This window comes from Cervus elaphus, chromosome 12 (assembly GCF_910594005.1).
Source record: "Cervus elaphus chromosome 12, mCerEla1.1, whole genome shotgun sequence".
In the NCBI taxonomy this organism is placed as follows: Eukaryota; Metazoa; Chordata; class Mammalia; order Artiodactyla; family Cervidae; genus Cervus; species Cervus elaphus.
The window spans coordinates 4504518-4576606 of record NC_057826.1 but is presented as its reverse complement, the minus strand read 5'-3'; positions in this window follow the sequence as shown (position 1 = coordinate 4576606).

Sequence of the window (72089 nt, the reverse complement as noted above, 5' to 3'; positions counted from 1 at the left end):
ACTGCATGATCTGATCAAGTCATGGGCGGGGGTGGGGGGCACATAAGCAGAATAAATCCTTGTAGATTCATAGTGTCTAAGGAGAAAGACACTAAGATACTTCCCGGTATCTCCAGGAGCCGCTTTTCTCCACGAAAGTTTGTGGTGGCTCAGCTGGTAAAGAACTCACCCGCCAGTGCAGGGGATGCAAGAAACACAGGTTCAATCCCTGGGTCAGGAAGCTCCCCTGGAGAAGGAAATAGCAACCCACACCAGTATTCTTGCCTGGGACATTCCATGGACAGAGGAGCCTGGCAGGCTATAATACATGAAGTCACCAAGAGTCAGACAAGAATGAGTACGCGACTGACTGATTGAGTTTATGGGAATCCACATCTGTTTCGAGGGCTTCCCCGGTGGCTCAGATGGTAAAGAACCCACCTGCCAATGCAGGAGACATAAAAGATGTGGGTGCAATCCCTGGGTTGGGAAGATCCCCTGGAGGAGGGCATGGCAACCCACTCCAGTACTCTTGCCTGGAGAATCCCATGGACAGAGGAGCCTGGCGGGCTGCAGTCCATAGGGTCAGAGTCAAACACTGCTGAGGGACTAACACACACATCTGGCTCACTCTGTCACTGTGCCCTCCCCAGTCGGTGTGAGGAGTGCAATGTCTTTGAAGCCAGGCAGCCACTGCCTATGTTAAACATGGTACCACGGTCCAGTGGTTAAAACTGGGATGTGAGCTTCACTGTCCGAATTCAAATTCTGGCCCAGTCGCTACCAGTTTAGAAAGCCTGGGCATGTTACTGCTGTTACCGGTTATTCATCCCCTCACTGGATGATGAGAAGGATGTCAGTGACTTTCTCAGAGTTGCAGGGAAGATTAATGCATCTACATGTAAAAGATGCTTAAGACAGTGGTTGGCTCATAGTAAGCAATCAATTATGTAAATCATCATGACGATGAAGAAGGAGCTGATGAATATAGCTCCTTATAAGCTGAGTCATTAAGGCAAGTCCCTAAACTCTTTCAGACTCACCTCCTTTAGCTGTAAAGTTGGAGATAACAACGTTCATTCTTTAGGATATTCAGTCTTTAGGATACCATGAAACACAATATGTGAAAGTTTTATAAAATACAAATGACTATGCAAAAGAAAAATTGCTATTGCATCATGCTTTTCTTCCTCCTTGGGCTATGAACCCATTTGACAATTTGGAGCCAAGAACCCTCTTTGAAGGTGGGCAACTGCTATTCATTTACAGCTGAATGCTGCAAAGAGGCTCAAGATTGCCAGGTTTGCTGATTTTCAAGAGAAAATGGAAATATGTATTTTTGTACAACTCTCTTCCACTTCAATCCCCCAGTTTTAAATGTTGGTAACTAAGTCAAACCAGGGAATAAACAAAACAAATTTTGATACTGCCAACAACCGTTGGATTCTGGTATCCATTTCTGTTTAAAATAAGTTGGTCTTAGGTCCATAATTAGATACACAGCAGGTGCTTCTCTTGTGTATCATATGTGAACAGGGTACAAATAGAACACAGATAAGATTCTAGTTCCTAAGTCAAGTGAGCACATGGGTTGAAACTCTGTATACCTGCGGGCTAATACATATCATCCTTGTACACAGTAGTCACTAAATAAATATTGATTGAAACTATCACATAGCTCAATCTGTCCACTATGATATCAGAAATACCCAAATTAAAGAATAGCAACTGAAAAGATATTGAGGACTAAGAACAAATAAAACATTCTAAAAGCTTTACTGATTCCTCTTTGGTTTTTCCTCCATTCATTCACTCAAAATAATGCTTACTAGTTGTGTGCTAGTAAACCAGATGATGTCCTAAAACCTAGTTTGTTAAGTTTTATTCAGCATGTGCAAGAGATGGCAAAGTGGCTGGTGCAGTTGGAATGGAGGGAGGTGGAAGAAATTGGATGATGAAGGGCCTTGTAGAAATTAAAAGAACTTTCGTGTTTTCTCTAGACAATTGGGAAGCCATGGGAAAGTTTTGAGCAAAGCCATGACCTCATCAACCATGCTTTAGGAGAAGCATATTGGCTCTTTTGTTGAGAAAAGACCGAGGGTGAAAGCAGAGCACCCAGGTAGATGGTCTGTAGCAACGCATGCAAAAGATGATGCAGGTTTGGGCCAAGGTGGTCACAGTGGAGGTAATGAGATGTTGATGTATTTTTGATTTTACCCTTAAAGTGTAGCCCATAGCATTTGCTGCTAAATTAAAAGTGGAAAGTGAGGGAAGTGAAAGATGCAAGGAAGCCAAGATTTTTTAATCTGAGCTATTGAAGAGCTAGAGTTCCCATTTACTAAGATGGAAGAGACTGCAGAAAAAAACACGTTTAAGGGGTGAAATCAGTTTCAACATGCAAACTCGATATGCCTGTTTGTTATCCCAGTGGTGATGTCAAGGAGCAGTGGGATATATGAGTCTGAAGTTCAAGTGAAAGGTCTAGGCTGTAGATATTAATTTGAGGGCTGTCATCACATAGATGCCATTGAAAACAGTGAAACTGGATGACATTATCAGGCTGCAAGTAAAGATGCAAAGAGTAGAGTTTCAAGCCTGTGTTCCATCTCTCTTCCCTCATCATGCTGTTTCATATTAATTCTTATGCCACAGTGTAATAGCAATAAATAAGCATTTTATAGCTTGCAGTCTTCTGTGAGCCTGAAGATAATATTTTAAGATGTAAGCAATTTGGTGACAAAGTGTTCCTTAGTCTAAAGCAAATGTTACAAGACTAAGGCATAAGGAGAAAAGATGAAAGTAAGTTTGCTTATTTTAGAATAAATTTATTTTCCTGCCTTCCTTGACACACAAATGGAGCACTGGGAGTAATATTTTTCCTAACCATTCTTAATCTCTGAAGCTATAAGCCATTAGCATTGTACTTGAATAGAGAGTGAATGTCTTCTGAGTTATAGCGGTCCTTTAAGAACGAAGGAGAAAAGGATGGCAGTTTTCCATGTCTTTAATCTTCATGTCACAAAGGTATGTTGGACCTGGATCTTGAAAATGATAACTCTCAAACAGAAAAGTTAAATCTCACTATCAGTAAATTAAAAGCTAGGTCCTTGCTTGTGTTAATTTTAATCAAATTATTAGCACAATAGCAAAGTTGCCTGAATGAGGTTTATTCTGTCTAGTTTCATCTGTCCGGATGACTATAGAGAAAATAATTTCTTACAGAAAGCAGCAATTTTCCATAGCATACAAATGGATGGAGTATTGCCTTCTAGCCCCTAAGTCAGCACATTTGACATTTTGTTTGGCCTTTTTCAAATTTTTATTTTTAAGGAGAATGGATACTCACACAGCAGTAGAAATAGGAAATGTGAAATCAAAGCTACAAAGCCAGCCAAGCCACAGAACACTGTGCTTAACATGTTAAAAATGAAAAGCATTCCCAATTTTGAAATTTTAATGTGGAAGATTTTATGTGATCTGATCAAAACTGAGCCATATCTCATTACTATGTAATACCCAGAACATGGAGTCAGGAAGAGAAAAATCTATGGCTCTATCCACTCCCCTTCCATCACTTTCATGGAATAAATGTGATTCTCCATCCACTTGACAAAATCCGCTGGACCGAAAGTGGTGTTGATGAGAAATGTTCCCTAAATCATGGATGGAGCTAAAATATACTTCAGGAGGGTGACGAGAGAGGGGGAGAGCTAACGAGGTGAAGTTTTTATAGGCACTGCAATGGGGATCCTTTGAAATATGGTGACTAAGTCTATTTTGAAGTTAGAAATACATTAACTCCTAGCCCTAGGAGCTCACGTGAATGAGAGTGTTTACACTGGGTGTGCACACCATCCCTCATTTCCTTCTGGAACAAGCCACTGCCAAGGCGGGGGGGCGGACCTGTCAACAAAGCCATCTTTTCATTTCTTGAGCTTTCCGTAGGGAGGGAGCAGGATTGGGTTTGAGATTTGGGCTTGTCTGCCCCACCTCGCCTCCTCCCAAACAGAACAGAAATAGTTCCTTTGTTTACATTTCATTAGCATTGTACTCCCTTTTACTCACACTTAATCAGGGTCCTTTCTAGAAGCAGGGATGGAGAAGGACTGGAAAGCTGCCCTTCTGCTGTGTGCGCTGGGCTCTGAACCCTGAGTTCACAGGCCCTGTTGATTTACGTGAACTGTGTTAAGTCAACATTGGTGTGTCGGGGGCCTCCTGGCTCTCCCACCAACCGAGACTGTGCCTTGCAGGTTTATTGCCATTCCTGGGTGCATCAGGAGCTTATTTCTGTTAGCCCTTTCTTTTCAAAGACAAGCAGTTTTTAAAATCTATATTTTCACTAAGAATACAATCCATATCCTCTTCTGTGACTTTACCTGTCAGAGAGTGTTTTGTTATTTTTCAGCAAGGTGGTTCATAATAAAACATGATAATAGTCCTTTTCTTAGGGAGACTCTTCTGTGCATTGCCAGAAGTTCCCTGACAACGGTCAGGCTGAAATTGCTTCATTTTCTTACTATTGTAATAACAGCATACACCTTTAGATTGCATGAATCTGGGTTCAGATCCCATCTAGGCCACATTCTTACTTGATCAGTTATTTCAATTTCAGAAGGCTCAGCGTCTTCATAGTAAAACAAGAAAAAGTAAATCTATTGGGGAGAGTTATGATGAGGGTTAGGTCTGATGATGTGTAAAGCAAACTTGCACAAGTGTTGGCACGTAATAAGTGCTCCCTTCCAGAATTTCCATGTCATTTCTTCCAAGGGTGCCTCATTGATTATACCATAGACATCATGCCTATGAACAGATACTTAATGGAAAATGGGCTAGGCCAGAAATAGAGCTAGTTATGCTACAGACTATACGGAAGATTTTATCTAGATCATCTCTTTTATTACTAACATATCCCACCAAAAATAGGAGCAGCTCCACTTTAGGAAAAGAACACTGATGCTGAGAATGTTTAAATAACTTGCCAAATTCATAAAGCTGGCCAGTAGTATGTCTTTGAAGACCTTATAATCAAATACAGAGCAGCTCTACAGACCTTCCAGCTACATCCATGTATTGTCACTAGGGGCCGTGCATTTGGGAAAGATTTAATTCTACTCTTCATTGTTCTGAAACATGACCCTGATTCCATTGCGCTTAACTTCTACTCACTTTGGCAGTATCTATGATGAAGGTGCAATTGGATCATGAGTTTATAAAAATTGAAGCTATTCAGTGATTCCCAACTCCAGTTTCAAGGCATACTTGTTTTAGGTTAGGTCGCGAGGTGTGACTAAATTGATAATCCTTAACAGTATTAAGAATTCCGTTTGTTGACATCCACTTACTCTAAAACCATAATAATGAATTTTAACAGAATCTCATTCAAAGAATTCCCACATGCATTCTCGCGTGGGATAAGGGACCACGACAGCCTGTGTACTTCTTCTGGACCCTCGGTCTTCCTGGGTAAGGGTGATAACCCTGCCCACCCCTCCATGGACATCAGCCCTCATCTTGCTTCGGAAGAAAATAAAATTGAAAACTACCATCTCCAGTGTAAACTGAAAGAAGGGTCTTTCTCTGTTCTTACTGATCCCTCCTTCAGCTGTCTATTGGTCACTAACGTTTCTTAGAAGAAATCTAAGATTAACTTAAAAACAAGGAGTGATAGAATTCCTTCTAAAGCTTCTATGATAGTTAATTTTATGCATCAGCTTGACTGGAATTTATACCACTGGCTTTCTAGGGTCTCCAGCTTACAGAATGCAGGTTGTGGGAATTTTCTCTCTTCATAGCTGCTTGGGGCAATTTCTTATAATAAACCTCATTCTCTCTGTCTCTCACTGGGCTTCCCTTGTGGCTCAGGCAGTAAAGAATGTGCCTGCAGTGTAGGAGACTCAAGTTCGACCCGTGGGTGGGGAAGATCCCCTGGAGAAGGAAATGGCAACCCACTCCAGTATTCTTGCCTGGAGAATTCCATGGACAGAGGAGCCTGGTAGGCTATAGTCTATGGGGTTGCAAAGAGTTTGACATGACTGAGCAATTAACACACACATACATACCACACACACACACACACACACACACACACATCCTATTAGATCTTTTTCTCTGGAGAACCATTACTAATAATACCCTCAATACATTAAAATAAGACTGAGTCAGAATGACACTGAAAGAAAAAAAAAGCAAAATATATATGCTGATATTCTTCTATTTCAATTATTTTATCAATTTCCACCCCACCTCCCCACCCAACCAAATCTCTGGTTTTCTATACGAGAATAAATGAAACATCCAATGATGACCAACTGGGGTGAAATTTTCACTGTGAATGTCTTTGGAAAGCTTCAAGGAGTGGGTGAAGAGAAGTGAAAGTCACTCAGTCATTTCCAGCTCTTTGTAATCCCATGGACTGTAGCCCACCAGGCCCTTCTGTCCATGGGCTTCTCCAGGCAAGAGTACTGGAGTGGGTCGCCATGCCCTTCTCCGGCAAATCCTCCCAACCCAGGGATCGAACCCAGGTCTCCCTCATTGCGGGCAGATTCTTCACCATCTGAGCCACCAGGAAAGCCCTCAAGGAGTGGGTGGTATGCACTAAATTGTTTTTTTTTTTTCTTCTTCCTCTTCTCCTGACACATACTCAGAGCTGTTCCTAGAGAAAACCCTTCTGGGATATCACTAAATAAATTGTTTAGCTTCACGTGGCGCTGGCCAGCTCTTCGCCTGCCCCTGGCCAGGAGAGGTTGCCAGGCTTGCTGCAGAGAGACAAACACAGTGATAGGGCACAGGGGAGATCCCATAAATTTCTGGCTGGCTTTATGCTTTTTAATCACCACTTACATTTTCAGTAATAATATTTTTTAAATGAGTTTTAATGATGTTAGTAAACATATTCAGAAGCATTCAGAACTAAAATAAGGTGAAACTTGTAAGTCACAGACTAAATAAAAATTGTTTGCCTTTTTTTCTTCTTCTTTTTTTTTAACAGCTGCAGTTTCTAACTATCCTTCTTTACAGGGGTCAAGAGACCAAAATTTAGAATCTCAGAGAGGAACAGGCACATAATCACACTGATGACTTTAATGAGGAATATCATCCGCTGGAGAATGACAGAAGGAACACTTAACAAGATCAGACTTTCCTCGACATTCAGCAACCTTTCCTAAATAAAATCATTATGCCATGTCCAATTCATTTCTCAGTCCTCACACTTTAAAATGCTTGAGACAGAATCATGCTGTTTTCTGCTTGCCAAATCAGCTTTTGGATGGACCCGCTCTGAGCTGCGTCCAGAGTTATCTGATGGTAAGTGAAACAGTGGCCTCAGACCCGCGGGGCCACCCTGCTACCTGACCGCTCCCCCCTACATTTTAGCCATGCTTTTCAGTCTTTCTAGATATCTTGCTCTTCAAATGAAGAGCAGCAGCATCTTGAAATTCTTCCAGATAGCATCATGACAGTTGATCCTGGGCTAGCAAACAATCATTTTAAAATATACTGGGGACAGGAATTCCCTTGGGGTCCAATGGTTAAGAAACGATCTTGCAAAGCCATGGGCGTGGGCTCCATCCCTGGTCGGTGCACTGAGATCCCACGTGCTGCTGGGCGACTGAGCCCATGTACCACAACTAAGACCCGGCCCTGCCTAATAAATAAAGATTGAAAAAATAAATAAAGTGCACTCAGGATAGACCCAAGTTCTGGCCACAGGCTAAGAGTAGGAATTAAAACTTGAGTCTTGTGTTTGGAAAGTTGCATCTCTAGAGCAGCTTGCCTCTGGATATGCTAGCTGGCACATTTGCAAAAAGGAGGCCAGACCACTCTGCACCCACGCTGGTTCTGTGAACATACAAAGCCCTCTTTGATGCTGCTGGGTAATATTTTCTGTAGCTAGAAAACTTATCATATGCACACATTAAAAAAAAAAACAGCTATGCTCAGCGTACAATTGGAGGCAACTGCTGACTTCAAGTCAACTAAACATCCCATGTTTTTGTTTTTCTTTTTATTTTTTATTTCAGGAATTCCAGTTTTACTTGAACCAAAAAATTGTCTTTCTTTTTTTTTTTTTGTTTTCTGTGAAGGGTACATCCCTGGGAAATCTTCACTTTGTTCACACATATTACAGAATTTATTAAAGTTCTAAAAGACACCTCAAAAGATTAATCAGGAAGAAAATAGGCTGCAATTCTGAGTTCTTCACTGCTCCACATGGTACTTAATTCTGTCTTCATTCTTCCCCTTCTCCCCTGCCCTGCTTTCCCACCTTCCTTCCCCGCTTGCTCCATCCATTTCAGTCTCCCCTGTGTGGGAACACCACTGGGAGAGGGCCACCAGCGAAAAAAGAAACCGGTTACACTTCAGTCACATCTGCACAGACGGGGTCTTTCTTCTCCCCTTCCTCCATGTTCCTTCATTCCTCCTTTTCCTTCATTTTCTTTACAAGTGGAAGAGGAGACACTCAGAAGTGGGGGAGATACATAAAGTGGTGTATATGGATCTCAGTATCTTTATTATTTACCAATTATACTGTACATAAAAAGGAGCAAAGAAAGAAAGAAAAACAGGGTTTTATATTTAAAATGGATAGGTAGCAAGGACCTGCCATGGAGCATGGGGGCTCTGCTCGCTGGTAGGTGGCGGCCTGGACGGCAGAGGAGTCTGGGGCGAATGGACACCCGTGTGTGTGTGGCTGAGCCCCCTGCCGTGAGCCTGAACTGTCCTGGCGTTGTTCACAGGCTACACGCCAATATAACACAAAAAGCAATAGACCAAAAGCAGAGGTATGAAGCAGATATTTTAAGAATTCAAATCAACTGGCCTAAGAATTCAAAATGGCATTTGAATCCTATCTCTGTTTCTGGCTGAATTAAATCATGTAATCTCTCTGAACCTCAGTTACCTCATTTACAAAATTAACAAATGCATGCCTTCCTTGAGTGTTTTTATGGAGATTAAGAGTACGTATGCAAAACTTCTGACATCGTACAAAATAAAGTGTGCCCATTGCAATTATTTAAGATATTAATATTAATATATCTATTAATATAAGAACTCCTTGTCATGTATATATTTAATATATCTTGTTACATATACATATTTTAGTTTTTGCCATGGTATTAAAGAACCTAAGTGCAACTAACACCATATTTCTAATTTCTAACTTTTATATAAACTCTCTGAATTCAATCTATATCTCTGGCTAATGGGGGGGAAACTAGGCTATGGCACATTTAAATTCTAGCAGTGCTCTGTCTATAACTCTAAGTGAAAATTCAGATTGGCTTCTTGATAATAGAGACATGTGAAATTGAGTATATTTTGATCAGTAAAAAGACTAATTGTTTTCTATAGCATCTTCTTGGCTTTATTACATCACTCTGATGTGCAGCATAAATTGCACCTGCTTCTACAAAAAGTAAATCAATATTCAAGAATTAAAATGCAAGCATATGTTCCAATTACTCATTCATGAGCTATTCTAAAAATAAGCTGTATTCTGGACACAAATGCAATAAATGAATTAATCAATTTTCAATAAGAATAAATCACCAGAATCTTGCCTTCAGTAAGTGAAAATTTTGTCAGAAAAGTTGGACATTTGACCAACTCCAGGCTAAGTGGTAAAATGGAACGTCAAGTTATATTAGCTGCACATTTGAACTGGTGCCACGTGGAATGATGTGATTCTGCATCCTAGAAACAAAGAAGGAATGAAGATAATTGGTGTGAAGTGTTCCCTAGTCAGGTTACACTCATTGATAGGGCCACACTCCATCTCACTGCTACAGAATATTTAAAATAAGTGTTCTATTTCCCTGGTGTTCCATTAGCGGTCACTTACAAAACAGTTCTGTAAGAAGGGAAACGGCCCAGCGTGCTGAGTGTGTGCATGCTCAGTCGTGTCTGATTCTGAGACACTGTGGACTGTAGCCCGCCAGGCTCCTCTCTCCATGGCAATTTTCCAGGCAAGAACACTGAAGTGAGTTGCCATTTCCTCTGCCCGGGGATCTTCCCGACCCAGGGATCAAACCTGTGTCTGCTGCATCTCCTGCATTGGCAGGCAGATTCTTTAACCCTTACGGCACCCTGGAAGCCAGGAACTGGCTCACCTAACATCAATGCTAGATTCATTTTGCATTCAACAGAAGTTGAATACTGACTCCTTCTCTCAGAGTGTTGCCTAAATCTAATACAAATGAGAGACAGAGTATAAGAAAGCCTACCATATGCTGATTAAACCAGTTATTACTATTTTTTTAAACTTTTATTGTTATTTATTTGGCCACAGTGTTTCTTAGTCACAGCTTGTGAGACAGAATTCCCTGACCAGGTTTCAAACCTTAGCCCCCTGCATTGGGAGCTTGGAGTCTTAGCCACCAAACCACCAAGGAAGTCCCAATTTATTAAGAACTATTAGTAACTACTAGATATTAGAAATTTTTCAAATTTGGGGAATCCAAAAATGGACACAACCCAATCTCTGCCTTCCAGAGTTTCAAGGGACACATAATTATGATATGGTGTGGGTACTAGTCACTCAGTTGTGTCTGATTCTTTGTGACCCCATGGACTGTAGCCTGCTGGGCTCCTCTGTCCATGGAATTCTCCAGGCAAGAATACTGGAGTGGGCTGTCATCCCTTCTCCAGGGGACCTTCAGCCTGGGTCTCCTGCATTGCAGACAAATTCTCTGCCATTTGAGCCACCAGGGAAGCCCAATTATGGTATAAACATAATTATAGCACATGCATAATTACATGCACAAACATGTTCATGTTAATATGATAATCCTACAATGTCAGAATAAAGAACTATGAAAATGGTGCAGAAGAGTCATTATTTAACTGCTTGAGGAACTATGCAGTGCTTTTATGTGACATATGCCAGATGGGAAATGCATGATCACACTCTCTTTAAAGATTATTATTTATATACTGCCATTGCAGTGACTGCAATTTTATTAATGCTATTCCTCCTACCTTTCATTAGGCAATTATTATTTGTTCATAGTATTATTTTATGTATTTCAAGTCAATAATTAGCATTAATTGGTCATTTATACTGAACGAGACATCGCTAACATTTTTCCATACACCAACTTGTTTAAATCCTTAGCAACCAAAGAGAGGTGACCATGGTTCTATTTAGAGGTGAGGACATTCAGATTCAAGGTTAAGTGTTGTTCTCTGGAGAAGGAAATGGCAACACACTCCAGTATTCTTACTTGGAGAATCCCACGGACAGAAGAGCCTGGCAGGCTACAGTCCACGGGGCTGCAAGAGTCGGACACGACTTAGTGACACCACCACCACCAAGTATTGCTCTCAGGACTGGTTACATTCAGATGTCTAACCCCATCCCAGAGCTATTCAGGAGACTGAGTTACCTCATTAGAACAAAAGATTCTCTTATCACCTAGGAAAGTCCAAGGGATTTAGGAGCTCTGAGTCAGGAGCTGGGGACAAAGACCAAATATTTCTTTCTTACTATGTCTCAGTATCACAGTGTGAAAGCAAGAAGCTGCTTAAGAAGATACCCTTAGATTTCAAGTATATGGTGCAAACAGAGAATCTACAATAATGGGGTAATAACACCGATTCTCTGTGCTTTCTAACTCTTCTCAATGATAACTTTGACTCTAACACACTCTCTGCTTGCAGGTAAAATTGGTGCAGTGATCCGTGCCCTGCCAGCCTCACAGGGCTGCTGTAAGAATTAAATGAAAACCCTTATTGTGAAGAGCAAGAAAACTATGAAAAATGACATAAAATGTCAAGTTATCTGCAATTTCCTGTTGTTTCAGCAAGCCCCTGTTTGTTCACCTTTGAAAATAAACATTTATTTATATTTGAACCTTACTTGATGTTTCTTAAGTAATACTCAGTATCAGCTGGAGATTGGTTCCAGATTCTCCTCGGATGCTAAAATCTGAGGATACCCAAGTCCTTTATATAAAACAGTGTGGTGTTTGCATATAACCTATGCATATCCTCCAATACACATTAGATCATCTCTAGATACTTATAATACTTAATAATGCAAATGCCATGCAAATGTGTGTGTTTGTTCTCAGCTGTGTCAGACTCTTTGTGACCCTATCGACTGTAGCCCTCCAGGCTCCTCAATCCATGGGATTCTCCAGGCAAGCATACAAGAGTGGGCTGTCACGACCTTCGCCAGGGGATATTCCGAACCCACAGATCAAACGTGGGTCTCCTGCATTACAGGCAGATTCTTCATCCACTATGTAAATAGTAGCCTGCAAATGGTAAATTCAAGTTTTATGTTTTGAAACTTTCTGCAATTTTTTTTTTTTTTTGGTCAAAATTTTTGTTGAATCCACAAAGGCAGAATATGCAGACATGGAGAGCAGCTTGTGCTGTGATAAATACAAATCTTACCATGCCATGTCTTCATCTTTCTTCTCATCAATCATCCTCCTCAGCCCTCCCTGAATCTAAAAGTCCTCACCTATAAGATAGAACTGCAATCACATACTGAACGAGGCCTAAAAGCCCACTCTCACGAACACCTTTCCTACTTTCCCAAGAGTTCTGCAAGATTTTAATTTTTAATTACTTTATATTAAAAGTATTAAACATATATCCACACACACTTTTAAAAATATAAACAGCAATGACAATTAACAAACAGCTGATCCTCTATCTTATCTCCTCAAATCCATTTCTTGTTCCTAAGAATAATCCTTTTTTTATTCTTTCTGATTCTTTGGGATCTACCCCCTATTAAGTGTGTTAATAACATGCTTGATTTTTCATTATTTATTGATTTTTTAGTTTTGGTCAACATCTCTTGACTTTCACTATGTGCTCAATCATGTCTGACCCTTTGCAGCCCCATGGACTGTAGCCCACGAGGCATCTCTGTCCATGGAAATTTCCAGGCAAGAACACTGAAGCGGGTTGCCATTTCCCACCAGAGGGGATCTTTCCAACCCAAAGATTGAACCCATATCTCTTGTGTTTCCTCCACTGGCAGGCAGATTCTTTACCTCTAGCACCTGAGACTTTTATAAGGAACATAAAATTTGGTTATTTCCACTGTACCTCATGGCTCTTTCCACCCACACTACACATGTATTCTTATTCCACCAGATTTTCAAAAATCCCATCACATAACTTGCTTGAATTATTATTATTATTGTTGTTGCTATTTTTATATAAATGTTACCCTAAGTGAAGCAAGGCAGTTGCTAAGTTGTCTTTCCTTCTCTACACAGTCTTCTTGTTTCTCCTGGAGCTATGAAATGTTTTTAGTTCATAATATGCTTGATGCTTGATGCACTTACAATTAGGCTCTCCCCTATCCACAGGATACTTCTTTCAATACTATATTCAGCCACATCAAGGATTTCACTAGATCTTCCAGAAGCAGACTGAGAAGAAGTTTTCTGACTTCCTCCAATAAGAGCCAGCTAAATAGCTCTCTCGCACTGCAGTCCATGGGGTCGCAAAGTCGGACATGACTGAGAGATTGACCTGAACTGAAATAGCTCTCGTGCTGAATCTCCATTCTGCCCTCCGTAAGATTCCCTTTGCATTCATCTCTCTCTCGCATTAGGTCTCCTTTTTCCTGCGTTTCATGCCCTTCTCTTTCTAAAGTTATTTCATTGTTTTGGTGGACAAATTCTTCTTGTTGCTTCTTGAGAAAAGTCACATGGAAGGTGATTGTGTGACCATGAAAAATGACTGAATGCGTTCTTTATATTATTCAAAAATGGGCTAACTCTAACAGATTCTATGTTCATCCACCTCAGTAGAACTGACTCAAAGGTATTCCACTGTGAAGTCAGGAAGAGAAAGACAAACATCGTATTTTAATGCATGTCTATGGAATCTAGAAAGATGGTACTGAGGGACCTGTTTGCAGGACAGCTAAAGAGACGCAGACATAAAGGACAGGCTTCTGGACACAGTGTGGGTGGAGGGGGGAGTGGGATGATTTCAGAGAGTAGCTTTGAAGTATATTCACATGGTATGTAAAGTAGATAGCCAGCAGGAGTTTGCTGTGTGAAGCGGGGAACCCAAAACAGGTGCTCTCTGAGGACCTCAGGGGTGGGCCAGGGAGGGAGGCAGGGCCGACGTCCAGGGAGGAGCATCATCTGTGTACCTGTGGCTGGTTCGTATTGACGTATGGCAGAAATCATCACAATACTGTAAAGCAGTTATCTTCTAATTGAAAACAAAATAAAATTTTAATTATGTGCCAGCCTGGATGGGAGGAGCATTTGGGGGAGAACGGATACACGTGTATGTCTGGCTGAGTCCCTTCACTGCTCACCTGAAACTATCACAAAGTTACGAATAGACTAGATCCCAACACAAAATGCTTTTGGTGTTAAAAAAATAAATTATTATTATTCTTTTTTTTTTATATAAAATGGGTGAACTTTCAAAATCTTATACACACACACACAGCACAGACAAAATGAATTGCTTCTTTTACTTCAAGTGAGCATGGATTTCTGCAGCCATAGAATAACGCAACTTGAAACCCAATAAACTAGGTTTGGAATCTTGCTCAGTCACTGACTAGTGAAGTTTCCACCACTGTAAAACGGTAAAAATAATAATATCAATGTTATTATTAGGTGGCTGAAAGAATTCAATCAGTTAAGCTTTGGTGTGATATTTCTCTCTGCTGTACATTCCATGATGATAAGGGTTAAGTCCATCTTCTTCATTTCTGTGTTCCTAGGTTCTAGAGAATTCAATAAATAGCCACTGCGTGAATAAATGAGCAGATGAATGAATTGACACATTATATGTGTTATTTAACTCCAAGCATGGTAAAGAGGCAGAATAAATAATTATGCATATTTATTTATCATAACTTCCTTTCCTATCCAAACTTTTTCATTACTTTCTAGCAATTTTTTTCCTCCCTAGTTATTTTCCTGTCCCTTTTGTTTCTCCCCTCCTTCCTACCTCTTTTCTTTCCTTGTTGCCAACATTTTCCTTCCTTTCTCTTTCCTTTCTGCCCTCCTTGCCATTCTCCCTCACCTCCTTACATCCTGTACAAAAATTCCCCTCCTCCAATAATCCCAACATTCCACTGTAAATTAGTCTATAAAAAAAAGCAGTAAAATAATGAAATATCAGATACACTACCCCAGTATGGAAAACAGAAGAAACACTAGGTGTGAAAGTTATTTTTGCCAACTGTATATGAGCCCAACTTATTACTTCTAGATTCTGGAGATCATGCCTATCTGTCTTGCGGCCAGTTTTATTCCATTGCAAACACACTGTCTATTTCTGACCGATAAAAACCATTTTCATTTTTTAAGACAGAGAAGACATATACTTGAAAAATATGATCACCTGCTTAATTTCTACCTTTCTAGGGTCCTTTTTGTGTACATAGTGTATAGCATTTACTAAACCTTCACTGCACACCCACATATTACATTTATAAACTCCTTTCTACCATGCAGCAATCCTACAAGATAGATCGGATTGTACCTATGCTGAACAAATGCTAAAATGAGGCTCAGCAAGCTTAAAATTTCCTCGTACAATATCTCAGAACAAGTAAGTGGTGGAATCAGTATGCAAATTCAGCGTTTTCTGCAAAGCTTATGATCTTTCCACCATCCCCGGCTCTCTCTCTCAACAGACTGTCTTGACAAAAAGCAATCTGGTTTTCCTTGACTGAACTTCTCATCTGCTCTTGCTTTGGCATAGTTATGGTCTGAGTTTCTCAAACACCTGGACAGAAATGTGTTGCCAAGCCATGTAAAAAAATTATACCCCCCATAATTTTCATAAGACAGAAATGTTGATGCAGCCAGCAGCTGTGGCTTTATATGGAGCATGCAGAATAAAGCCAAGAGTGGGTAAGCTGGGCCAAGTGCGGGCGGCTGCCTGAGATCCCTTGAGTTGGATTGGGAGAGTCTCTAACTGCCAGCTCCTCACTCGACCTACTGTGCTAGATGAGGTTACCATGTAGATTTCTGAGACGGAGTAAGCCTTTGAGAAAGCCTTTGAGAAAAGCCCCTGCCTTGAGGACCTGTGGGCCACCTTCTTGTCTAAACCCAGCCTTTTCACATTGTTTCCACGGGCTCTGATTTTCTCATATCGAGTCTTTTCTCTCAGTATCCCTCGTGAATTCCGGCCACTTGCACCTCTTCTCTTCTTTCATTAAAACAACCTGTAACTCATTTTTCCACTTCTAGTCTAGTTACTTTCTATATTTTCTGCCTATTGGTGCTATACCAAATCACCTTAAATTAGTGGCCTAAAAATAACAAAAAAAGTATTACCTTATGGGTCTGGAGGTCAGAGGTCAGAAAAGAGACTCACTGGATGAAAATCAAGATGTTACTGGAACTACATTTCCTTTGAGGATCTGGGAGAGAATCCATTTCCTTTCCTTCTTTAGCTTCTGGACACCACCTGCATTCTTTGCCTTCAAAGCCAGAAACATAGAGATGAGCCTTTTTCATCTTCTACCTCTTTGATTCTCTTCCTTCCACCTTCTGCTGCTGCTTAGAAGCACTCTTGTGATCCTATTGGATTTACCTGGATAATCTCTTAATCTCAAAATCCTTAGTCATCCCTGCAGAATATCCTTTACCATGGAAGGTAACTTATTCACAGGTTTTGGACATCAGGGTGTGGATATCTTTGTGGGGTGGAGAGTCATTACTCTGCCTGTTAATTCTTCCAACTCATTTAACAAATCATCACGACAGTGATCTCTCAAAACTTCGGATAAAGACATGTCACTCCCTTCTGCCCATGATTGTTTCTTACTCTGTTTCCAAGGATCTGAACTTCACTGACCTAAAACTCCATGTCTCTCTACCAGTCATCAGATGCAGATGAGCCAGAGCAAATGACATATTCTCTGCCTCCAGGTTCCTCACCTATGAAATGGGAGTGATATCCAAAAAAGAGGAGATATATATATGTGCATAGCTGACCCGCTTTAATGTACAGTAGAAATTAACATAACACTGTAAAGCAATTATACTCCAATAAAAATTAATTTTAAAAAAGAAAAATAATAAAATAAAACAAGGATGCTAGTTTTTGATAAGATTGCAAAAAGGAATATATAAGTTCATTCATTGTGTCTACAAAACTCTCTAGTCCATACTGATATGGGTCCTCCTCTGAGTTCAATCTTTAAACTTTTCTGTATCCTGAGGCAGCCAAAGTTGTATGTTAACTAAATTTTAATTGGTTGAAATAAAATAGAATTTGGAAAATCAGCCCTTCTGCAACTTTAACCACATTTCACGGCTGACTAGTGGCTACCGCATTGAGCAGTGCAGATAGAGAATCTTTCCAACACTATGAAACTCTATTAGACTATCTTTTAAGACATTAACGTATACTATTAGGTTGAACTACAAAAAAATTGTTCTTTCTATAAATCAAAAAAACATCAGCAATACTGTATAGCTTAACCACACATTTTTAGATGCCAAAAGTTATTTCAAATTTAACTTTTTCAAGTATGCCTCTAAAATAAAGCCAGCTAAGAATTAAACTCTAATTAGCTTTCTGTTGTTATTAAGACCCTCAGTCATGTCAGATTCTTTGCGACTCCATGGACTGCAGCATACCAGATTTCCCTAACCTTCACTATCTCCCGGAGTTTGCTCAAACTCATATCCATTGAGTCAGTGATGCCATCCAACCATCACATCTTCTACTGACCCCTTCACCTCCTGTTCTCAATTTTTCCCAGGATCTGGGTCTTTCCAATAAGTCAGATTTTCCCATTTGGTGGCCAAAGTATTGGAGCTTCAGCATCATTCCTTCCAATGAATATTCAGAACTAACTTATTTTAGGATGGACTGGTTTGATCTCCTTGCAGTCCAAGGGACTCTCAAGAGTCTTCAGCACCACAACTTGAAGGAACCAGTTCTTTGATGCTCAGCTTTCTTTACCATCCAACTCTCACATCAATACATGACTACTGGAAAAATGATGGCTTTGGCTATATGGACCTTTGTAGGCAAAGGGATGTCTCTGCTTTTCAATATAGTGTCTAGGTTTGTCATAGCTTTTCTTCTAAGGAACAGGCATCTTTTAATTTCATAGCTGTAGTGACTGTCCACAGTGATTTTGGAGCCCAAGAAAAGAAATCTGTCACCATTTCTACTTTTTCCCCATTTACTTGCTATGAAGTGATGGGGCCGGCTGCCAGGATCTTAGTTTTATGAATGTTGAGTTTTAAGCCAGCTTTTTCACTCTCCTGTTTCACATTCATCAAGAGGTTCTTTAGTTCCTCTTCACTTTCTGCCATTAGAGTGGCGTCATATACATATCTGAGGCTATTGATGTTTCTCCCAGCAATCCTGATTTCAGCTTGTGATTCATCCAGTCCAGCATTTTGTGTGATGTAATCTGCATATAATTTAAATAAACAGGGTGACAATATATAACCTTCACATATTCCTTTACTGATCTGAACCATCCATTGTTCCCATGTCCAATTCTAACTGTTGCTTCTCGACCTGCATACAGGTTTCTCAGGAGGCAGGTAAGATGTTCTGATATTCCCGTCTCTTTAAGAATTTTCCAGTTTGTTGTGATCCACACAATAAAAAGCTTTAGCATAGGCAATGAAGCAGAAGTAGATGATCTTTCTGGAATCCCCTTGCTTTCTCTATGATCCAATGGATGTTGGCAATTTGATCTCTGGTTCCTCTGCCTTTTCTAAATCCAGCTTGTACATCTGGAAGTTCTCAGTTCACGTACTGTTGAAGAATACCTTGAAGGATTTGGAGCATGACCTTGCTAGCATGAGAAATCAGTACAATTGTGTGGTGTGGTCTTCCTCTGTTTCACACACAGAAATACTGAGAGCAACTTGTAAATCAGAATTTTAAATTTATCTTTAAAAACAAACAGATTATCTGTCTGTATAGCGATAACTTTGTACTGAAGTTGAAACATGTTTTCTGTTTTAAACAAGCTGGCCTGCCTTTTGGATGCTTGCACCTGGAGTTCTTGTTCTCTCATTTTTTAATTTAATAGATGTATTTAATATTCTTCAAGAGCTCAGGCAAAAACTTAGCTCTTTGATTTTAAAGTTATGGATGTGTTGGTAACTTTCAGGGAAAAGGACAACATTTAGCAATTTAATGTGACATGTAAGACTCTTAAGTTTTGCATTTTGAGATCTCTATAAAACTTCATTAAGTGTTATATTAAATTACCCCCAAATAATTAAAATATACTGCCAGAATTGGGATCCTAGTTAAATAGTTACTTACTGAACATTCCATCAAGTAATTGACACTGCTGCAGACCAGGGAAAAACTACTAGATGGAAATGCCATGAGTAGAAGGATATTCGAAGATTGCTGAAGCCCCAGCTTCTAGTACAATATCTGACATTTACTGCAACGGCAGCGGCTAAGTCGCTTCAGTCGTGTCCGACTCTGTGCAACCCCATAGATGGCAGCCCACCAGGCTCCCCTGTCCCTGGGATTCTCCAGGCAAGAACACTGGAGTGGGTTGCCATTTCCTTCTCCAGTGCATGAAAGTGAAAAGTGAAAGTGAAGGCACTCATTCGTGTCTGACTCCTAGGGACCCCATGGACTACAGCCTACCAGGCTCCCTGCCCATGGGATTTTCCAGGCAAGAGTACTGGAGTGGGGTGCCATTGCCTTCTCCAGACATATACTAGTGCTCAATAAATATTTATGAATGGCTGAAATCTTTAATATACCACATTAAATGGAAAATGATGATCACATACAGTTACAATGTTACATAAACACTTTGGAACTATTAATATAAAGTCCTAAAACACATATATTCATATTTGTGCATCTTGAAATTACAGAGCAAGGGTCTTAGCTTTGTATGCTGTAACAACCCTATTTTCTAGATGAGGCAACAGACTCCAAAAACTGGCATTATTTTCTCATTTAATAGCAGTAAGTCAGTGCAAAATAGTAACATAAATGGCTTGTCAACATTATAGTAAAAGTTGCCACTGTATAACACTGGCCAAGTACCAGGTACTGTTCTAGTTGCTTTAAAAATGTTAAGAAATTCAAACCTCACAAGAAAACTTTGAGGTGCATGCCTTTAACACACTCATTTGACAGATGAGGAAGGTGAATTATAGAGAAGTATGAAGCTCCCTCAAGAACGCCCAGGTGATACAAAGTTAAAATTTAAACCCTGGAAGTGTGGTTCCAAAAACTTCAATCTTAGCCATTAATCATACTGACTAAATCCTCGACAGTGTATTAAGAAGCAGAAACATCACTTGGCCTACAAAGGTCAATATAGTCAAAGCTATGGTTTTCCAGTAGTCATATATGGATGTGAGAGTTGGACCTTAATGAAGGTTGAGCATCAAAGAATTGATGCTTTCAAATTGAAGGGCTGGAGAAGACCCTTGAGGGTCCCTTGGACAGCAAGGAGATCAAACCACACTCAATCCCAAAGGAAATCAGCCCTAAATATTCTTTTGAAGGACTGATGCTGAAGTTCCAATACTTTGGCACGTGATGGGAAGAGCTGACTCATTGGAAAAATCCTGCTGCTGGGGAAGATTGAGGGCAGGAGGAGAAGGGGACAACAGAAGATGAGATGGTTGGATGGCATCACTGACTCAATGGACATGAGTTTGAGCAAGCTCTAGGAGTTAATGGAGGACAGGGAAGCCTGGCGTGTGGCAGTCCATGAGGTCGAAAAGAGTTGGACACGATATAGCGACTGAGCAAAAGCAAATACCGACTAAATAGAAAACTGTGGCATATAGCATTTTTAGGGAGAGGCATCACTTGTCTCAGAAATGTTTGGCCTTTATTTTGGAAACCTAGCCACAGAGGCTATCAGTGTAGACAAATGTAGGCTGAGCATCTGAGTTGGATGCTGGGGTAATTGTCTCCCCTCCATCAAGTCAGCAGAGTTCTGGAGAAACTCCCCGAGGGCTGGGCTTGTAGCTGCTTTCATGGAGGATCATGGGACAGAACAGCAACATTCATTCTGGTTTCTGGCTTTGAGTCGCTTTCCCTGCCTTACATCAGTAATCTGATTCTCACAGGCACGCCTGTGCACCTGTGGGAGGAAAGGGAATCATCCTTTTTCAGGTATGGTTTCATTTGACTGCAAAGAAGCGTAGAACAGAGCCGATGACAGCCTCTCTGAACTAAGATCTCCTTGAAGAGCGAAACTAGACTCCCTTTAAAACACAAAACTCTCAACTTCAAAGGCCTAGAGTTAGCAGAGGATCAGACATTTTCCAGGCAAAGCCCTGGTAGATTGTATTTTAAAAATGCACAGTCTTTCTTCTGGGCATGGCAAACATCTTCACTTAAGTTTATGTTCTCATAGAAAATAGAGGGGTGGTTATTGCCACAAGGAAAGGAATGGCCAACAAATGCAAAAGACAACCATTTATTCAAATAAAATGGTAAATTTTGCTTCTGTTTTCTAAATATTTCACGCTCACTTCCTTCTTTTCCACAGGTCAGGAATAAGCATCATATAAGGTTTTCTATATAAAATTGAAGTTCTGAATTTAAGAGGAATCTTACCAAATTTTCAAAAATGGCATTTGAACAAAAACAAATCTGACACCAATTAAAAACACTTCTTAACAACCGAGACAGTCCCAATTCTTTAGTTTCTTTGATATGCATAGTTTGAATATAATTCTATTTTTTCCTCCTCATATTTTATACCCAAGGCTCGCCTCTCCATTTGGTTGTGAACAATATGTGGATGATATCTTCTATTACAGATATCTTTAGATACCCATAGATACAGATATTATTAGATATCTTCTAATATCTACATTGTGCCAGACACTAAAATACTCAAAACACACTTGATGATTATTAAGAGCTTCTGTAGATATGAGAGCTTTTCATATAGATTCAAGATATTAGAGGTATTTTATCCTCTTCTCTGAGCTTGAGGCTGTGCCCAAGAAAACAGAGACTGTCACAAGTGTGCGCATCAGATAAATAAATTATTACGTTATATCCAATTATGCCAGGGATTATCACGCAGCGAAGAGGTAACATTGGCAGCTTGTAGCAACGATGAAAGCACTTCATTTTTAAAGTTTACAAAATTCATTTTAAGAATGTTAGTTTATTTTTTCAAATTTCTATTGGGTATAATTACTTTTATTGATATAGTTCATTTTATTGATGCTTTTGAACTGTGATGTTGGAGAAGACTCTTGAGAGTCCCTCAGACTGCAAGGAGATCTTGAATATTCAATGAAGGACTGATGCTGAAGCTGAAGTTCCAATAGTTTGGCGACCTGTTGCAAAGAACTGACTCACTGTAAAAGACCCTGATGCTGGGAAAGATTGAAGGCAGGAGGAGAAGGGGACGACAGAGGATGAGATGGTTGGATGGCGTCACTGACTCAGTGGGCACGAGTTTGAGTAAACTCGGGGAGTTGGTGATGGACAGGGAGGCCTGGCGTGCTGCAGTCCATGGGGTCGCAAAGAGTCGGACACGACTGAGCAACTGAACTGGACTGAAGATAGTTACTTTACAATATTGTGTGAGTTTCTACCATACAGCAAAGTGAATCGACTCTATGTATACATATGTGAAAGTGAAAGTCGCTCAGTCGTGTCCGACTCTTTGCGACCCCAAGGACTATACAGTCCATGAAATTCTCCAGAACAGAATACTGGAGTGGGTAGCCTTTCCCTTCTCCAGGGGAATCTTCCAATCCAGGGATCGAACCCAGGTCTCCCGCATGGCTGGCGGATTCTTTACCAGCCGAGCCACAGGGGATACCCCTGCCTCTGTGGATTTCCTTCCTGTTTAGCTCACCATAGAGCGCTGAGTAGCGTTCCCTGAGCTATACAGCATGTTCCCGTTAGTTATCCACTTTACACATGCTATATATGCATGTGAATCCCAATTTCCCAATTCATCTCACGCCCCCTTTCTCCTTTTGGCGTCCATATGTTTGTTCTCTGTATTTCTACTTCTTCTTTGCAAATAGGTTCATCTGTACCATTTTTCTAGATTCCACACGTATGTGTTAGGTTGTTCGAGACACTCTACTACAACATGTTTTCGTACTGTATGGTGAGAACAAACATCTGCTTTGTATAGTTCACAGTAACACGTACCTGTTACCAAGAGACCACTGTGTAACAGTTAACCACAAAAATCTTTGTGGTCTAGAACAACTTGCCTTCATAGTTCACGTGTCTGAGTGACCATCTAGCAGCTCTGCCGATCTTGGGCTGGGCTCACTTGAATGAAATGGGTGAGCCGGCAGCTGACCCATCGAAGCTGGTGTTGGCAGGGATGATGTGAGCAGCTCAGACCCATGTCATGTGTTCCTTTTCCTCCAGAAGTTTAGACCCAGCATATGTTCGTGACGGAGGCACAAGAGAGGGCAGGCAAGCCCGCCCACACACGAGTTATTTGAGTATTTGTGGTACATTGGCTAATATCTCTTTGGCCAAAAAAGGTCACATGGATGAGTACAGAGTCAAAGGGACAGGCACATTGCTCCACCCAGAGTGAGGAAGTGCAGCAAGGTCACCCGGCCCGGCTATGTGTCTAAGGAGGGGTGCTGGGTGAGCGTCACCCTAAAACTGACTATACCCAACATTTGCAAAGAAAAAAGGTAATATTTTAGTTCCCACCACTAATGAAACTAGAGAACCTCTGGAAAACGTCAGAGACTCTGTTCGGGTACTAGACGTATACGTGAGGTGGTGCTAGTGGTAAAAATCCCGCCTGCCAATTGAGGTCAGACAAGAGATGCAGGTTCCATCCCTGGGTGGGAAGATCCCCTGGAGGAGGGCATGGCAACCCACTCCAGTACTCTTGTCTGGAGAAGCCCATGGACAGAGGCATCTGGCAGGGTATGGTCCATAGGATTGCAAAGAGTCGGACAAAGCTGAAGTGACTTAGCATGCACGCACATATAGGTTATATGAGCAAATAGCCAAGAAGAATGTACACATCACTAGTGGCTTGTGGTTTGAATCCTAGCGAAGCATTAAGCCATGACCAGAAGTTGGAAAAGATGTTTGAGGCAAAATGGACACAGAAAGAATGCTATCCATGAATGGGAATATCACATAGCATCTATCTCTGCCAAAAATGTTCTTATTTAAGTTGGTTTAATACTTGCAGAATTTCATTGAAAGTAAATGAAAAAAAAGTACCTTCTGGCTTCCCTGCATTTCTAGATTAATCTAGACAGGTTCTCATCCAGGTCTTGATTACTTGCCTTTCCCTCAGTTTTTAAGAGACTTCTGCCTCTTGTGGTCACACAGTCTCTCATTTAACTGAGACCTTTGCCGTCTACAATGTCCCCAGAGAGGTCTTCTCCGAGGACCCTACCCAGTAGAGGCCTTTCCTCCCCTATCAGTTCCACTTCTCAGCATTCCTCCGCACCTTTTCCAACAGATGAGATACACTGCTATTCACTGCGGTATTCCAACTCACCCCATGTAATGTAAACTCCCTCAGATCAAGGGTATTATCCAACTGTGTGTGTGTGTGTGTGTGTGTAGTTGCTAAGTTGTGTCTGATTCTTTGGGACCCCATGGACTGTAGCCCACCAGGCTCCTCTGTCCATGGGATTCTCCAGGCAGGAATCCTGGAGTGGGTTGCCATTGCCTTCTCCAGGGGGTCTTCCCGACCCAGGGATCAAACCTGTGTCTCCTGCATTGCAGGCTGATTCTTTACCATCTGACTCACCAGGGAAGCCCAATTACTCCTTGTGATATCTCAGAACCTAGGAAAATCCTGGCATGCTGTAGGTGCTCCTCTCATTTTTTTAATGAGTTGACTGGCTGAATAAATGATGTTTACCTGAAAATAACTGCTCCACTCCTACTCCCCTCATGTAGTCACGTTGCCCTTGGACATGAGACTTGACTTCTTGGGTCTAAGTGGTTAAGACTTTGTGTTTCCACTGTCAAGGGCATGGGATCAATACTTGGCCAAGGAACTAAAGTCCTGCAGGTCGTGCTGCAAAATAAATAAATAAATAAATCATATGAGAAAAGCAATATATATATATATATTTTTTTAAAGATTTGCTTCCTTTTTTTTTCTATGAAAAATACAGACATTTTATATCTACTTTTCCTCAGTTTCTTTTGACTTTGCAACTTTTCTTTTTAATTGTGTCTTTCCCTCCACTCATATTATCCTGATAGTTCTCTCCTCATGCTGGAAGTTAGGACTGCAGAACACCAGGCTTCCCTGTATATCACTGAGTCCCAAAGCTTGCTCAAACTCATATCCATCAAGTAGGTGAAGCCATCCAACCATCTCATCCTCTGTCGTCCCCTTCTCCTCCTGCTTTCAATCTTTCCCAGCATCAGAGTCTTTTTCAATGAAGTCAGTTCTTCACATCAGGCAGCCAAAGTATTGGAACTTCAGCTTCAGCATCAGTCCTTCCAATAAATATTCAGGACTCATTTCCTTTAGGACTGACTGGTTTGATGTCCTTGCAGTTCAAGGGACTCTCAAGTGTCTTCTCCAACACCACAGTTCAAATATTGTAAAGTGATTAGCCTCCAATTAAAATAAATTAAAAAAAGAGAAAAGCATCAGTTCTTCAGCATTCAACTTTCTTTATGTCCAGCTCGCACATCCACACAAGACTAATGGAAAAACAAGTTTTGACTAGATGGACTTTTGCCAGCAAATTAATGTCTTTTTTTTTTTTTAAACATGCTGTCTAGGTTGGTCATAAGTTTTCTTCCAAGGAGCAAGTGTCTTTTAATTTCACAGCTGCAGTCACCATCTGCAGTGATTTTGAAGCCCAAGCAAATAAAGTCTGTCACTGTTTCCATTATTTCCCCATCTATTTGCCATGAAGTGATGGGACTGGATGCCATGATCTCAGTTTTCTGAATGTTGAGGTTTTTTTTTTTTTGAATGTTGAGTTTTAAGACAACTTTTTCACTCTTCTCTTTCACTTTCATCAAGAGGCTCTTTAGTTCCTCTTCACATTTTGCCATTAGAGTGGTGTCATCTGCATATCTGAGGTTACTGATATTTCTCCTGGCAATCTTGATTCCAGCTTGTGTTTCATCCAGTCCAGCATTTCACAAGATATACTCTGCATATTATTTAAATAAGCAGGGTGACAATATGCAGAATTGATGTACTCTTATTGCAATTTTGAAACAGACCATTATTTCATGTCCAGTTATAACTGTTGCTTCCTTACCTGCATACAGATTTCTCAGGAAGCAGGTCAGGTGGTCTGGTATTTCCATCTCTTTAAGAATTTTCCACAGTTTATTGTGATCCACACAGATAAAGGCTTTAGCATGGTCAATGAATAGAAATAGATTTTTTTCTGGAATTCTCTTACTTTTTCTATGATCCACTGGATGTTGGCAATTTGAGCTCTGGTTCCTCTGCCTTTTCTAAATCCAGTTTGAACATCTGGAAGTTCTTAGTTCATGTACTGTTAAAGCTTGTATTGGAGAATTTTGAGCACTACTTTGCTAGTATGTGAAATGAGTGCAATTGTGTGATAGTTTGAACATTGTTTGACATTACCTTTCTTTGGGATTAGAATGAATGCTGACTTTTTCCAGTCCTGTGGCTACTGCTGAGTTTTCCAAATTTGCTGGCATATTGAGTGCAACACTTTAACAGCATCATCTTGTAGGATTTGAAATAGCTCAGCTGGGATTCCATCACCTCCACTAGCTTTGTTCATAGTGATGCTTCCTAAGGCCCACTTGACTTTGCATTCCAGGATGTCTGGCTCTAGATGAATGATCACACCATTATACACCATGAGTGATCACACATATATGGGCAGTGGATATCTTTTTTTGTATAGTTCTTCTGTGTATTCTTGCCACCTCTTCTTAATATCTTCTGCTTCTGTTAATTCCATACCATTTCTGCTCTTTATTGTGCCCATCTTTGCTTGAAATGTTCCCTTGGTATCTCTAATTTTCTTGAAGAGATCTCCAGTCTTTCCCATTCTATTGTTTTCCTCTATTTCTTTGCCTTGATCACTTAGGAAGGCTTTCTTATCTCTCCTTGCTATTCTTTGGAACTCTGCATTCAAATGGGTATATCTTTCCTTTTCTCGTTTGCCTTTTGCTTCTCTTCTTTTCTCAGCTATTTGTAAGGCCTCCTCACACAGCCAGTTTGCCTTTTTGCTTTTCTTTTTTGGGGGGATGGTTTTGATCACCACCTCCACTACAATGTTACGAACCTCCATTCATAATTCCTCAGACATTCCATCAGATCTAATCCTGACTCTCCTTGGCTCATGTTAACCCTGATGACACTTTTCAAATGTCTCTTTCTCATATCCTCCTCAGTGCTTAGGGCATATGGATCATCTCTTCCCTGCTGGGAGTCATTAAAGTGAAGGTACCAGAATCTGAGCAGTAATCTATCCGATCAGAGGTTTGCTCACTTTACCCTCCTCTAACCGTACCCAGGCCAAAGATATTGATGTACTTAGAAATTCTGAGTTTCCATTTCTGTGTCATGTGAATCATGATCATATCCACAAAAATTTTAGTTATAACCATGACCAATTCTTGAATGCTTATTGTATATCAAACACTGTTATAAGTCTTCTATAAATATAAATTCCTTTAAATCTCACCATAAGGCTATGAGGTAGATGAAGCAATTAACTCTCTTTTCTACATGAAGGCAATGAGGCAGGATTAGGTTGATTTACTGCCCAAGAGCATCCAGCCAGAGAAGGGGATGTTAACTCAGGCAGGCTGGGCCAAGAGGGTGAATTTCTAATTGCCACCACGTAGAGCTCTCAGCTCAGTGATAACCCGTAGCAATGCCAGGTTACTAATATGCACGTTTTCCATTATAATTCCCACTTTCTTCTTCCCCCAAGGTCCACTGTTTCAACATCTCAAGCAATCAACATTTTTAAGTCATTGCTGCGCACCTTTCACTGTGAGATGTAAATACAGAACAGACAACAGATTTCCTAGTCCTTGAAGAAATGCAAACCACTTGAGCAGAAATGATAAATACACAGAAAAAAGTTGGAGAGCAAGAGAAAGTATGCCCACATTATTTAAAATGTTATGAAACACCTTGAACAGAATTTCATCCCTGATCCTAGGTAAAGATGTCAGAAAGCACTCATTACCAAATGACATTTAGGCACTCGAATATTTTTGCCACCTGTCATCTTGCTTCCTCTCACCTGGATAAATGGCATTTATCTTTGTTGACATCCCTATTATAATGTTATCACTGCTTCTCAGTTACTTCTACTAACCCATGACAGCTTTCTTTATTCACATGCCATTCGTTTGACATTTATTTGCTTTCCTTAATTTGTGTTTAAATACGAATTTCTAAAATCTGCTTTGATTATACATTTGTGCTTAGCTGATATCATGCACTACCTTTGAGATGAGTCTCAATGGAAAATACCTCCTGATATTCATTCACCCTCTAATAGTTCCTGTGGAAGTTTCAACAAGAGATAATGTCCTGGGCAATTGACTTTCGAACTTGAAATTCAGTGGTATCAGAATTAGTGGTTAAACTTTTCTCCCCAGAGATACACATAAATCATCAACTTGTGATGACTTCTGGACTTCTGAAAAGTGGGGGGAGTGAAGTTAGGAGTTTATCTTTGAGAAAAGCACTGCTATAGACAGTTTTCATAGTAATGGGTGAAGAGGCTAGAAGAGGAAAGAAAGGTCTGGAACAAAGCAGAGACCAGAGCAAGGCTGACCTTGAAAATGAAATGACTGCGGGGAACACAGGATGCCAAGCCTGGGGTCTGGATGGTGCAGCGTGCTCGTCATGTCTGACTTCGTGACCCCCTGGACTGTAGCCCACCAGGCTCTCTGTCAGTGGGATTGCCCAGGCAAGAATACTGCAGTGGGTTATCATGCCCTTCTCCAGGGGATCTTCCCGCCCCAGAGCTTGAACCCGCACCTCCTGCATCTCTCGCTTTGTTAGACAGATTCGTAACGGCTGAGCCACAGAGCCGGGGAGAGTGGGTCATGGACAGAACATGATACCAACCTGGGGAGCACACCCGGGTTTCTTGTTGAATAGGTTTGATGTATTAAGGAACTTCCCTGGGTTGTGAGAAGTGACAAGTTCTTTCCTGACTATGTGGTTCCCCATGCCAAAATATTCAACTTTACAAAGAGTCAAAACAACAACAACAACATCAACAAAACTAACTGCAGTTGATAGGAGTAAAGTTAAAATGTTACTGGAGTTCATTGCTTAATGAAAGGAGAATATGCATCACCTTTTTTTGAAAGCAACCTAGCAACCTTTATTAAAAACCCTAGAATGTAAATATCCTTCATCCTAGAAGTCCAAATCCTAGAAATCAACTCACAGGATTATTCTCAAAGCATTAATCTTTAATTATTCTCAAAGATTAACTCAAAGTGCTAGTATATAATTGTGCATGTTCAAAGAAGTTCATTGTTGATAGTGACAAAAACGTCTAGAAACAGAACACTTACTCATTACTAAGGAAATGCAAAAATAAATTATGGGGCAACCATGCCATATTATTCACCCATTAACAAGAAAATAATTAGAAATTGCATATTAAATGGAAGGGATTTCTAAGAATATTAAGTAATAAATGTAAAATACAATAATACATTTGTTGTATTGTGATCCATTTTATAAAATATGACAAGATCTTTCATATGTAGGTTAAGTGTTATTGTCTGAGCACAGAGAAAGATATACAAGGATACATTCAGGATAGTTACATGATAAGACTATAAAATAGCTAGAAGAGAAATAAAAGAAAAGGGTAAACCAACAAAGAAAGAATTTTAAAAGACAGCATCAAAAATTAACAAAATATAAGGTATAGTCCCAATTAAATTCTTACGCAAAATTCATGATAAAAATCTTTAAAATATAAAATTTAAGTACAAAAAAATGCATCGTTTCTGATGAGCTGAAGCACACTAAGATCCCTGCTCTCAAAGGATAATTCTCTTTCTCTAGTGTTGAATATTGTCCATTTTCAAGTAAGACTGGAAGAGAACTGTTTTGAAAAAGATGTATATCCATTCATAATCAGCCACAGTCTTACTTAAATAAATCATTTATATTTGATTTTGATAAATAAATTGTTTTCTCAAAACTTGCCCCTAAAGACTATGTTGAACGTTGAAGAAAGTAAACTCACATAGAAAGGGTCACACAATCATGACCCTAATGACCCTTTCATACAATCATTGCAATCAATGCAATCATATAATCACATTTCCCTCCAAATTAGTCACTCCATATTTTGTCTACCAAATGATTTCTGTTTTCAAAAATAGATTCAACTTTTGCCTGAAAATGCAGACGTAAAGTAGTAAATTTTAAATTGTGAAACAGGACTTCAGCTTACAATAAAGGTGTTTAGCATTTTGCAATTTGCCAATGAAACATTTCTGAAATTTTGCCAGTAATCAAAGAGAAATGGTCTTTTCCAGAAACATGTGGCACATGCAATAAGCATTCAGAGAAAACAAAGCAGAGACTACCGGGAGTAATTAGCAAAACCGTTTTATACTGTGTTTGACTGAAGTTTCTTTACATTGTAAGATTTTAGCATAATTGCAAAATGCCTACCTCTGCCAGCACATAATAACTGTTACTACAGTGTGTAATAGAATCCTAAGATATGGTATTCAGATATGCAAAAAATGTAAAAAACATCAGATTTGTGACTGCACTTTTCCAGATGATTGTCAGAAAATAGACAAATTGTGTCTCCAATAAGTTGCCTGCATTAGTGGATGTCCACAGGTGCCTGTGCTTCTAACATGTCTAGTTGTTCAAGTTATACTCACTTTAATGAAAGAACTCATTTCAAGTCTACTTAATGACGGTTTCTATAAATATATGTGTCCCAAAATAAAGAGTGTTGAGTGTTTTTCAGCTTGTGGACTGAGTCAACAATTTGCAAAACATCACATATTACCATGATCAAAATGGCTTTTTAAGGGACTTTTAAGGAATGTGCTCAAACGCTGATTGCTGGGGGCGATTCTCCGTGGTTTGTCACAGTGCTCTGGGTCTTTTGAAGGGAGGCACCCACTACTCTGCTGTGCACTATCTCATCATGAATGTTTGTTTAGGGAAGACAAAGATACAGTGTCTGCCCCTGGAGCAAAGAGCAGGCATGGTTAAGTTCAATAAAATAAAGACAATGTGTCCCTCAACTACACGGGGCAGTGTGCTTCTGCCCATTATACATGTTTGGGGTTCCCGGGGAAACAGTGGAAACAGTGTCAGACTTTACTTTTTTGGGCTCCAAAATCACTGCAGATGGTGATTGCAGCCATGAAATTAAGACACTTGCTCCTTGGAAGGAAAGTTATGACCAACCTAGACAGGATATTAAAAAGCAGAGACATTACTTTGCCAACAAAGGTCCATGTAGTCAAGATTATGGTTTTTCCAGTGGTCATGTATGGATGTGAGAGTTGGACTGTGAAGAAAGCTGAGCGCCGAAGAATTGATGCTTTTGAACTGTGGTGTTGGAGAAGACTCTTGAGAGTCCCTTGGACTGCAAGGAGATCCAACCAGTCCATCCTGAAGGAGATCAGTCCTGGGTGTTCATTGGAAGGACTGATGCTGAAGCTGAAACTCCAGTACTTTGGCCACTTCATGGGAAGAGCTGACTCATTGGAGAAAACCCTGATGCTGGGAGGGATTGCGGGCAGGAGGAGAAGGGGACCACAGAGGATGAGATGGCTGGATGGCATCACTGACTCGATGGGCATGAGTTTGAGTAAACTCCAGGAGCTGGTGATGGACAGGGAGGCCTGGCGTGCTGCGATTCATGGGGTCGCAAAGAGTCGGACTTGACTGAGCGACTGAACTGACCTGAAGGTTAAGGCCCCTTTCCTGAGATGCAGCCCTCTCTGTGTACAGTATCATCTGGTTCCTCTTTGCATTACCCAGTGGGAAATGAGGTTTGGGAAACTGGCACAAAAATACTCATGTTCTGACTACTGCTATTGCTACTGAGTAATAAGCTGTCTTCTATACACCATGGAAATAACCTATCCACTTGTGAATAGGGTAAAATCTCAGACACTTTCCAGTTCTTGACATAAATGTTACTTTTAGGAGTATGAAAAGTGAAAAAGTGAAAGTGTTAGTCACTCTGTCACATCCAACTCTTTGCAACCCCATGGATTGCAACCTGCCAGGCTCCTCTGTCTATGGAGTTCTCCAGGCAAGAATACTGGAGTGGGTAGCCATTTCCTCTTCCAGGGGATCTTTCCAACCCAGGGATCGAACCTGGGGCTCCTGCATTGCCAGCAGATTCTTTATGATCTGAGCTACCAGGGAAGCCCCTTTTCAGAATATAGCAGAATATATTAAATAGCTAAAATAAAGGTTTATATTTATATATAACATATACAAATCTGTTTATATTTGGAGAAGATAGAGTCTACTCTATGCAGCCTCATTGATACTGATGATATGCATTTATCATTCTCTGATTCAGGGCTTTCCAAACTCAGACATGACTTTTTCTGAAACTATTATTTACTTGATTTTTTTAAACCAATTTGCATTTTAACTTTAAATATATTTATTTTAAAATAATGCATTTTTGAAGGAAATATCATTACTGGTAAAAACCAATATCAATGAACATTAAAAGATAGTAAGCCTCAAAATGCCAGAGGATAAAATCAGGCACTCTGAGCTAAGAGACTTCTGAGAAACAAGGAATGCCTTTTATACCCAAACAGAAAAAGAACCCCACCAGAGATAGGGAAAGTCAAGCTGTTTCCTTTACAAACACTGGTTTGGAAATGGTCAAAGTAGGCAGTTGTAGTTGAGACGGTCTCGTGCAATGCCAGATCTCTTAGAGAATGAAGGACGTTGTTCATCACCATGCTCCCAGAGCTGTGCACCAGGGAGGAGGAGCTGAATAAATACAAATTTAATGGATGAACAAATCAAATGAGACAGCCAAGTTCCCCAAGTGACATGCAAGACACGCAGGAGGAAGAGTGACAGGCTGTTTTTTTTTGTTTTTTTTTTTTTTCATTTATTTTTATTATTTGGAGGCTAATTACTTTACAATATTGTATTGGTTTTTGCCATACACTGACATGAATCAGCCATGGATTTACATGTGTTCCTCATCCCGATCCCCCCTCCCACCTCCCTCCCCATCCCATCCCTCTGGGTCATCCCAGTGCACCAGCCCTGAGCACATGTCTCATGCTTCCAACCTGGACTGGCGATCTGTTTCACACTTGATAATATACATGTTTCAATGCTATTCTCTCAGATCATCCCACCCTCGCCTTCTCCCACAGAGTCCAAAAGTCTGTTCTATACATCTGTGTCTCTTTTTCTGTCTTGCATATAGGGTTATCATTACCATCTTTCTAAATTCCATATATACGCGTTAGTATACTGTATTGGTGTTTATCTTTCTGGCTTTCTTCACTCTGTATAATGGGCTCCAGTTTCATCCATCTCATTAGAACTGATTCAAATGTATTCTTTTTAATGGCTGAGTAATATTCCATGGTGTATATGTACCACAGCTTCCTTATCCATTCGTCTGCTGATGGGCATCTAGGTTGCTTCCATGTCCTGGCTACTATAAACAGTGCTGTGATGAACATTGGGGTGCACGTGTCTCTTTCAGATCTGGTTTCCTCGGTGTGTATGCCCAGGAGTGGGATTGCTGGGTCATATGGCAGTTCTGTCCTTTTAGACTCGTGTGGCTGGTGGAGCAGACCGGAGGCTGGCTGAGACGACGCTGAGGCTGACTTGTGACCCAGAGCAGGCAGGACAGACAGCGCCTCCTCCTGGAGGAGGTAGGGGAGGTGATGCGGGGGTCAGGGGTGAGCTGCATCTCCCTCGACTCCCTCCAGCTCTCTCTGGGACCCCTGACATACTGTCTCACTGCTTCTCAGAAAGTCACTTAACTTGAGGCCTCCGTGATATTACATCAGCTTGATTCTTCTGCTTTTCTGCCTTCTTGTGTCACTTTTGGGTTGGTCCCCTTCCCTTTCATTGTCTAAATGCTGGCAAACCAAACTTCCTCAATCTGCCTTTCCTCTAAATCTCCTTCTCTTTTGAAGGACTCATCCATAACCTGACATCTACAGCTTTACTGATAAAGAGTCCTTTATGCTTAGATTTTCTAAGCAGAGCATGAGTAGACATGTAAGTAGACTTGTCCATCTATTTTCTACGTGTCTCTACCAAGGTCTCTTGATATCAACTCTAACGCAGCATGTACACAATTGAACATTTAATCTCTAATCCAAACCCTTCAAAATCATTCTTACTTCTACAAAATAATAAACCTATATTCCATGTTCAGGGGCTTCCCTGGTGGCTTAGATGGTAAAGAATCTGCCTGCAATGCTGGAGACCCTGGTCTGATCCCTGGGTTGGGAAGATCCCCTGAAGAAGAATGGCTACCTGCTCCAGTGTTCTTGCTGGAGAATTCCATGGACAGAGGCTACAGTCCATAGGGTCGCAAAGATCATGGGGTGACTGAAGTTCCAATACTTTGGCCATCAGATGCGAAAAGTTGAGTCATTAGAAAAAACCCTGATGCTAGAAAGATTGAAACAAGGAAGAGAAGGAGATGACAGAGGATGAGATGGTTGGATGGCATCCCTGACTTGATGGACATGAGTTTGAGCAAGCTCTGGGAGTTGGTGATGGACAGGGAGGCCTGGCGTGCTGCAGTCCATGGGGTCACAAAGATTGGACACAACTGAGCAACTGAAAAACAACAATTCCATGTACATATTCAGCACCATTTTTTGATAAACTCGTCTTATATTTCCTATCTTAGTGCCTGTCAAGTCTTAGTCAATCTAACTTGATTCTCCCTACTTCTGGCCATTCCTCCCTCACAATGAATATTCTTCTAGACCTTTGCTGTCCAACACTATGGCCACATGTAAATACTGAGCACTTAAAATATGGAGAGTCAGGTCAAGAAACTGAATTTTTAAATTTTATTTAATTTTAGTCAACTTAAATACAAAATCATTTCATTTATACTTTTATATCAATTACTGAAAAGGTAGTATTGTAGATTTCTTATGCTAAATAAAATGTATTATTGAGATTAATTTTGCTTCTTTTTACTTTTTTAATGTGACTATAAGAAAATTTAAATTATATGTGTGGTTTATATTAGTTTGGACCATAGGGAGGATAAGCAGAATGGGATTAACTGTTTCTGAATACCTAAGGTATGCCAGACTGCATGAAAGATATTCTACAATTTAGATCATGCAATTTTCAAATTATTTCTGACATGTAACTCATAATATTCCCCAGTTTTATAGAACAAGGAAAGAAAGAACACTCACAAGTTCACAAGGTAACTACAAGCAACAAAAACTCAAATTTAGGACTCCTAACATGGATCCAATGCGTTTGTACTCGGCCCAGCTATGTGTTGCTGAAAGAGCTTGGGGAGTCCTAAGGATCGTACAGGCTCTAGGGGAGAATGTCACCAATAACTGTGTCTTGTGGAGTCCCAGGGCTACGCGATGTGGCTTGGAGCCCCAGCCAGCAGCAGCTGCCTTGGCATCTGCGTTCATGATGCATCCCATGATACCCTCTCCATCTTTGCGATGCTCCCCAGGCCTGCGTGATCTGGCTCAGCTGTACCAACCCAGAGCCATCTACCACCTGGGCTGGGGGAAGTGACTCGACACTGGATCTTGGATGCACGCCCGCTGAGTGCTGGCTGAGACCTTACTCTGACTGTTTCTCAGAGCAGTCAGGAGGGCAGCTGTCTGGCCTCATCCATCTTCCGCCTTTGCAGAAACAGGTTGTGGGAGTTGATGGGATTCTCCTAACATAGGGCCTGCTACCTTGGTGCCTCCAGCAGAGAATAAAGTCCAATGGAATCCTTTGATGACTACGCCAAGGCACATGCAATCTGTGCTTGGGCCAGTCTGCAAACCAAGGCCAGTCTACCAAACGGATAATCCTCTACACAACATGGTGTGCGGAGTTTCACAGGACAGCATTTTGGAAACTGCTCCTCATCAGGTTTTCACAGGTTTTGCTAAATTTTTCTACTTAAGATGCAAGCTTTCTGGACTTTCCCATCTGCTATTACAAATTAAAATTCAAGGAGATCTTCAGGCTAATGATTTAACAAGTTTGTTGTGAAAGTACAGTCTGGTAGAAATATGACATTGAATATTCCATTGAGATAATAAATAACTATATATATTATGCATATATATATATATACCACTTGCATATTTTATATCATGGGCTTCCCAAGTGGCACTAGTGGTAAAGAACCTGCCTGCCAATGCAGGAGACATGAGAGACGCAGGTTCGATCCCTGAGTCTGGAAGATTCCCTGGAGGAGGCCATGGCAACCTAATCCAGTGTGGCAACCATTCCAGCACTCTTGCCTAGAGAATCCTACGGACAGAAGAGCCCGGCGGGCTACAGTCGAGAGGGTCTCACAGAGTAGGACGTGTCTGAAGTGACTTAGCACGCACGCATGCTGTATCATATAGCATTTACATTTCTCACAACTACCTGTGATGCACTTTATCCTATACATTTCCTTTGATCGTCACAGCTATCCCACATTGTGAATGTAATTATTATCACAGTTTTAAATAGAAGAAAATTATGCCATTAACAAATTCGCCCAAAGTTGCACTTTTCGATGGCACAGCTAGAACTCAAAGCATGATCTTAAGTCCCATAGCCTTTTACAGACTGTAATAAAACTAGCAGACATGCCATTTTCATAGACCATCTGAAAGTACCGGCAGATGTTTTACAAATTCAGATTAATTTGTTGTGTGCTACAAGTATTAAGAGAAGGGTATTAAAATCTCCAGCTGTGTATGTGAATTTATTACTCTCTACAGTTCTATCCATTAAAAAAAGTACTTTAAAGCTCCGTTATTGTCTTACATAATTATGGTCATTATACCTTCCTGATAAATTCTTTATCATTATGAAATCTCTCTTCATTTCTAATAATACAGTTACCTTGTAATCTACTAATATATCAATGAAGCCACATAGTTTCCTTATGTTTATATTTTGAATAATATCTTTTTGCATTTTTTAAAAATCTTAATCTGTCACTAGATTTTTAAATTGTGTATTACTGACAACAAATATTTTGCTTTTCTCTTTTCTTTCCTAGTCTGATGGTAACTTTTTAATTGAGTAATGTATTTATTTTTAATATACTTATTTGTATAGTAGGATTTTGGAGAAGGAAATGGCAACCCTCTGGTATTCTTGCCTGGGAAATCCCATGGACAGAGGAGACTGGAAGGCTACAGTCCACAGGATCACCAAAGAGACAGACACGACTTAGTGACTAAACAAAACATAGTTGGGTTTATCTTTAACATACTGCTATTTGGTTTGCATGTATCCGTGCTGCTATCCAACATCCTCTTCTTCTGCCTTCTTTGGAGTTAAAAATTTACCCTTTAGTTCTAGCCAACCTGTACTGCACACTCTGAGAAGCGCCCTTGGGAAAAATCATATACACAATCATCCATATACTTTCCTTTTTCAGTATCAGATTACCCCTATTTTCTGACTGCTTTAGATTGCTCTCCATTGCCACTGATTTATTTGTTTTTGAGTACTTTTGTTCAGTTTTGTGGTTGTTATCAGAAGCAGAGTCTAGCCACTCTTGAAATCAGACTTCTTCATTAATTACTTGTTTTTTTTAATATGGAACATATAATGCACCGCCCCTCCTTAAAGCTTACCAGTGACGTCATCTTTCACTGGAATAAAATCTTAGCATTTGGTTTACGCGTGTTCTCACCGTTGTTGTGCACATTGGGAACATTACATAGGGAAACTTCTGATGCTTTGGTTATACTCCCAGAAGCTTTTTTTTTTAAAGCTCCCCAGGTAACTCTCATCGTCCAGGTTTAAAAATGTCACCGTACATAATCTGCTCCTAATTCTCCTACTTTCTCAATCACTTTCCGGCTTTTTCACTACAGGATTACTACAGTCCTGCTGGATTTCTTTCTGTTTCTCAAACATGAAACCATTTTTCTTGTTTTTGTTTTGTACCTATTCTTCAAATTTTCTGAAATTCTTTGCCCTCCTATCTTTTGCATTCATGTTTTAACTTCAGTGTTGCCTCCTGTGAAGCTTAATTTTATGGGTCAATGGGGCTTGGTCATTGTGCCCAGATGTTATTCTGGATGTTTCTTTGAGGATGTTTTTAAATGAAATTAACATTTAAATCAATAGACTTTGAGTTAAAGCAGATTGCACTTCATAACGTGGGTGAGCTTTAGTTCAATCAGTTGAAGGCCTCAAAAGCCCAAAGACTGACCTTTCTCTGGGAATGAAGCAATTCTGTAGCAGATGTTCTTCAGACATGAACTGCAATGTCAGATTTTCTCTGGATATCCAGTCTGATGTCCTGTGGACTTGGACCTCAACAGTAGCTATCAATCTCTCTTCCTCCACCCACCACACACATTCTGTGTAGTAGTTTTGTATACCTTGAGAATCCTGACTAATAGACTCCCCAGAGTTGGAACTCTCTCTTGTTCTAGATCAACAAACACAATCAATTGTGTGACCTGTGCTATCACTTTATAGTCTTTGGGTTTTTTTAGGCAACACTTCTTAGAATCAGAAATTGTCTTATTCCTTCTCTTTTAACTTACTTATTGCCTCTTACTCACTCCCAACACCTACCATTACAAATTCATTATGAAAGAAACGATCTTCCCAAACATGTTATCTGGTGTGCCAACATTTAGCACTTTACGCAAAATACTCTACAAACAAATAAACTATAAACCATATGAACTAATGAAACAAGTAGTTGGTAATATGTACTATGAAATAAGTACCAGAAGAGTGTAATGGGGGATTCTATTCCTAAAACAAATAACCATGTCATAATAAAACACCACTTTTTGCAGAAGTCTCTCTAAGAATATTTGTCCTGTTTTTATTCTTGTGTATATATACAAAGCAACCAAGGTCCTGAAATTGACTGAAGCTGATGTCAGTTTGTATCACCTCTGAATACTAAGTTAAAAACCAGTAAGGCCTCCATCTGACATTTAGATTAAGAATTCAGTTCAGATTAGCGTGATGTCTGTTTCCACTGGATCTCCGAGAAATGTTAAATATTTCTTTACTTATCTAATCATACCAACCTCTTCTCTAAGGAAACTATTATGGAGATTGCATCAAACTATTTCAGAATGCCTGACTTGGGCTCTACAACCAGGAAGAGAAATCAGATGTCACAGATTCAAAGAGATGTAAGTAAAACATCCATTCTTCCAATGCATGAAAGCATTAGGTACATCTCTTTCTCAGAGATTTTTTTTCTAGCTTCATAAGTAAAATCAGGAGCAGTGAGTTCATATTCTCATCAACAACTGCATCTTTACAGTCTAAAGGACTATAGGAAATTCTCTGTTACATTGATTTAAAAATTGCTTTGCTGTAGCATTCACCCTTTGGTACTAACTCCACTAGCTGAAATAGTACAGTTGTCATCTTTGTTAGCACACGATCATTTCCCAGTTATATGGAGCAAACAAACATGTTTACTCTTAACCTTCTCTTGCTTCACAGTAACTGTCAAGACTCAAGAGATTCAAATAGCATGTGGATTCCAGATGCTTCACCTTTCTGGCTGCTCTCTTTCTAGATGCTTTCAATGTGATGACTGACCCTTAAAATGCAAGCTCTGCAAAATTTCACATGAGCTCTGACCACAAAGTTACACATGTATTTACTCTAAGTAATCTCTGAAGCTGCGACCACTCTTACCCTGAGGGAAAGGTGGATTTGTGTCACATTAAACTCAAAGTGTCAGGAACCACACAGGTTACTTTTTTAACTCATATTCTCTTGACTGTGCCCTGCAAGCTGACTTGTGCTTTGTTTGTTTGTTTGTTTTTGTTTGTTTTATAGTCCTTCAGAAAGCAAATATCTCAAGGCCAAATGCAAACAAAGAAAAACATCTGTATGGTTGCACTGCTAGGTCTTTGATACACTGATATCTAATGATGCATAGTTAAAATAGAAAATATAAAGAAAGCAACCAAGGTTGAAACTGACTACCTGAATAAATAGGAAAACTGCAGCCACTCTTTAAATGTCTGTTAATGTGCATTTATTTTACTATTTTTTAATGGGGACAAATCGATGTTTCCATCAGAGACAAAATGCCTTTTAAGTGCAAAGCATTTTTCAGAAGCTCTTTCCAACACCAGCATAGACGGCATCACCAGAAGAAGGATTGTTTAGCTAAAGGGGATCGTTAACTGTTGTTGGGATTTTTCTTCAGTGAACAAGCAATTAGTCTGTCGAGGATGGACTAAGTTTCTAAAATGAATGTTTAAAAGATGCTTACAACTCCTCTCTGTGTTCCTGACAAAAAGAAAGATTGCTTTTCAGGTAGAAGTGAGTTTGGGCTGTTTTTTTTTTTTTTTTTCTATGAGAAGAAATAGTCTTTAGAAAGCCTTTTATATCTTATTAATTTGTCTCCAGTTTTATTTTGCATATTTAAGCTAATTCTATGCAACCTTATTTCCCATTATCTGCATGTTTGCTTGCAGGATTGCAATGGTTTCCCCATTATTCATCTTTCTCCAAACATATGCCAGGTAAAAGGCACCGATAAGCAGTGAAGTCAATATTATAGAAGGGGATATGACCGATTCCACAGTAGAGGTTCTGGCCATGCCCGCCATTAATTTTAAGATCAGTTACATTTAAGTGATTAAATTTGCTCCTGAACCCATAAAGAATGATTGAGAGAAGATAAGTGGGAAAAGAGAGAAACAGTTCTGCCTGTTCAGTTGGAAGCAAATGTTGTCTCCACTAAATTGAATCCAACTCTGGATGGAACTAATCAGATTTTTCTTAGATTAGCCGTTCATCGGGTAAACAGCAAAAGGTTACTTTTAAGATAAATGTTCTTAATATCAACTCCATAACATGGCAAACTCAATCTGTTGCATTTATTTCCACTAAAAGCATCACCAATCACCTATAGATTTTTTAGAAGAAAAAAATGAGAAGTTGCAAATTTACTACATCAGAACTAAAATTTTAAATGAGTTTTGCAAAACTCTTTGGATTAATTTTTCACAATAATGATGCATCTATTAAAAAATGATTTTCTAACATTACAAGTAGATACAGCAACTATTTATTTACCTGACACCATAACATTCTATGAAACCATACTGCCGTCTTTTTACACTTATGACTGGAAATAAATATCCAGCTTCTACTGGCAAATTCACAGGTATTTTTTTCTCTTTTCAAATTTTTAAGATAAAATTATATTCCTATAAGTAAATTGAAATTAGCTTTTAGCTTATTTTATCTTCCCCAGTTTTCCTTCTCTCCCAAACTGGTAAGCACAAGCCTAATTCAGTATATATCTTTTCATATATATTTTTTATGTGTGCCTATATACATTTAGAAATGCATACTATATATAGTATAGTCTGTTTTGATTTTAAAATTGTATATGAAAGACAACATATTATAGATACCTGTCTTAGTTTATTCTGGCTGTTATAACAATACCATAGAAAGGATGGTTTATAAAACACAGAAATTTATTTCTCACAAATCTGAAGTATGGGAAGGTAAAGATGGAGGGGTTGGCAGATTTGATATCTGATGAAAGCGGGAGGGCTTGCTTCCTAAGGGTCATCTTCCTGCTATGCCGTTACGAGATGAAAGGGATGAGAGAGGTCCCTGGGTTCTCTGTGTATGTATGTGTACCCATTTCCTCAGTTGTATCTGACTCTTTTGTGACCTCATGGACTGTCGCCCACCAGACTCCTCTGTCCGTGGAATTTTCCAGGCAAGAATATTGGAGTGGGTTGCCATCTCCTACTCCAGGGGATCTTCCCGACCCAGGGGTCATCAAACCTGCGTCTCCTACGTCTCCTGCATCGGCAGGCAGGCAGATATTTTAACCACTTGAGCCACCTGGGAAGCCCCTGGGGTCTGCTATCAGGGCACTAATCCCATTCCTGCGGGGTCTACCCTTGTGACCTAATCACTTCCCAAAAGACCCAGCTCCTAATGTCATCATATCGGGAGTTAGAATCTGAACATATGAATGTTGGGGGGAATGTCGGGCACAAATATTCAGTATGTAGTAACCATTCTGTAATTTACATTTCTCACTTTAATATTATACTTTTGAAACTTTTAAAGTCAATGGATTTTAACTGCTGCAAAGATTCTAATTTGAAATATACCAATATTTATTCATTTATTTCCATATTGATGAACAATTTAGTTTTTTTTTTCTTAGTTTTTGCTTCTAAATTTAGGATCACAGGTCTCCTGTGCTCAGGCTCACTCCTCTCAGGCATTTCCATCCTTACTTTTCAGGGTCTATGGTTGTCTTGAATTCTGTCTTTTTTTTTTTTTATTCCCACCAGAAAATGAGTTTTCCATGGGAGTTTGGCTACCCCCACAGGGCAGACTGGCTCTGTTGTCAAGGTAGAAACTATGAAAATGTGAAACTCACCAGATCTATCCCCTTCCGCTACATTCAGTTTTCCTCCTTTATCTGCCTGCTCTCTGGAGTCTTTGTCTTCTGGTTTTATTTTCTAATATTTATGAGAATTTATTGTTATTTCCAAAAGACTCAGTACAATGATAGTTGCTTGGTTATTTACCTGTATCGTGCTTATTTTTGTTCGTGTGCCCACCTGTGAGTTAATAGAAAATATATGTATTGGTCTCTGCCCCTGGTTTCCAGAACAGAGTTGCTGACACAGGGCTCCTGCATCCCCTGGTGTTTCTTAGGTGACAAAAGTGCCTTTTGTTCTAATGAAATGACTCCGGGATGGGTTTCTAGATGGCTTTTGGATGAGGTTTGGTCACCCCAATCAAGACCAAGCCATGATAGAATCTTGAAAATTTCAGCCCCTTTCCTTATAATCTAGAGAAGGGAGGAGGGGAACTGGAGTTAAAAAATGAACAGGAGTTAAAAATGCTAACAGTGTGGGGCTTGGGTATTTCTCACGTTGGTGAACAAGTCCACGTACAAAGAGGATGATTGACACACCCCAATTCCACGAGGGGAGATGCTCCTGTCATAGGGACCCCTCCCAGTCATCACCCTCTGTGTCCCTTCATCTGGTGACTTATCTGTATCCTTTATAGATTCTTTAATAAACTTATAAACTAACAGGTGTTTCCTTGAGTTCTGTGAGCAGTTCAAGCACATAATCAAATCCAAAACGGAGGAAGTCACAGGAACCTCCAAATTGTAGCTGAGTCCCACAGAAGATGCATGTAACCTGGGGACTTACTCCTTACAGTTGGCAACTTGGGGCTGAGCGCTTGAACTGTGCGACCTGACAGCGTCTCCAGGCGGGTAGTGTCAGGATTGACTTAGACTGTAGGACACACAGCTGAGGCCCCTGGGTTGCTTGGTGTAGGAGAAAATAACTCACAATCTGTCTCTGTCCCAAACTGGAATCTTCCGGAGAAAAGAAAACATTCTGGTGTTATTTATCTTTGCTTTCTAATAACATCTGAAAAAAAGAAAAGCAAACAGTAGAACATTCTTTATAGAACCGTACTGATACTACAGACACTTAATTGTTGTTGTTCAGATGCTCAGTCGTGTCCGACTCTTTGTGGCCCATGGACCGCAGCACGCCAGGGCTCCCTGTCCTTCACCAACTCCCGGAGCATGCTCAAACTCATGTCCACTGAATCAGGGGTGCCATCCACCCATCTCATCCTCTGTTGTCCCCATCTCCTCTTGTCTTCATTCTTTCCCAGCATCCAGTTCTTATCCGATGAGTTGGCTCTTCGCATCAGGTGGCCAAAGTATTGGAGCTTCAGCTTCAGTATCAGTCCTTCCAATGATACATCCTTTAAATTCTTCAACGTTGGAAAAGTTGTAGTGCTATTTTTTTTTTTACTAGTTAAAAATATAAATTCTCCACTAACCATTTGAAAAATATAGATGCTTGATTATCCCCAACTTTTAAACTAAAATATGGGCAAATAAACCCTCATTGGGGGAAAAAAAAGTTGCTGTAAAGTAGACACAATAAAGTTATTACATTAAACAATTAAACTGGAAGTGCTGAGAATTAAAAAGGAGTTTCAGATTAAAAGGGAATCGGCTCCCACTAGTGCCCCTGCATTTCTAGGGCCAAAAGGACTGTCCTCTAAGACCCTGAGAGGTTCCTAAAGGCTCCATGCTGTCCACTTTTGAATTAACCACTGGCAGTGTAAATTTCTCAGAATGTTTCCTTTTTACATAAATTCTTAATGGATAAACATGAGATTTTTGAATTGCCATACTGTTTCTTCAAAGAATTTCCTTGGGAAAAAAAAGTTCCCAAGTGTGGGCAGGGAGTGAGGATTATTTGCAGCCAACACCAGGGAGTTGAATATCCTCAGCATTTATCTCACGAATACCGTGAATAATAAATGTTCCTTAAAGAAATTGCATGCTATAAAAAGCACACTTCCTCTATTTTCTGAGGCATCAAACTCTGCCATTTCCACTGCAAACTGAAGCATCATAGTGGTGCCCTAAAAGATGAGATTTGCATTATTAAAATTTATTAACAAAGCTTAAAAATCAGAGGTGAATTCCCTCCCTTCAATACACCAATTCTTTGGTATATTGGGCACTAATCATGGTTCAGGAAAAAAGGTGAGCGGTTGAATTACTATATACTACATGCAAGTGTAGCTAAAAATTATAAACACCCCTAAGAAGGACAAATTCTGATCCAAAGTATTCACAGTTTTATGAGTTCCCTTTTTTAAGCACACAAAAATCACTTTTTCTCTATTTTCACCTACAATTGGGGCATTATCACATTTTTCTCATCACTATTCTGCCTTTGAGTAATTTCTCTATCTTTTCCCCAAAATGTATGTAATTCTTATGAGTAATACGATTTTCTTTCCCAGATTTCCCCCTTCATTCTAACTAACCCATACTTGTTCTCACATTTTCTTTTTTCTAAGAGGCTTCTTTTCTTTTTTTTTAAATCTTAAATTGCACTTTGAACTTCCCTGGTGGCTCAGTAGTAAAAAATCTGCCTGCCAGTGAAGGAGATGTGGGTTCAATCCCTGAATCAGGAAGATGCCCTGGAGAAGGAAGTGGCAACCCATTCCAGCATTCTTACCTGGAGAATCCTGTGGACAGAGGAGCCTGGTGGGCTACAGTCCATGGGGGTCACAAAACAGCGGGATATGACTTAGCAACTAAATGAAACAACAAATGTTGCACTTCTCTCTGAGGTGTGCAAACAAGTGTGTGAAGCAAAACTTCAGTAGTGCTAGGACTGCATAAGATTAACCTCTGCCTTTATTCTTTTGCCAAGGCAGTTAGCCTACATGACAAAATTTAAATTCATAAGAGATGACTGTAAAGTGCAAATCTAGCAGGATGAAATGGTCCTACTTAAATGCAAAATAAACTGTGTAATCACATTCCTATAAATGGTGGAATATATTCCTCTCTACCACATGCTATCCCACACATTTTTTTCAGAGAGAAAATATAAATCAAAACAATTCAATTAAGGCCGGAGTCATTTCCTGGGTAAAAGAGAAAGGAGGCATTAAAAATTATATAGCAGAATAATTTATAGAAGTACTAATTTCTATCCTGTTCTCATTGTTGTAGGAACCTAATGAAATTAAAATTATATAAATACATATAAATATGTGTATATATATATAAAATCTTGCCAATTCTGTAGCTGGAAAGGCAGCCAACCCTTTTAGTTTGAAAATCAAGTTTCTTCACATCAACTTCACCTTTAAATAAGTAGGCCGCAACATTTTTCTGAGGCCAAAAATGAGACTGAGAATTGTGCTCAGATTAGAAGAGAAATGATTGGTTTAGAGGAAGATAGTTTTCTGAAGACACGAAAGCTAATGCCTTTAAGGGGAGAGGTACTGCAACTAGCGCAGGTCTACGTACACTCGGAGAAGTAGAAACAGGAAATCAAATTTTTAGTGCTACAACTTGGAAAACTTGATCAAAATCTTTGTGTCCAAAGTTGACATCACTTTTTTCCAAAATAAGTGGACTTGTCTAGAAATGGCACTCAGATCCAACTAACTTAACTTAATTTTGCTTGTTGTCTCCTTTACCTGTGCGTTATAGAGAAAGCTTGGAGGGTGACCTGCCAGCTACAACGTGAAACAGAAAAGACTGTAAGGCACCCAAAACTGTCATTGTAATGCCATGGCTAAAGTCTGGCTTTTGGGGGCAACTAAATTTTTTTTTTAATCATAATGAATTTAGTTTATAGAAGATTAGTGGCTAGCTATTGACGGTTTATGTTGTCAGCATAAGTTCTTTCAAAGCCTCTGAGTCTCATTTGGGTGTTCACCAAGACGTTCCTCTTGGTTTGACTAAAGTATCTTTAATCAGGTTTCTTCCTAACAATAGGTCCTTGATCTCCCTTTTCTCAGAGCTTTCACTTTAGAAAACTTTCAACTGTAAATTCTTTCTCTGCTGTTTGGAGAAGTAAATCTCCTGCCTCTTGCCAGTTTTACAGTCAAGGAGTACTTTTCTCATGACCTGAAAGCTACATTTCTGAAATGCAATAATAAGTCCCCTACATATGAACCTTCAAGCTGCAAACTTTCCAAGATGTGAATGAATTGAATCCAGCAAGGAACCGATACCTGTGCCATCAGCATCAGGCATGAGTGACGTTGCACCTGCCCCCCCGTCTCTGATCAGGGACCACCCTTCAGCTCTGCCATCTCCCCCCGGCTGCCCCCTCCCCGTCTCCGATCACGGACCACCCTTCAGCTCTGCCATCTCCCCCCCGGCTGCCTGCTCCTGTCAGTGACTCTTCTGACCTGTTCACTGGATGCCAGCCCCCATGTGCTGGCTGTTGTACTACACTACTATAGTTTTTAAGGTACTATCCTGTATGATTTAAAATGTATTATTTGTGTGGAAAGAATTATAAACTTATTATAGTACAGTACTATATAGCCAACTGTATTAGTTGGGTACTTGAGCTAACTTTGTTGAACTTACTAATAAAGTAGGCTTGCAAACATGGTCTTGGAATGGAACTTGTTCACCTGTAGGGGGCTTACTGCATAATCATTTCTATCATCAAGAAATCCAGAACCCCTGTCTCCCAGTCTCTATGAGAGGGTAGGAACCTAACTTCTTGGTAATTGTCAAGCCAGTTAGCAAACACAGACGGTTGGCCAACCTCCCCATTAACCTGCTCCAGCACTTCCCCACTAGCTCACCCAGGGCTTAAAAGTCCTCTCACCGTGAGGTTCAGTGAAGTTGAGTTCAGTCTCTTTCTTCCATCACAAGTCTTAAATAAAGTTGTCCTTACCGGTTTAAGTCCATCCAGTACAATTTTTTTTTTTTGTTTGTTTGACAGCATTTCCTCCACTTTCAATTCACCTAGTCAGTGGTGAACCAGTTCAAAAGTGCCTGAGGAAAGGAGAGAGAGACTGCGGGTCCCGGTGATACGGTTTAAGCCCTTCCCTCAAGCCGCCACTGAAGCAACACGTACTCACAGGCTTCTCATGAGGGAAAGCCAATCCATTTCCCCTTTGCTGAATCCAGGGAGGGTTGAGAAGCTTCATGTGTGTCTTTATTTTTCTTTTCTTTTACATTTGGTCAACTATATAGTTGGTCAACTATATAGTTTAATAGTTGGTCAACTATTAAAAGAACCAGCAGATCTGCAGTTCATGAAGGGAGGTTGAAAATAAAAACTTGCACCAAAGAATCAACTTGGATCCGTGTTTATGGAACCACAGCCTGTTCTTCACCATCACCCCATGAAACCTTTTCTAAGTCATGTAGGATAAGGCAAAAGAAACTCCATGTGGCTGATGTCTAGAGGACTTCTCGAGACTGGATGACCCTATAGGAAACCGAAGTGAAATCCCTTCCCAAGATAACAGGAGAAATTTTCCCTCAAAAGCCAATTGGGTTTCAGCCTGTAAGTCTCAAAAAATAGGGTGCTTGAGAGGTGAGTATATTCATTAGAGAGGACGAGACTCTGAAGGTCTTCATATGCTGGTGGAAGGTTTTTTTTTGTTTTGTTTTGTTTTGTTTTTAATCAACTTTAAAAGAAAGCAAAAACAAAAACAGCAACTTATGTCTGAAGAAATAAAAATCCTGCCCTGCTATGCCCCCTTCAAAAAAAGCACCTCCTACAGTTCTTTTAAAGATAGTTTTGAATTTACAGATGGTATAACCTGTCACTGAAGTTTAAACTAAAGTTTCAAAAAGCAGGCCTAGGAACGCTCATCTTTAATTATGGCTCCACATAATTAAGTGTGGCAATCTGGTGATAAAGCCTTTAAGTAATGACTCATAAAGAGATAAAAATGGAGCATGTGTTTAATCAGTTCACAGCCTTCCGCAGGAGCTGGCGTCGCTCAGCTGCTAATGAGACACCTGTTGCCGGGGACGCCGGAGAGCCGCGCCTCGGTCGGACGAGGAGAGGAGGACAGTGTCCCTGCGGCAGGCGGCTCTGCCAAAGCGATGTCAGGAGGCTCAGCTCCGAGACGATGTTTAAATAAAAGCACACAACCAACTCCAGGTGTCTAAATAGAAAAAAGAGAAAGAAAAGAAAAAAAAAACATTTTTTCCTCCCTTTCAAGGATACATTATGGAACGACCTTTTAATTTTTAGATCACTATGAATTTGTCTTCAGTGGCCGATACATTCAAACTCCTTTTCTTTGGGGTTTTTCAAGCAATTGCATTAGGTGCACTCAAGGAACATTGTTTATGCTGCGTATCCATTTTCAATTCTTTCTGCAGTTTTAAAGGGCTGTTTTCTCTCTCTTCAAAAATGAATCGTGAGTTATTTCCATATGATAAAATAAACTTGTATTCTGGTCTTTTTCTGGCTAGGTTGTCTGACATCTCAATGTTAAGAGATATGACTATGTACATTTCTTCCATTCCAGGAAGGAGAAATGGGGCGTTAATATCTGGGTTCCTATGGAACCTTAAACATGTATTAGACTTTGACAAGCCTAATGACCCAATAATGAGAAATGAAGACAGAACTGTTCCTCCTGAAAGGTGAAAGGTGCAATTGCTAGCACTTTCTTCCCTAGAGGGCTTTAGACTTGTCACAGAACAAACTCTTCCACACTTCAAATTATTCTCTGCGGGCTCTTCAACCTTTGGCTCTAGACAGAAACCACCACCAAGGAGCTATTTGGCACTGAGTTTAAATAAACACGTGCTATATTAAAACAGGCTTTAACAGCGTCTCAGAAGGATGCCCTGCTATTTCTGGAAATGGAAATTGCTCATGAACTTCACGGAGCATCAGAAGTTTTGGAAGTTTGAGCTTAGAGTAAAATATATGGGCTTCTATTAAATATATGCTCAGGAAAAAATGCCAAGAGTGATGAATAATCATTTCTGAAGCAAGATACATAAAGGACAATATTTGGAAAGAAGAATTGTGACTAAAAGATTATACAGGTTAAATGTGAATGAGAGTCCTGACTGAAAATACTGGTAATAATTCCACTTTAAGTACTTGCCACAACATTTGGCTAGCGCAAACTGGCGTGTGTCCTGGAAAGTAAGGAGCTCAGGCGACTTCAACATAGAGTGCTCGTCCTAAACACAGCGTCTCTGTGGGCAACATAAATAGGACAACACCCGAATGCCACATCTGATGCTCCCATCCCCCAACCTCTCCAAAAAGAAAGAAGCTATTCAAGCTGGAAAGTGAATTACTATCTGATGGATGTGTGTGCTCAGTCATGTCCGACTCTTTGCGACCCCAGGGACTGTAGCCCACCAGGCTCCTCTGTGCGTGGGACTTCCCAGGCAAGAACACTGCAGTGAGTTGCCATTTCCTTCTCCAGGGGAATCTTCCCAACCCAGGGATGGAACCCATGGTCTCTTGTGTCTCTTGCATGGGCAGGTGGGTTCTGTACCACTGTGCCACCCGGGAAGTCCATCTGATAGAGTGTCTACCTTCAGTAGAGCTGCCAGACATTTACTCAACTCCCTATTTAATTTTGACTCACTGGTGTGCCTTGTCTTATGAAAATACGCCAAACCTCCATTATAGAAAAGCAAGTGGGTGAAGGTTTCAGCGCCTGTTTAAACTTTGAATGCTCTTAACTCTAGACAATATTAACTTCATACTCTTTAAATAAGTAGTTTTCATACTCTTTATAAGAAATGATTCTGGTTGACATACAGTTTAGATAATCTCTTGTAAAATTTTGCATTAGGCAGTTTATAAATTTTTAGGAAAACATTAATTGTGTAAAGTAACATCAACTTGGATAGACATAACTTATTTTTTTTTAACATAACTTATTTTTATATTGACCTTTATATCCAGACTCTCACATTCATCTTATATTTCAAGGTTGTTTATTTTGTTCATAAATTTTATTTCCACAAGAGGATTCCATAATTTGCTCTTAGAAACTGCCTACTTTCTGCCAATGACATCTTCAGTGAAAGAGCAGTATGTACGTAAAACAGAAAGATATGAGACAGTGAAGAGGGGTAGACCTCCTTTGTGAAAAGGCGTGGGAAAGATGGTGACCAAAGGGTACTGAGAATAGAGAAAACAGGAAAAAAAGACAGAATATGTGTGCATTCATTTATAAACAGATTCTGCCTCTTTTCAGGATGTTTTTAAATGTATTGGGATATAGTTGCTTTGCAATATTGTATTGGTTTCTGCTGTAGGACCAAGTAAACCAGCTATTTGTATATGTATATCCCCTTCCTCTTGGGTCTCCATCCTACCACACCCCACCCCACCCCACCCCTCTGGGCCATACAGGGCGTCAAGCTGACCTCCCCGAACGATACTGCAGGTTCCCACGAGCTAGCTATTTCACACACGGTGGTGTATATATATCAATCCTATTCTCCCAACTCATCCCACCCTTCTTCCCGCCCTGTGTTCACATGTCTGTTCTCTACATCTCTGTCTCTATTCCTGCCCTGCCAATAGTTTCGTCTGTCCCATTTTCCTAGATTCCACATATATGTGTTAATATACAGTGTTTGCTTTTTCTTCTGTAGAGAGCTGGAGGTACCTAGAATCTGCCACCCAGAGTGAAGTCTAAGAAATACTCTAGACTTTAACTCTGAAATTTCACAGAACTGAGGCTTCTGGAGTTCAGGAAAGGAATATAACCAGTAATTTGATTTTAAAAAATAATTGATTCACTTCATTGTACAGCAGAAACTAACACAATATTGTAAAGTAACTACCCCAATTAAAAAAAAAATTAAAATGGGGTCAAATTTTCACACCTTGATCAGGTAGTTTTTCCGCTAGAAGCCTTGCTTTGCGCAAGTGCCAACCCGTTTTTGCTGGAAGTTAACCTACACACAAGAGAAGCCTCACCCCACGTGCAGGTCAAATGCTGTGAGTGGGGTTGCCACTTTCTGGTGTGAGGGCATTAGTGGAAAGAGGGGTCTCTTCAAGGTGGAAGGCTTTTCTTTGGAATATGTTGAGAGCAGTGGAGGGTGATTGTTGAAAGAACTGTTTGTACTGTATTCATTTTTCACTGCATCTCAGATTTTCACATTACAAGTTATGATTTATACTTGTCAAAGTCTGATATGCATAATCTCTCATGCTCTTATTTGAGTTGCAGAGTCTTGCTCCGAAACTCTTTCTGGATAGGTAAAGTGTATCTGTTAATGGTCTTTTTGGCTACACTTAGAAGAATAGGAGTTAGTCCTTTCTCATTTAAGAGTATGAAGTTTCACTGCTATATGCTCCTTTTTTATTTTATTTTATTTTATTTATTTTTTATTTTTTTATTTTTTTGTCATACATTGATATGAATCAGCCATAGATTTACACGTATTCCCCATCCTGATCCCCCCTCCCACCTCCCTCTCCACCCGATTCCTCTGGGTCTTCCCAGTGCACCAGGCCCGAGCACTTGTCTCATGCATCCCACCTGGGCTGGTGATCTGTTTCACCATAAATAGTATACATGCTGTTCTTTTGAAATATCCCACCCTATTAGCGGTATTGCATTGCATTCTCACCTCATAACAGTGGCCAAAAACTGTTGAGTTTCTAAATGTAACTAATTGCTTTTATTGGAGATATTTTTGATAGAGTTTTCACTTTTCCATTGCTTCTCATGAAAATTATTCTTTTTCTCCCTTTCAATCACTTATGGTTTATATAGATATAGTAAGTGCTTTATTTGTTCTCTCAAAAATAGGCCAAAAAGAAAACAATAAGCTCATTTACTAAGTATAATTGTACTGAAAAACTACAATAAAGGTCCTAAAACTTGTTTTTTAAAACTTTTGAAGAATTTTCAAATCTTGCTTCTGACACAATATATCTATGAAACAAAACAGCATGCGTTAATATCTCTTACAGTTTCATTTTTTAAAAACAGGTAACTGATTTGTAAGCTTCCAGTAAATAATTCCCAAAAGGTTCATCTAATCTGGGACTGTGTGCTAAGCTGTTTAAAGTAGTTAATCTATTTCAATTGATGTAAATAATTATAAGCGCATGTAGAAGCTCTACTTTGGAGTCAGCCACAGATGACTGACCCCTACTCAGATTTTAGAATTATTCATGAATTCTTGGGGAAATAGAGCCAAGGAAGTGGATACATCATTACTTTTATTATTCAAATCTTTCAAGTTCCTCTTCTGCTTTGTCTTCATTTTATTAAAGTCAGAATCATAAATGTTATCCTTGATAAAGAGTAGAATTGAGAGTAATCTTCCTGTACTTTATGTCATTCTTTTATAATTCAAAGCACTTTGTATTCATGTTTACTCTTTGGAGAGCTTTGGCCTTTTTGTTAGTGTATTATAAATGAAAATCATTGTAGCACTGATACAATCAAGCTTCTTTCTTTCAAGAATCCTGTTTCACAAAATTAAGTGCTTAATCAAGTAATGTTTTGACTACTCTGCATTTAAACAGTAAACTGAAGAATTGATTTAGAATTTCATTTGGCACATGAATGGATTTCCTTTCTCTGAACAGTAAAATAAAATCACTCCTTAGTGATCATTACCCCCACCTGGCGACTAGGTTTCTATTCCTCGTCAAGCTGCTACCGTGGAGTCAGACTAATTTCTTACAGTATTTGATTAGCCATAGTAATGCTTTTGCCTACATGTGTAGACAAAGTTAATTAATGAGTTTTAGGTGACTGCAGTCATAGTTATTCAACTGAAAATCCTATCTCTTCCTTACTAATAACTGTAACAAGCTGTATCACAGTCTTTAAATTTGGTAAATATTTAAGATGTATAATAAACAAGAATGCATGTGAGAATCTTCATACATATATATGTATATGTATATGTGCGTGCACACACACACACACACACACACACACACACACACACACACACATGGGTTTTCCAGGTGGCACTAGTGGTAAAGAACCTATCTGCCAATGCAGGAGATATAAGAGACACGGGTTTGATCCCCGGGTCAGGAAGATTCTGTGATGGAGGGCATGGCAACCCACTTCAGCATTCTTGCCTGAACAATCTCATGGACAGAGGAGCCTGGTGGGCTACAGTCTATAGGGTCACAAAGAGTCAGACACGACTGAAGGGACTTAGCCTGCATGCATGCTTTCATACATAAATACATGCATATGTATATACATGTATAACTGCAGATTTACTGAGAGCTTGATATTGGAAGGTTGCTAACTCATTTGTACTAGTGAGGTGACATGTAATGTTCTGAATTTTCTAGGACCATAGCTGTCACTGACCAATGCAGAATGGAGAACAGTATTCTAGAAATGCTGTTTTTAAACTATAAGATCTGCTACCCTCAATATACATGTGAGGCTGGGGAAAGAATGTGCAATTGTGTATGTGTTTTGTAGGTGTGCACCATGTGTGTGCCTTTGTGTGTGATGCAGAGAACGATAAGAGGATTAAGAAAATTACTCTAGTGTTGCATGCTTATAGGAATTCTTGCCTAAAGTATTACACTGAAAATTTTAACATTTTCATATAATTTCCAAAGCAGTGCTTGCTGGGAAGAGGAAGATTGAATATTTGTTCTCAAAAAAAGAATACATAAAATAGATCACTGTTTAATAAATTAAGGGAAGTGGAAGCAAAGGCATCCCTGGTGAGAAAACAAGAAGCTGAGGCAGGTGTGTGCCTGGGGAGAGTAAACCACTGCCTCTGAGATGTGAGGAACTGGAGACGCTTTGAAGGGAGATGAGCCTGGAATAGCAGGCAGGCTTAGTCCAGACTTTTGAGCACTTTTGATTTCCATGTCAGTATCGTTTCCAAACTAGCCGATATCACTGAGGAGAAAGAAATGTCTTCTTTCACAGCTTAGAAGACCTCTGTGCAGGAAAAGGGCAGGAAAAGGTAAGTGAAGAAATCCTTAACTGTTAAATGTGTGTGAGTCTTTTCCTCCTGTATTGTAATCTGCTTTCCTGCATAGGTCTCCCTCTCTTTCTTTTTTTAGATTTTCTTTTACCTTCTTTCTTGCCAAATTAGTTTAAAAAAAAAAAAAAAAGTTGTACTTGTTCCATTTGGAATTACTGATCCCATCAGTCAAGTGTTTGAGTTCAAGCGGGGCTGAAGAAAAACTGAAAGATGAGAGTTCTGATCAAAATCATCATTCCCAGCTCACTTCTCTCAAATCTCCTTCCCTCCTCTCAAGCCTCTCCGTCTCCCCCAGCTCTCAGGCCCTCTCATTATTCATCACATTTCCCCTGTTTTGATCCCTACAACCTCACCTGAAAGACCTCTTCTGTTTTCTCCTTTCTCCCACTTACACCGACTTGACCTGTATCTTGCCAAGCCCTAACGTCTCACAACACTCAGCTCTTCCATCTGCCCATTCTCCATCTCTCCATCACAAATGTCCAGAAACTTCTCTGGCGAGGGTCAAACTCTCCTTAAAGTTATGGGAAATTGAGGAGAAAGACAATTCTCCAGCCACGAGCTTTGGAAGGAGGGAGCTGAGAACATGTACACCCAAATTAGGGTTGATTTTGTGGTGGTTTAAATATATATATATATTGTTTCCCCCAAGACTTATTTCTGTGTTTATGACCCTTCTTTCTTGCTTGAAATAACATGAGTCTGGCAAAATACTGAGATTTGCCTTTTGCCAAGATAATGCTAGGAATAGAATTAAGTGAGAAAAGAAAATTAGAAAAAAAACAACAAAAGGTTCATTGAGCTACAAAACTGTTTATATCATTGTTGCATTTGTATCATTGTTGTATTTTGTATCATTGTCATATTTGTTACATTTAAGGTGTGGAGGGATTCTTGGAGACCCTTTGTGAAAACAGAATCACTGAAATTGGTGTTAATAGGCGCATCCAAACCTGTGATTTTGATATTCCTCATAAGCTGAGAAAGGTCGGACCTTATGAGTAATTGAATGAGCGTCTGGAGGCTTATACAGTCCACGGCTTCATAAAGTGGTTTGGATGAAGACTCAGGTGGGTTGCTGCCTCCAATTTGGGGCCCATTATGGCTCAGGGGCAATGATAATGTGCACATAAAAGCTACAGATTGGTCCAGAATGGGTACTATAAAGACAGCCTTTTCCTAATCATGTCACCGTTTTGTGTCTGCTGATTTGGATTAGAGCCTAGATATTCAAAGGCAAGACTATAAATGCAAAATATTGAAAAGCACGTCATGATAAGCCAGAGGGATCTTTAAAAAATGGCAATCAAATCACCCCAGTCTCCCCATGTAAACACCTTTAGTGGCTTCCTAGGCGTTTAAGAATCTTTCAACTTGAATTAAAAGCCCAGACTTTTAGAAGCGTGACTTTGCTCCTGCCTTCTCTTCAACACCAAGCTCCCAGCATCACTCTACACCTACTAGGTCCTCACAGACTACCATTAGGCTTTAATAGCTGCCGACACATTCCTACTTTATGGTGCTGGACTTCATTCCCTCTGCCTGGAACACTCTCAAATAATCTTCCCATGAGAGGCTGGTTTTGACATGAGGGTCTCAGCTATTTTTTGTCATCTGCTTAGCAATGAACGTTGTTAAGCAGCTTCTATTTATCAGCCTCTCTCTCATTTATGAATCTACCTCTTCCCGCATCCCTGAATCTACCTTACTCATGATCTAAAAATAGAGTCTTCCAGGAATACATGCCCTTTCCTTCATATCTGAATGAGTCTGAGAGTGTAAAAACTGATCAAACATGATATTTTAATTTTTTTTTAATGTGCTTTCAACTCTAAATAGGACTTCTGAGCAACATAGTTTTATCTTGTTCTCCCCAGAATACTGCACAAAGCTGTGTCAACAAATGAATTCCCTGGACTGATCCTGACATTTCTTCCAAAGCCTCTGATTTCTCAGGGTATCAAGGGCATGCTCGCCACTTGTGCTGACCTCAGATAGCCCAAGCAAGGGCCTGAGGCTGCCCTGGGGGCTTCCCCCAGAGACACGTTCACCCTTACATCTCCTGCAGGTGTTGCGTCAAGCGTTTCTTCTAATCTCTGTGACAACTGCTACAGCTCATTTTCCCCTACTGAGGGAGCATCTGGTTATTTACCTAAGAGAAGATGCTCAGGAATTTAGCATCTGGTCTCATTTAAAATCTTCCTTCATCTGAATTTGCAAGGAAGGCTTACATATGGGCAGAGTGAAGCGGAGTTGAGAATGAAGCCTAGGATAAAAATCATGAACATAGCAGGATAAGATACAGTTCAATATTATGACTGGTTTTCATTTCATTCCATTGATAAATGCATTCTGTATTATGCAATAAATTTGGCATGGGCTTCCCTGGTGTCTCAGATCGTAAAGAATCCGCCTGCCATCCAGGAGACCCAGGTTCAATATCTGGGTGGGGATGATCCCCTGCAGAAGAGAATGGCTACCCTCTCCAGTATCGTTGCCTGAGGAATTCCACGGACAGAGGAGCCTGGTGGGCTACAGTCCCTGGGGTCACAAAGGGTCAGATACGACCTTGCAACTAACTCACTATAAGACACATACACTTACAAATACACAAATATGAGAAAAAAAATTAATTGATAGGATCACTATCCAGAAAATTGAAATAAAAGATAAAAAGTTGATTTAAATTTTCCTCCCTAACCCATTCACAATATTTTTATATCAGTGGTTAACTCAGCAACATTTTTAAAAACAGCTTCATATTCCAAATATCCTATAGTATTTTGCTCTTTATTTGTCCTTGGGTTTGATTTATCTTCCATTTTTGTAAAAGATTTACTGTCATTTTTGAACACTTTAAAATTTTGTGAGATTAGTTTGCTCCATCACTCCCCTATTGTTTCTATTGCTCTTGTTGTAGGTTCCCCCCCTCCTCCGCCTTTGGTCAGCTTCTTTTATAAACTTTATGATTGCTAATTTAATTTAAATGTATAAGAAAATTTAACTTTATGAGTATATATTCATAGACATTGATATATGAAATTCTGGAAAAAGGCAGTGATCCATGAAATTTGAGTCATGGCCACTTTACTATTAATATGGTAACATATATCAAATAGGTCTGATATCAAAGTGCCATTTTACAGAAGTATATACATGGGGAGGAAGACAGTTTGAAAGAATGATTGCTACTCCTACTCTTTCAGAAATAGAAAAAGATTCACTTTCAAGCCTCTTCTGATATTTAAGAAATCTTGAGAAATGTGATGAGCTGTACCCTAAGATACAGTTTTGTTTAGGAAGAGAAAATGATCAATGGGTCAAATTATTGCTAGTGCTTCCTTAGCCCCAAGAACAGAGAGCTACACTGTGGTGTCTTTCAGTTAAAGGTGTTTTTAGTTTCTTGATATAATTCATTGTGAACATTTCATGAGAGTTTCACTGAAGAAAAATCGAGTTTGAGCAGCTCTAGAAATACAGAAGCAATACTGGTTGCAAGCTTTCCGTTTGTAATAATCTCCTGGGGCTTCATGAAGGCAGCCACTTGGAAGGACTGTTTGCCATAGTCCCCATCTTCACATATTTCCTTTGTGCTCACTGCTGCAATCAAGACCTTTGATAACTTTCCCAGTCCCATCTTAACAAAGAGAAATACTGAGACATGGGAAAGCTAATGATTTGACTGGTCAAGTGGTTAGTCACTGGCAGAGACAGGACATTTCAAATTCAAAAATATCTCATTTGAAATGTTTATTATTTTAAAATGTTATTACTCATGAAAACAATTCATTATTTTCAATGAGGATTTGTTGGGCATCAGATATGTGTCAGGTCATTCTGGGTGCTGCAGGGACAAAAGACGGTTGCTCCTTGGAAGGAAATCTATGACAAAACTAGACAGCATATCAAAAAGCAAAGGCATCACTTTGCCGACAATAGTCCTTATAGTCAAAGCTATGGTTTTTCCAGTAGTCGTGTACAGATGTGAGAGTTGGACCATAAAGAAAGCTGAGCACCAAAGAATCGAAGCTTTTGAGATGTGGTGCTGGAGAAGACTCTTGAGAATCCCTTGGACTGCAAGGAGATCAAACCAGTCCATCCTAAAGGAAATCAGTTCTGAATATTCATTGGAAGGACTAATGCTAAAGCTCTAATATTTTGGTCACCTGATGTGAGGAACCAGCTCATTGGAAAAGACCCTGATGCTGGGAAAGATTGAAGGCGGGAGGAGAAGGGTGTGGCAAAGAATGGGATGGTTAGATAGCATCACCAACCCAAAAGACATTCATTTGAGCAAATTCTGGGAGACAGTGAAGGCCAGGGAATCTGGCATACTGCTGTCCCTAGGATTACAAAGAGCCAGACACAGCTTAGGCTGAACAACAACAGGGACAATGATAAACAAGGCCAGAATCCTGCTCTGCAGTTTACACTTCAGGGCCTCATGAATGTACAGCAAAGGGGAAATAAATGCACAAGTAATCATTTCTGAAGAGGGCAAGCCAGTGTTCCAGAGAACTGAAAAGTGAATACCTCCCTCATTCCAGGAAAGGTTACCACGTGCAGTGGAAGAGGGCAAGGCATGTCAAGGAGGTGAGGCTAAGAGGAAGAGAGAGCAGAAGAGGGTGATATATTGCGATGAAGGATTTATCTCAGGCCATTTGAGTCAAAGGAAAGGGGAGATAGGAATGACGTATATACAGCACTATGTATAAAATCTATAACTAGTGAGAACGTGCTGTATAGCACAGGGAACTCTACGAGATGCTCTGTGGTGACCTGAATGCAGAGGAAAGCCAATAAGAGAAGGGATATATGTATTCATTTTTGTTCAGTCGTTCAGTCGTGTCCAACTCTTTGTGACCCCAAGAACCGCAGCACGCCTTGCTTCCCTCCCTCACCATCTGCTGGAGCTTACTCAAACTCCTGTCCACTGAGTCGGTGATGCCATCCAACCATCTCATCCTCTGTCACCTCCTTCTTCTCCCACCCTCAATCTTTCCCATCATCAGAGTCTTTTCCAGTGAGTCCACTTTTCACATCAGGTGGCCAAAGTATCGGATGTACGTATCTGTATAGATGACTGACTTCGTTGTACAGCTGAAACTAACACAATATTATAAAGCAACTATACTCCAATATTTGTTTTTAAAATAAGAAAAAAAGGAAAAGGTTAGTTAAGACAGGTGTCAGAGAACAAAGAGGACTGAAGAAGATTTTTAGAAGCCTTGTCAGCAAGCAGGTTTGCATAGTTCTGATTATAGTAGATAATATGATGATATATTTCTTTCCCAATTTTCAATGTCTAAGAGGATGGATTCTCCCAGAGGTTTGTCACACACAGTATGTTATTAATAGTGATATTTTAATGGTTCATTGTTGCTATTAGAAGTGATACTTCAACAACCTAATAAAATGATCAAGGCTCTACACCCAAACTACTGGGTTGAATGAAACAAACACAGATTGAAGAATTACAGGTAAGCATTGTCAAAACTAATATATTGTGCTGTTAGAAATGGAGATAGTTGTTACTGTCACCTTAGGGGTAGCTAGTGACTCAAACATAGTGTGAAGGTGTTTCTGGGTGCTGACAATGTTTTTTTCTTCGATACAATACACTTCCATAGGTATGTTTAGCTTTTTAAAAAATCCCCTTGAGCTATACAGGGCTTCGCTAGTGGCTCAGAGAGTAAAGAGTCTGCCTGCAGTGTGAAAGACCCAGGTTCGAACCCTGCAACAGGACAATTCGCTGGAGAAGGAAATGGCAACCCACTCCAGTATCCTTGCCTGGAAAATCCCATTAACGCAGGAGCCTGGCAGGCTGCATTCCATGGGGTCGCAAAAAGTCGGACACAACTGAATAACTTCACTTTCTTTCTTTCTTGAGCTATACATGTGAAGTATTGGCACTTTTTGTATGCACACCATTATTCAATTACAAAAGAAGTTTAAATAGTAAATGGAATAAAAACTGGTAAATAAGTTACATTGACATTACTGGTATGAAAAAAATTTTTCAGAGAAATGAATCTTTTTAATACTTAAAAATGAGTTGTTGTTCAGCCACTTAGTCATGTCCAATTTTTGTGACCCCATGGGCTGCAGCACGCTAGGCTTCCCTGTCCTTCACTGTCTCCCAGAGTTTGCTCAGACTCATGTCCATGAGTCAACAATGTCATCCAACCATCTTACCATCTGTCGCTTCCTTCTCCTCCTGGAAAAGGAGTTTGAAACCATTCTATGATTTTGTCTATGCAGAAGCAGCTCTTTCTGCAAAGATGTGTTTTATTATTATTTTTTTAATCCTCGAAATTTATCTTTTGAAATTTCATTTTTCCTGGTAAATCAAAACTCCTATGTTATCTCATAGGATTATGATTGCCAAATTGTTAACATCATTTAGCTTTCTTCCATTTTTTATATTGTTTCTGTTCTGTGAGTTTTACTACAATTTTAGGGAGGGTTCCTCGGCCAGGTCCTCTTTGCTCAGAACTTCCATGGGCTCCCTGTTTTACTCGGAGCAAAAGCTAGGGCTTATTTTTGCCCTCCGAGGCATGAAGGATGTTTTTGCTTGCTTTTTTGAGCCATCTCCTATTTATCTTTTGCTATCTCACTCCTGCCTCAGTAACATGGCACTTGTCCTTCCTTCTTGGAAAGTTCTCACCACAAACAAATGTACAGTTTGATTCCTCATCACCTTGAGGGTCTTAGTTTTAAACTCATTTTCTGATAAGTCCATGCTTCTTCCAATTTTAATCTCTCATTGACATTTTGTTCTCATTGCCTGATTTTTTTTTTCTTATTATTACACGAAATGCTTTACATTTCATTTACACATCTTGTTTATTGCTGGTCTCCTTCATTAAAACATAAGCTTCACAAGGGCAGGAATTCTATTGTTTTGTTCACTCCCATGACCCCAGAACAGAGCAGGGAACATAGTTTAAGTGTTGACTGAAAAAAAAACAAAACAAAACTGCACAGCTTGCAAGTTATGAGTTAAGTTTTATTTGGGGGCAACATAGGCACTATTGCCCAGGAGATGGTCTCTCAGACAGCTCTGAGGAACTATAGGGAATGGCAAGCTTATATGTGATTTTGGTGAAGTCAAATACATGTAGGTAAGCACACATTTTGGGAGAAAGTTACTGCTAGTCACAAGCAGGTTGCTGCTAGTCAAAGGAGCAGGTTTCCATTAATGGTGTTCCTGCTTTTTTAGAGGAGAAGATGCATGAAATTGGGCTCATAGCAGCTTCTCCTGCAGATATCTATCTGAAGGGCTCGCCTGCCAGTGACTGCCTCATTCCTGATCTCCGGCCTGAACCCCTTTCAGAGTATGTGAGGTTAGTGACTCCACTGGCTAGTGACTTCGCTCTGGTAATGCCCAATGACAACTTTTAGTTGGCACAGGGGCTCAAGAAATCTCTAAAGAATGAGTAAATAATGAGATTAGATAACAAAATGGTGATAATATAATTGATTACTTTCAGTGCACAATTTGCAATATCCAAAATTTTCAATTCCACATTCCAATTTGGAATTTCCATCTGGAACTACCGTTAAGGTGAGCGCCTATCACTATGGAAATGGAGATGGGCATCTTTTGGATCCAGTTCTCTTAAATGGCTCTGTGCCATTTAGCAATGGCTGATACAAGGGACAAAGAATTATGAAAACCATGATGCTGATGGTTGTAGCTCTAATGTTATATGATAAGTAAATCTGATATTCCTTTGTAGAATTATTCCCGGCTCTCCAGCCAGCGCTGTGTTTACTTTATAGAGGTTTGTTTTATAGCAATACCCTGAAAGCTGACTTCGAAGCAGGATCCCTGTTAGTATCCATTCTGATTGATGTTAAATATTTTGAATGCCATCTCTGCTGAGAGATTTAGAAATCCCTTCATTGTAAGTATTTCGAGAAAAATAACTGCTGTTGCAGGTCCAAAATGCTTTAGGGCTCGATTTCTTTTATTCTCCATTAAAGTAACTTTTTTTTTTTAATTTTGATTTTTGATAAAGCAGTTTCTTAGAAATTCAACAAGAATGTTAAAGTAGAGCACCTCATAAACTCATGAAATTTTTTGGCAATTTCACTCTTGTGCTTTTCCTCTGTCCTAGAATGCTCTTCTTTGTATTTCCATGTTGGAGTTTCTCTTGACATTTACTGCTTAGATCGAATGTTACCTTTACAGAGAGACAATCCCTGTCCACACCATCTAAAGTAGCTCATCGCAGTGTTTTCTGTCACTTGATCATTTTTTCTCCTTCAGCTCAGTTCAGTTGCTCAGTCGTGTCCAATTCTTTGCGACTCCATGAATCGCAGCACGCCAGGCCTCCTGTCCATCACCAACTCCTGGAGTTTACTCAGACTCATGTCCATCGAGTCGGTGATGCCATCCAACCATCTCATCCTCTGTCGCCCCCTTTTCTTCCTGCCCACAATCCCTCCCGGCATCAGGGTCTTTTCCAATGAGACAAGACTTCGCATGAGGTGGCCAAAGTATTGGAGTTTCAGCTTCAGCATCAGTCCTTCCAATGAACACCCAGGACTGATCTCCTTTAGGATGGACTGGTTGGATCTCCTTGCAGTCCAAGGGGCTCTCAAGAGTCTTCTCCAACATCATAGTTCAAAAGCATCAATTCTTCAGCGCTCAGCTTTCTTCACAGTCCAACTCTCATATCCACACACGACCACTGGAAAAACCATAGACTTGACTAGACGAACCTTTGTTGGCAAAGTAATGTCTCTGCTTTTTTTTTTTTTTTTAATGTCTCTGCTTTTTAATATGTTATCTAGGTTGGTCATAACTTTCCTTCCAAGGAGTAAGCGTCTTTTAATTTCGTGACTGCAATCACCATCTGCAGTGATTTTGGAGCCCCCCAAAATTGAGTCTGACACTGTTTCCACTGTTTCCCCATCTATTTCCCAGGAAAGGATGGGACCAGATGCCATGATCTTAGTTTTCTGAATGTTGAGCTTTAAGCCAACTTTCTCACTCTCTTCTTTCACTTTCATCAAGAGGCTTTTTCTCCTTAGGATATGTCATTACTTGAAGTCATGCATTTATTTATGTACTGCTGCTGCTGCTGCTAAGTCACATCAGTTGTATCCAACTCTGTGCGACCCTACAGACAGCAGCCTACCAGGCTCCTCTGTGCCTGGGATTCTCCAGGCAAGAACACTGGAGTGTTTTTCCATTTCCTTCTCCATATTTATGTACACATGATTTAATCACCTGTTTGCTTCTTCACTAGATTATAAATTTCATGATGGCAAGAGTTTGTCCATTTCAATGCTGTACCTCCAGGACATAAAATAGTGCCTGGCACATATTAGATATTCAATAGATACTTTTTAATCAAATGAATGAGTGCTGACCTCTTAAAGCAACTTGACAGTTAGGTTCTCTGGTATTAACACTGAACCATGAGGCAGGTATTATAAAGATAATGAAGAGAGCAAATGGGAAAGGGTAGCTCTCTGGACACAAGCTAAAATTAAAGGCCACTCAGTTGTCTCATGTGTTATTCTTTGTATGTGGCATCTGGAAGCTGCGCTTACTAGTTCTATTTTCATACTGTCAACAAGCTGCTGCCACATCCATTGGAAGTGATGCATTTGTGTACCAAGGCAAGAGAGTTACTTTTGATTTTTTTTTTCTCTTGTAACGCACTCAAAAATACAATTCTAAAAGACAAAATGTCTGGAGGAGGATAGGTGTGAGAATTATGTGATTCACACCAGAAACTTACATAAGCATTAAATCTAGTCTTAACATGAAGTGGTGGTTGAATTTTGGAAAATTGAAATAATGTTATTTCACTAAGATGTACGTGTAATTTCAAGGGTATTGTGTGATATGGCTTGAATAGATTTTTTAAAAAGCACTGAACTAAATTCTTATTTACCTTAGCACTAATGTCTAATATTATCTACAAATTTTGTAAGTCTCCTACATACGAAACCTAGAGTGAACTTTCAAAGCTGCAAATGTGTGTTTGCATGTCCAATCACATAAGTTAGTTCGTGTGTCTCGTGTACATTGTCATGAGTGGACATTCTCTACAAGTGGCTATGCTTCTGTGTGGTTTAATATGAACTACTGGACGTAGGACAGTATCTTTATTTCAAACTCAGATGTCCTGAAGAAAGCATAAAAGCAGTAGTGACTGTGTGGATCACAACAAACTGTAGAAAATTCTGGAAGAGATGGAAATACCAGACACCTGACCTGCCTCTTGAGAAATCTGTATGCAGGTCAAGAAGCAACTGTTAGAACTGGACGTGAACCAACAGACTGGTTCCAAATAGGAAAAGGAGTACTTCAAGGCTGTATATTGTCACCCTGCTTATTTAACTTATATGCAGATTACATCATGAGAAATGCTGGGCTGGAAGAAGCACAAGCTGGAATCCAGATTGCTGGGAGAAATATCAATAACCTCAGATATGCAGATGACACCACCCTTATGGTAGAAAGTGAAGAACTAAAGAGCTTCTTAATGAAAGTGAAAGATGAGAGTGAAAAAGTTGTCTTAAAACTCAACATTCAGAAAACTAAGATCATGGCATCTGGTCCCATTACTTCATGGCAAATAGATGGGGAAACAATGGAAACAGTGACAGACTTTATTTTGGGGGGCTCCAAAATCACTGCAGATGGTGATTGCAGCCATGAAATTAAAAGATGCTTACTTCTTGGAAGGAAAGTTATGACCAACCTAGACAGCATATTAAAAGCAGACATTACTTTGCCAACAAAGGTCCATCTAGTCAAAGCTATGGACTTTCCAGTGGTCATGTATAGATGTGAGAGTTGGACTATAAAGAAAGCTGAGCACTGAAGAATCGATGCTTTTGAACTGTGATTTTGGAGAAGACTCTTGAGAGTCCCTTGGACTGCAAGGAGATCCAAACAGTCCATCCTGAAGGAGATCAGTCCTGAATATTTATTGGAAAGATTGATGCTGAGGCTGAAATTCCAATATATGGCCACCTAATGCAAAGAACTGACTCATTGGAAAAGACCCTGATTCTGGGAATGATTGAAGACCGGAGGAGAAGGGGATGGCAGAGGATGAGATGGTTGGATGGCATCACTGACTCAATGAATCATGAGTTTGAACAAGCTCTGGGAGTTGGTGATGGACAGGGAAACCTGGCATGCTGCAGTCCATGGGGTTGCAAAGAGTCAGACACAACTGAGTGACTGAACTGAACTGAACTGAAGAATATTTTTCAGGGCAGTGGTTCTCAACTTGGTCCCTAAACCTGCAGCATCAACACTGCCTGGGATTCATTAGGAAAGCAAATTCTTAGACCCCATTCCAGAGCTATAAAATCAGAAACTGTGTAGGACCCAACAATCTATATTTTAACAAGTCTCCTGAGTGATTCTGAGACATGCTCAAGCTTTACAGCCACCATTCAAGAGCACGGGTATCTAAAGAATGAAAAAAAAAAAAAAAGAAAAACTAAAGGTCAGGTATGGCTAAGATGTATGGTTGCTATCAATTCACCTTCCAAGTGAATCCCAGATAAAGTATTTTTGCAGACTCTCAGTGAGGAGAACCTGAGGTGACCAGGTCACCAGAGCTGCTTACACTGACTTCATCTTGATCTGTGTGCATGGTCTGCACTCTTCTTCTGTGTCATTCTATTCTCTCCCTCTGGATACCTTTCCTCTCTGTTCCCATTCATGAAGTCATGGCAAATAGAAGGGTAAAAACTGGAAACAGTGGCAGATTTTATTTTCTTGGACATTAAAACAGAGTTTTGTGAAAATAAAGCAAAAACCAGTGAACTCATTCTTCAGTTCAGTTCAGTTGCTCAGTTGTGTCTGACTCCTTTCAACCCCATGAATCGCAGCACACCAGGCCTCCCTGTCCATCACCAGCTCCTGGAGTTTACTCAAACTCATGTCCATCGCGTCGGTGATGCCATCCAGCCATCTCATCCTCTGTCGTCCCCTTCTCTTCCTGCCCCCAATCCCTCCCAACATCAGAGTCTTTTCCAATTAATCAACTCTTCGCATGAGGTGGCCAAAGTATTGGAGCTTCAGCTTCAGCATCAGTCCTTCCAATGAACACCCGGGGCTGATTTCCTTTAGAATGGACTGGTTGGATCTCCTTGCAGTCCAAGGGACTCTCAAGAGTCTTCTCCAACACCACCGTTCAAAAGCATCAATTCTTCATTGCTCAGCTTTCTTTGTAGTCCAACTCTCACATCCATAATGACCACTGGAAAAACCAGAGCCTTGACCAGATGGGCCTTTGTTGGCAAAGTAATGTCTCTGCTTTTTAATATGTTATCTAGGTTGGTCATAACTTTCTTTCCAAGGAGTAAGCGTCTTTTAATTTCATGGCTGCAATCACCATCTGCAGTGATTTTGGAGCCCAGAAAAATAAAGTCAGCCACTGTTTCCACTGTTTCCCCATCTATTTGCCATGAAGTGATGGGACCAAATGCCATGATCTTAGTTTTCTGAATGTTGAGCTTTAGGCCAACTTTTTCACTCTCCTCTTTCACTTTCATCAAGAGGCTTTTTAGTTCTTCTTCACTGGTGTCATCTGTGTATCTGAGGTTATTGATATTTCTCCCGGCAATCTTGATTCCAGCTTGTGCTTCATCCAGCCCAGCGTTTCTCATGATGTACTCTGCATATAAGTTAAATAAGCAGGGTGACAATATACAGCCTTGACATACTCCTTTTCCTATTTGGAACCAGTCTGTTGGTCCATGTCCAGTTCTACCTATTGCTTCCTGACTTGCATATAGGTTTCTGAAGAGGTGGGTCAGGTGGTCTGGTATTCCCATCTCTTTCAGAGTTTTCCACATTTATTATGATCCACACAGTCAAAGGCTTTGGCATAGTCAATAAAGCAGAAATATATGTTTTTCTGGAACACTCTGGCTTTTTTGGTGATCCAGCGGATGTTGGCAATTTGATCTCTGGTTCCTCTGCCTTTTCTAAAACCAGCTTGAACATCTGGAAGTTCACGGTTCACATATTGCTGAAGACTGGCTTGGAGAATTTTGAGCATTACTTTACTAGCGTGTGAGATGAGTGCAACTGTGAAATCATTCTTAGGTTAGAGTAAATAAATGACAAGGAAATACTGAATACAAGCCTTACCTGTGACATTCTGGCAAGAGGGATAGAGCAGGCAATGGATTTTAGTAACTCCCTCTTAATAAGAGATGAACAAAGCAGCTACTCTCCCAGTGCTAGTATAACTAACCAGTTATAAGTAATAAAATCACTTAAGCACAAAATTTAGAAAACTGTAGTTATAAAATTTGATACAACATTAAGAAAACAAAATGTGGAAAACATTCTAATTTCTGCTTTTAAAACCTCACATAATCCTGATATCTATACCTAACAAACGAAAATAAAATTACAGAAAACTCTCACATTTGAGTTTAAATGTGAAATCTAAATAAAATACCAACAAGTCAAATTCAGCATGATACTAAAAAATAATACACTATGCAAACAAGCAGTTTTTATGATGAGAATACAAGGGTTGTTTAAATTTAGGATATCTAATAACGTAGGTCTTATATCATTAGATCTAAAAGTGTTTAATTTTCATTTCATAAGATCCTAACATGTTTAGTAAAACTCAAAGTCCAAGCCCTAGCAAACTTTTAGCAAATGAGGAATACAATGAATTTCTTTTGTGTGTGTGCATGTTTAGTCCCTTTTAAATTTATTTTATTTTATTTTTCACTGAATATAATGGCTTTACAATGTTGTGTTCATTTCTACTGTACAACAACATCAATCAGATTTATATACACATATATTCCCTTTCTCTTGGACCTAACTCCCACCCCACCATTCCACCCATCTAGGGAACCTAGAAAATTGGTACAGATGAATCTACTTGCAGATCTGGGATATAGATGCATGCAATAAATTTATTTAACAAAATAAAAGATAACTATCTCAAGCCATCAACTAACATTACTCTCAATGAGTCATTGATTTTGATTTAATAAATATTTACACAGTTCCACCTAAGATGTGAATACGTAAAGAATACTCAAGGCAGGGAGTCCCTGTCTTTTATGGAGTTTACACTCTAATGGGGAGTGAGCTTTGAATAAACCCTGCAGTGAGGTGAAGAATCTAGTGTGTATGTGTGGGAAGAATGTTTCAGGCCTAAGAGGCCCACGAGGTAGAGTTGACAGTTGAATGGAACATCAGCCACGGCCAATGCAATCAGAGGCAAGACTTCCACCACTTCTATCACTTTCTATCATTAATATCTATCAATGTCTGGAAGTTCTAGTAACTGTCATAGGAGAAGGAGGAGGAGGAAGAGGGGAGGATAGTGGGGGAGGAAGGAAGAGGAGGAAGAAAATGACAAGTAAAAAGAGGAGTAAGGAAAGAGAAAAAGAAAAATGAGATAGAAGAAGAAAAGGAAGCAGAAGGGGAAAGGAAAAAGTGCAGCAATAAAATCCAAGAATAGGACAATTATGATTAATTATAGATTATACAACTCTATAATGAGACACGAACACAGTATTAAAGTGTGTTGGAATATTTGGGTAAATAGCAATGAACATTTTTAAAAACTAACAATTTCAGATACCAGCAAGGAAAAAAAAAGAAAAAAACAGAAAGCTTAATGGACAATAACTGTCATTGTCAATACTAACCATATCACGTATATTATCTAGGGTGAAACAGATCCTGGTGGGCTGGGAAGACCCAGAGGGATCGGGTGGAGAGGGAGGTGGGAGGGGGGATCTGGATGGGGAACACATGTAAATCCATGGCTGATTCATGTCAATGTATGACAAAAACCACTACGATATTGTAAAGTAATTAGCCTCCAACTAATAAAAATAAATGAAAAAAAAAAAAAAAAAAGGAGTAAGCTCAAAAAGAATGTTTAAGAAAACCATTATGAGAAAATCTACAGAGCATTACTGGGGGAAACAGCAAAAATCCTAATAAACAAAGTAATTTGAAGAACCCCTAGAGGGATGATTCCAATTGAAAGTTTAATTTAGACTAAGCAAAAGTTTTAAAGGTGTGTTTTGGAAGGATGATTGGACAACTTTCTAAACTTAGCCAAAATGATAAAATAAGTGAATATATATCAGACAATTTGGAAAACAAGACTAATGAGACAGATTTACAGTATTAGCTATCATAGCAATACATTAAAAAAAAAAAAGATTGGTACTGGCAATACAATAGAAAAATATATGTATTATGATAAAAAAAAATCTACCTTGATTTAAGAATATATGAGGGTTAGAATACTAAAATATTTTAAAGTGAGTATTTAGATGTTGTAAGAAAGCAGTGGAGGTAGAAAAATCTACACATCAATTAAATAATTTTTATAAAAAGTAAAAATAATTTATTTTGTCAAAATACACCAAATCTCAGAGGCAGTAAGAGAGAATAATTCTACAACTTCCTTTGTAATCATTCCCATTTTGACAAGTTTCAGTCTGTATATTGAATTTATATCTTCAATGTGGCAATATTATCTTCTTGGCTTCCTAGTGGAAGTAACATGGTAGAGAGGGAAAATCATGGTTTTCGATCTTTCAAAATCTGGATTCAAATCTTGACTACAACATTTGATATATGTGTAATTTCAGAAAAATTAACCTTTCATAATTTCAACCTCCTCATTAATATAATTTGCCATTATACCTACTTTAAGCATCTATAAAATGTGAAATTCATTTTAAAATTTGCAAACTTCAATTTGCCTCTAGTACCTTGCAATTTGTAATCCAAATATTACCCCCCAGCTTTGCTTAAGTGCTTTCCTCATTATTTTTTGTGTCTGTACAGAGATCCCCAGCACTCTCTGTCCTTTGAGTTATTCCCCTATTATAGGAGCTAAGCACCTTTAAACTATCTAGCTGATTCTCTTGTTAACAGAGTTCCATTTCAACTCCACCAATGAGAGGCTATGAAATGGTAAAGATGGAAAAAAAGAAACATTTTCCCCTTGCAGCAATAGGTAGACACGAGGGCGATGGCAAGCACAAGCTTGATATTTACTTCTAGTTGACACCTTCAATGTTACAAGCAGCTGAAAATCAACAGATACAGCTTCCTGTGGTTCCAACAATTCTTATTTCTCTTTTTTTATACTTAGAAGCAGTTCTACATGACCTTCACCTCCCTGAATTTTGAAAAAATTATTAAACTATAATTAAATTATAATAATACCTATTTTAGGTATTTAATTTAATAGGCATACCTATTAAATTATAATAACACCTGAATTTAATATCTAATTAAGCTATAATAATACCATCAATTTTATCATTTCAAGATTTCAAAGATGAAGAAAGTGAAAATACGTGCCTTGTAGAAATGATGAAATATAATGCCAAGGAAAAATTCTGTCCCTGTATGGAACTCTGACTGATACTAGTATCCTGACATATTAGATATATCTCCGAATTTCAGGCTGAATCTTTTGCTTCTGAGTCTAGTTCAGAGTAATTGTCTACATAATGTTTATTGAGTGAATATATAATGAATTCTCTCACTCAAACCACAGAAATATACACCATCACATTCACACACAAAGAGAATCATAGAAATCTTATAACTGATCACACGATTACATTATAACTGCATTTTTGTTGGTAGTTTTTTTATGGAATATTATTTAGAAAAAGGAAAGTTATTAACTGAACATCTCATAAAGAAAAGAAAATGAGAAATGGTTCATAATATTTAATTATCCCAGCATGGCCTGTTTTGCTGATAAATTAACCACCTACTTAGTGTATCAAGTGCATGTTGTTTGGATAAATTCCCAGTAGTATATTTCCTTCTATTAAAACTCTATTCCCAGTTATATAATGCTGAGGGTTTTTTTTTAAACTACCATTTAAAAAAATATATTAACTTGTATCAGTCTAAGATATTTAAATTCTCTGTCTTTGAAGATAACAATTCTAGACTTCCTTGAACTTCCTTCTCTTTTAATTTCCCTTAGGTTATGGCATTAAACTTCTTTCTGCATCTCTGGTTATAATTTCTCCATTATCTTCCCTAGTTTCTTTTCCTTGCCTTTTTTCCTAACGGTATCATCCACACTTCAGGCTTCTCAGCCTCCTACCAAAAGAGGAACAGTCTTCAATTTGAACTGCTGCCAAGTCTAGTGAAATCTCCCAACTCGATGATTTTAAGCAATTAAAGAGAGATGGTAAATATCCACAGCTGCCAATCAATTGATTTTTCTATATTCTGGTATATTTTGCAGATTTGATGGGTAGAGTTTTCCTCTCCCCACAGGCCACAGCTGCAAATTTGCAACTTTTGAATTTCTGTTCATTTGCCATTTGAAAATTTCGCTTGAAAAAATTAGAAGGTTTTTTTTTTTTTGCACTGAGGAAAAAAAAAAATCATTCAGCATTCTCTGTAAGTATCATAGAAGGCAAGGATATGGAGTAAGACCAGGGATTCAGTTGCTAAGAATCGGCTACAAAGGGCTTTAAACCATACTCTACCCAACAATTTCTAACCTCTGACACCTGCATGAATGGGTTTGGTCGAAAAACTAAAAATTCCCCAAAGCAATGAAATTCTAGTGTCATAAAGAAAGCCCTTTTTACCAGCCATATTCTCTGATACTTAATTGTCTATTGAAGCTTTATATGCATGCCTACATGTGAATACTTCTACTGTTTAATGTTTAGCAAGTAATT